General features: G+C 41.1%; 4 protein-coding genes across 7 annotated transcripts; 2 read left to right on the top strand and 2 right to left on the bottom strand.

Annotated features, from left to right (window-relative positions):
- Window positions 1-7,196: 7,196 nt before the first annotated feature.
- Window positions 7,197-12,946, bottom strand: LOC133818228 (uncharacterized). The gene is made up of 6 exons (XM_062250979.1): window positions 12,349-12,946; window positions 10,231-11,127; window positions 8,441-8,951; window positions 8,132-8,376; window positions 7,546-8,051; window positions 7,197-7,458 (listed from the first exon to the last, which is right to left on the bottom strand). Exons 4-6 carry the CDS (start codon window positions 8,261-8,263, stop codon window positions 7,332-7,334), a joined length of 765 nt encoding a protein of 254 aa, XP_062106963.1. The 5' UTR covers window positions 8,264-8,376; window positions 8,441-8,951; window positions 10,231-11,127; window positions 12,349-12,946; the 3' UTR covers window positions 7,197-7,331.
- A 500-nt stretch (window positions 12,947-13,446) lies between these two features.
- On the top strand, window positions 13,447-40,038 carry LOC133818226 (uncharacterized). Of its 4 annotated transcripts, none has more exons than XM_062250976.1 (9): window positions 13,456-13,583; window positions 21,213-21,292; window positions 33,262-33,404; window positions 33,548-33,878; window positions 37,082-37,978; window positions 38,073-38,601; window positions 38,667-38,911; window positions 38,992-39,497; window positions 39,579-40,038. In XM_062250976.1, the coding sequence occupies exons 5-8, from the start codon at window positions 37,082-37,084 to the stop codon at window positions 39,352-39,354; spliced, it is 2,034 nt and encodes a 677-aa protein (XP_062106960.1). In that variant the 5' UTR covers window positions 13,456-13,583; window positions 21,213-21,292; window positions 33,262-33,404; window positions 33,548-33,878; the 3' UTR covers window positions 39,355-39,497; window positions 39,579-40,038. The 4 variants fall into 4 exon arrangements, with proteins under 4 accessions (XP_062106959.1, XP_062106960.1, XP_062106961.1 ...); XM_062250977.1 differs by having other exon boundaries at window positions 33,561-33,878; XM_062250975.1 differs by lacking the exons at window positions 33,262-33,404; window positions 33,548-33,878 and having other exon boundaries at window positions 13,447-13,583.
- Window positions 40,039-43,941: 3,903 nt separating this feature from the next.
- Window positions 43,942-49,001, bottom strand: LOC133818229 (uncharacterized). The gene is made up of 7 exons (XM_062250980.1): window positions 48,472-49,001; window positions 47,866-48,013; window positions 47,033-47,224; window positions 46,352-46,480; window positions 45,659-45,828; window positions 45,201-45,331; window positions 43,942-44,236 (listed from the first exon to the last, which is right to left on the bottom strand). The coding sequence occupies exons 1-7, from the start codon at window positions 48,683-48,685 to the stop codon at window positions 44,156-44,158; spliced, it is 1,065 nt and encodes a 354-aa protein (XP_062106964.1). The 5' UTR covers window positions 48,686-49,001; the 3' UTR covers window positions 43,942-44,155.
- Window positions 49,002-56,452: 7,451 nt separating this feature from the next.
- Window positions 56,453-57,555, top strand: LOC133814521 (uncharacterized). The gene is made up of 2 exons (XM_062247469.1): window positions 56,453-56,540; window positions 56,915-57,555. Exons 1-2 carry the CDS (start codon window positions 56,453-56,455, stop codon window positions 57,553-57,555), a joined length of 729 nt encoding a protein of 242 aa, XP_062103453.1.
- Window positions 57,556-72,089: the final 14,534 nt, after the last annotated feature.

Here is a 72,089-nt window from a genome sequence, read left to right on the forward strand (position 1 = left end):
AGTAGCTCCAGTATCGAGCCACCATTCCTTTGGATTAGCATCCACCAGGTCTATTTCAGAGACCACATCACATAGGTCTAGGTTAGCGACCTCTTGGGACATGGCTTCCACAGCATTAGCCTCATTGCCTTTCTTTTTCGGCAGTCTACAATCTGATGATTTATGTTCTGTCTTGTTGCAGTTAAAGCACTTCCCTTGAAATTTCGACTTCTTCGAAACTCCACCTTTTGGTCCTAGTCTGGACCTTGGCTTGGGCTTAGGCTTCTTCCCCTTGGAGCCTTTGTCATGCTCCACCATATTAGCCTTGGTAACATTGGGATTTGAGGATCGCTTCTCAGAACCTTTGTTATCCTCTTCAATGCGAAGTCTGCGAATGAGATATTCAATAGTCATTTCCTTTCACTTATGCTTCAAATAATTTTTTAAGTCTAGTCATGCAGGGGTAGCTTCTCTATAATAGCTGCTACTTGGAAAGACTCACTCAAGACCATCCCTTCAGCATGTATTCCATGGATAATCAACTGAAGATCTTGCACTTGGCTTATCACATCTTTGGAATCCACCATCTTGAAGTGGCCAACCAAGAATTTCTTGGCTCCAGCATCTTCATCTTTGTACTTATGGTAAAAGGATTCCCACAATTCTTTAATCGTTTTCTTCACACTGTACACACTATACAACAAGTTAGACAAGCCATTCAGAATATAATTCCTACAAAGGAATTCAGCATGTTTCCATGCCTCAACTGCATGTTGAGTTTCACATCTACTTCATGCTCTTCAACAGTGGGAGGATCCTCTTTCAAGAATCTCGCAAGACTCAATGTTGTTAAGTAGAATAACATTTTCTGCTGCCAGGTCTTAAAATTTTTTATGGTTTTTCATTATGGCTCACATGAACCATTTGAACCGAAACTTGCACAGGTTGGTCCCTTGAGGAATGATTTTTTGTAGTCATAGCCGAAGTTTTGGGAGATCCACCAGTGATTTCAATAGGAATAACATCCATGTTTTCATCCATATCTAAAGGTGCAAAAAAAATTGCACTTTTAGCAATTACGTTTTAAGATAAAAAATTGAAAACTATCAATTACATCATACTTGAATGGTGCGTATACACATGTGATAAGCAGTGAAAAAAATATTAACAATGAGGTATTTAAATACATATATAATTTTCTATATATATATATATTAAAAGTAATTTTAACTGTATAAATAATTTAAATATGCAAAACCCACTTTAAAAGGAAATAGAGAAAAAAAAACGTGAAACTCTTTTTATATAAATATATATATATATATATTTATGCATAAATAACATGTTAGTATATATATATATATATAAAAGAAAAAAAAACATACGTATACCAGACATATAGAAAATATGAATTTCCACCAACTGAAATATATTAAGCAATTTTTTTTCTTTCTAAATAACTTCAATACATGGATATGAAACAGAAGGAAATTAATAGATATAGAAATAATTATATATGAATATCGCTTAATTATGATACAATTATATATGAAACATATATATAGAACATAAAACTTAATATGAGGTAGATAAGATAAACAAAGCCTACAAAGAAAATTTTATGCACAATGTCATATATATGAATCTATATAATTTTCATGCATATATATTGAGTAGAATATGTAGAAAAAAAATAGGTACTGAAAAATAAAAAGAATTGGATCAGTGCATATATAAGTATAAAGTTACTAGCAACAATTAAATATAAAACAAAGAAAACCTAAACCGCTTTCTGCCCTTCAACCTGTTCGTCTTCTCCGAAGGAGTCGAATTCTACTTTAAGATTGTTAGAAATAATATATTGGAGAAAAATGAAATATATATATTAATATATTTAATTGAATAACATAAATACAAAAATACAATACAAAGAATAAACAAAAGGTGAGGCACGCAAAACGCGCTTTCCATAAAGCAAATTTTCTCTTCTACCTGAATGGTGCTAGAGGATTTGTGAGCAACCACTTCCTAGGATACAACAGCTATCAAGCAGGACGAAAGCACCACTGCGTCTGCTTAGGCAAACTCGAAACAAACATTCCATTTATCACCAGAAAATACTACAATGACGGAAGAGAGAAAGAGACCAAGACTATTGCGTGTGATACTCTATATCTGTGTGTCTTATAATGAAAGGAGAGGCTGCCTTTTATAGGGATCATGGATGGTTGAAAATGTGTGTGAAATCAAGTGCATTAATGCCCAAATATCCCACAAATCTAAGATCTTAATTTTTAAAAATCAATCAGAATTAATCACACTTATTCTGGTAATATCAGCTGTTACCCAAAGTGATTTTCTAAAAATCAATTATAATTAATCACACAATATTCTGATATCTCAATTTTGACCAAAGTGATTTGCTAAAATCAATCAGAATAAATCACACAATATTATGATATTCTCATATTTAACCAAAGTGATTTGCTTAATCATTAACATTTTAGGCATCAATTTCTCACTCACTCAATTTTTCCAACAAATTATATATAAATAAATAATCAATAAAAAAAATACATATTTGCTTTGTTATTAAGACTATAGTAGCTATTAACTTACTAAATGCTCTCAATGAGCTCTCTGGTTATTCCAGGTAGACACTAATATTTAGTAGGTGTTTGAGGATGTTTTAGTGAAGCGTAATTAGTGTTTTCATGGTTGTGTACGTAAGGCTGGTCGGTGTTTTACGTGTTATCTCTTCAGCCATTATGGGTAGTCAAACGGTGGAAGCGCCGGAGCTGTCGAAGTGGCTTGACGAAGTACTCCAAATCTCGATGGAAGAAATGGAATTGGAGCTTGTGCCATCGAATGATACCTATGTACATGGAAATCTACTGCTGGGGAAACTTTTCTCCAAGAAAAGGTTCGCTTTTAACATTTTAAAAGCCTCTCTTAAGATGGCTTGGGCATCTTTTGAAGGATGGTCTGTTAGTGCAAAATGGGTTATTCATGTTTAAGTTCAAGAATATGGATGAAGCTCAAACAATTTTGGACCGTAGGCCTTGGTCTGTGAGTGGGGAAGTTTTGGCTCTAGAACCTTGGACCGTATTCCGAAGATGAGTTCCTCACTACGTCGATTTGGATTTACGTCCACCAAATCCCTATTGGCTTTTGGAAAAATGCAAACCTCCACAAGGTCGCACCTAGGGCGGGCATAACGTACACCATACTGGAGCATGCTCTTGCGTATGGGTCCAACACTTTTCGTTTCAGGGCTGTTATTGGTATTGATAAACCACTGGTTCCGAGATTTCCCATCAGAAGAGAGAATATGGCTCCTTTGTGGCTGCAAATTTATGTGAGGCTACCCAAGATCTATTTTAAATGTGGGATCATGGGCCATGAAATGAAAAGTTGTTTCCGACAGCCTACACTGATAAAAAACTATGAGGGCCAAAGTTTTCCTATGTATCGTGAATGGTTGAAAGCGGAATCATGGGAGAAGTCACCGTTCCACTCGGTTAGACCCAAGTGGTTCTTGGATTGGGCTACGTCTAAAGCTTCCTCTAATGTGGTGAAAGTTGCAGAGCCTACGTAGGAAGCCTTTCCGACTCCCTCTACGATTATAACTTCCCCCAAGAAAAGAAAAGATTGTCCAAGAACTCCGGATCTGTTGCTACGACGATGAAAATGGCTTCTTCCTCAAGTCTGGTCACTCCCGTTTTCGCATCCGACAAAATACGGTCTCAGACAAACCAAGCTAGTCTAAAAGGTCGCTGCACCACTAACGTTTAGACTGCCTCTGCCTGCAGCTCGGGTCATACAACGAAACAAAGGGATAGCTTCGAAATGGTTAACTCTGCCACTCAAAAGAAAAAAAATCAGGAGAAGAAGTGATAAAACTTGCCAATGTTAGTGAGACATCCAGTAAGAAAATGCATGCAGACGCAAGTACTTCTCACAGAAACATGCAGGACACAATGCCTACGATAATAAGACATGACCTAGGTATTTTTAATTGGGAAATTTCACACTATATGCATCATAATATAAATTTTTTAACATGCTATCATAAAAATTCTCTCAATAATGTGCCCCCTCCCCTATTTTGGACTAAAATACTCTCATCACTCAAATTTAACACTTCACACATTTTTCTCTCTATCTCTTTCTCTCATTCATCATTTATAGCCATTTTTCACAGCAACCCTTGTCGATTTTCATAGCCAAATCGTTGAAGAAATTGTACTGCTCGGATCTGGAAGTTTCATTTCAAGTGAAGAAATTGTCATTCTTGGTGTTTTTTAAGAGAAAAAATCATGGGTAAGTATCATTTCATTCTATCTACTTGTGAATATGAAATGTCATGGTTAGATATTAGATTCGAACTGTTCCGTAGTTGAGTTTGGATTTTTTTCTGCAATTTTTGAACTGTTCTTCGGATCTGAGATTATGTGGGAGTCATTCCAAAACCGATGGTACATCGATAGAATGTCGATGCTGAGGCGAACATCTAATTTAGATGTTATTTTCGATGTAATATCGATGGTATATCGATGTTGAATCGATGCCATATATGTTGATTTGGTTCAGCATCGATATGGCATCGATATACCATCGAAATGGAATCGCGTACAGATGGCAACCATCAGTGTCGTTTACATGCAATGATTTTAGCGTAAATCCCATTGAAATCACAAACGATGAAGGAGTTAGTGCTCTTATTCTTGACAATTCGAAGTCCTTAAAACATTGGGTTCCTTTATGTGTTAGTTTGATTGCAAAGAACATTTCTCTTATTGATCCATCTCCTAGAGCGAGTGTTAATATGGAAAATCATAACCAATCCTACACGGCTGTTCCACAAACAGCTTCTGGGCCAAGTGTATGCATGGGAGGTCCTAGTCATAATGAAACTTTTTTCCCCCAACAAATCTCCCGCATGATGATGGGTATGAGTATGAGCCTTATGTCAATGACGATCCAGTTGCCCATTTTGGTGATGATGATGAAAGAGTTGAGGGGTGCAGTAGTTCTGATGATAACTCAGAGAATCGGTTGTCGATGCTACCTGTAGTTCAAGTAGATAATTTAAATGTACAACCCATGCCAAGACGTCAAGAAAGACAAGAACGGAGGACTGCTGGCTCAGAGAGCAGTCGTCCAACTACACAAGACGATAGAAATAGATGGAGTTCTCCGGCGTATACTGCTGAAGATATCCCATGCCCCTCTTATGTTATCCCCACATTATCTGGAGTGAGTTTTGGAGTAATAGAAGTTGGGAAGGTTCTTGAGAACAAGTTAGAGTTAAAGACGAAGGCACACTTGTATGCAATGAAGCATAACTTCGAGTTTGTGGTGAAGAAGTCAAGTACTGAAGTTTGGTATATCACTTGCAAGGATCCTGATGGTGGGTGGAGATTGAGGGGGAAGAGAATTCCTAAATCTGATATGTTAGAGATAACTCGTTTCACCAACAAACACACTTGCTCACTTGACCTCCGACATAAAGGCCATCGCCAAGCTGCACCTTGGGTTATTGGTCATTGCATACAGATAAAATATCAAACTGGATGGAATGCGTACATGGAAAACAACATAAGAGAGGAAATTAAGAATGATTATGGCATTGAGTTGTCATATGGAAAAGCTTGGAGATGCCGAGAGAAGGCTCTTTCTTATGTCAGAGGGACACTGGAAGCATCCTACCAGAAGTTACCATCGTACCTGTTCATGCTTCAAAAGACAAATCCTGGGACGTTGACAGATTTTGTCACTGAGGAAGATCGATTCAAATATTGCTTTTTCTCACTCAGAGTTAGTAGAAGAGGGTTTCTTACATGTTGTCCTGTGTTATGTGTGGACGACACTTTTTTAAAGACAAAATACGGTGGGCAGATGTTATGTGCAGTCGCGCTGGATGCAAATAACCATCTATATCCAGTTGCATTTGGTATTGTGGATAGTGAGAATCATGATTCTTGGAAGTATTTCATGTCAAAGATAAAGGAAGCGATTGGGGAAGTTGAGGACCTGGCGTTTGTATCTGACAGGCATGCAAGTATTACACATGCCTTGGAAACTATTTTCCCCGATGCCTATCACGGTGCTTGCTGCCACCACATTAGTATGAATGTGGTTACTAAATTCAAGACTGATCATTGTCATGTGTTGATGTATAATGTGACATGCTTTTAGGAAATCCGAGTTCCACACTAACTTCGAAAAAATCAAATCAAAAGACCTAGCCATTGCTCAATACCTAGAAGGCATGGGTTTCTATAAGTGGACTCGTGCTTACTTTCCTGGAAATAGGTATGTCATTGTGAATTGTATTTTAATTTATGAAATCTTCTAAATGTACATTACTATTAAATGTTAGTTTTCCTTGATACTAGGTATAATATAATGACAAGCAATTACGCTGAAAGTTTCAACAATAAGACCCGGGACGCTAGGAGCTTTCTGATAACTACATTCGTCGAATTTATTTGCTTCACACAGCAGTCCTGGTTCTGTGATAGGAGAGAAACTATCGAGAAGACAACTACAACTCTTGCACCGACCTATGAGAAAATTTTGGTGGATATGGCTGAGAAAGCTCGATTCTTGATCCCTTATGCAATAGGTAGGCATGAGTTTCATGTGTTAGATGGTGAGTTGAATGGTGAAGTCGACCTCCTGAATAAGACATGCACATGTGGCGTGTTTCAGATTATTGGTATCCCATGTGCTCATGCACTATCTGGATCCCTTAAGCGAGGGGTGAACTTTTATTTGTTGTGTTCAAATTACTATAAAATTGAGACTGGAGGTCCTCTTACACAGAATCTATATATCTTACTGGTAACGAGGAAGAGTGGATTGTTCCACATGACATTATGACAATAAAAGTGAGAACACCTATGCAGAAAAAATCCAATTGGTCGTCCAAAGAAGAAACAAGGTAGGCCTAAGATGAAACGACATTCTTCCAATGGAGAAAAATTAGCTGTACAACGCAAGTGCAGCACTTGTGGAGGTCTAGGCCATAATAGGGAAACTTGTAAAGTTCGTGTTTGAAATTTATGGCATCAATGTTAAACTTTTATTTGGGTACTAATGGTCTTTGTTAATCTTTTTATTTGTGTATTAATGGACTTTGTTACTCTTTTTATTTGTGTATTAATGGACTTTGTTAATCGAAATGACATTGTTTATATACATAACTAAAGAGAAATATACTATTGTGTGTCATCGAATAGCCATCGAAATGACATTTTTTATATACAAAACTAAGGAGAAATCAAAATAAATGTTATAACATAAAGAAATCAAAATAAATGTTCTAACATCAAGGGTACACATTCTCATAAAAAAATGTCGATGCATAATTTATCCCTGAAATACTGAATGTTGTCCTCGATTGCATATGATAAGGGAATGTCTCCAAGAATAAACTCTAAGTGTTTGATGGAGAATATGCCGCAATCTCCGCTGAAACCGAGAAATTGCATTTATGAGTGTATTGAAAATTAAAGGAGAACAGTGTTATGAAAATCTGAAGTTAGTACGTCTAAATACCTGGTTCTAGACTGTGGGACAATATCAGTGGACATGCGCCGCCAATCAAAGTTTGGAACGGTGATCTTCGGTCTAGCTATTTTCAACTTGGGGTGTCCTTTAAACATACCAGAAGCGTTGAGTAAAGATGGAAGCATCCTAGTCCAAGGCTCGATCAACTCAGAAAACTTATTATGGCTAAAGTTAGAATGATCTGAGTCAAATACAGTGATCATCCAATCAGCAAAATTTATTTCGCAAAGGACCCAGTGCCGATTTTCCATGCAGCAGTGGAAGTAGACCTCGTTGCAATCACCCCAAGGCTTCTTGTACTTTTTGGCATCTCCTTTCAGGAAATCAAGAATGTCCGAGTCCCATTGGTAAGTCCTGCCATTTTTCTTGAATTCCTCGTATCTGGCAGGAATATATTGTGCAAATGATGAATCAAGTACGGTGGCTTTCACGGGGTACGTCTTCGGAAACTCAAAAAGACGTCTTCGTATAAGATAATTCGCAGCGTCGGGATGCTGCAAATAAATAGAGTAACATTAAGGAAGAGTGGATTGTTAAAATGAGATAAATGTTCTAACAAACATAAGAGACTTACATTTTTTTCCAACCATTCTTTTGCCACCTTTAACTTCAAGAACAAAACAGGGGTCCCATCACAACATTCCAACTTCCTCGGTCTGCTGTTGTCAATCTCACCGAGTACCCATCGGTTAAAAGTTGTCAACATATCTTGATCCAACACCTTTAAAGGAAGGATCGTAACTGGGTCCTTGAACTTTGGTTTCTTGGCTGCTGGAGTATAGTCCTCGTACCTCACTGGTCTCTGTCTAGTGCGCTTACCTGTAAAGGAGCAATTAGTATCTAATCTCTTTAAAACATGTAAGAACTCATGGATTAGTCGTACCTAAGACCGTCTGCACTGGCTAAGAAGGTGTGGCTTCTCTAATAGGAGGCTCGTAACATGTGGGGAGAATATCGTACTCTACATCCTTTGCTGGAGTAGGTGCAAGAGTAGGTATACCACCTAGTGTTGCCAGCCTCTCTAATATGACTTCTTGATTTTTAAGGACGATTCCTAGAGTGGCCTTAACCTCGTCCACTGCACCTGATAGTCTGGCCATCTCACCCAACACAACCTCATAAGCCCCAGGAGCAGGAGCAGGAGTAGGTTCTGCACTAGTATCTGGAGCAGTCTCTGTCGAGGCATCCTCCACAAATATGCCAGCCTCCACGGCTATCTCAGCCACCGCAGTAGCCTCTGCCTCAGGATCGTAAGGTCTTCCATCCTCTGGTGCAGGCTGGATTATATCCTACAGCATCGCATACCTAGGAGCATCCCCCTTTGTCCTCTGATATATGGTATCGAAGAAGCCTCGCTCATTTGGTCGAGACATTAGGATAGAAATGCATGACAACTGTAATGGAAACAAAACAAGCAAATTAGAAATAACATAAGTTGATTAGTATAATTCAAAAGTTCTTGAATTATTTAAATGTTATATTATTTTATAATATAATGTAATATTATATTATTTTATAATATAATATAATATTATATTATATTATAATATAATGTTTTAGATTAAATAAATATGACAAAGTGTGTCACATATTTTAACATATAATAGAGAGTTACAATATTTAGATATATGAGATATATCCAAATAATGTAACATATTTGGTGTTACAAATTTGTAACTTCCAAATATTACCCTTTATTGTGTAAAATTGTTGTTACACAATATTGAGATGAATTTCATAAAGCCATAGGTGATATGGCTGTTAGAGATATGATTTTAACCCAAATAATGTGTTTTGGGAGTTACAAAATCATTTGGGAGGGTTTTGAACCGTTTGGAAAAACAGCACATTTTTTAGTGCTGAAAATGGTCGGTGGCCGCAGCCACTGAATGTTGGTGGCCGCGGCCTGTGGGACAGAGGCTAGTGGCCGCGGCCACAAGCCAAAAACTGACCATTTTTTCAGTTTTTTCAATCTTTGTTGAACGGCTCAAAAAACCCAAATAACTCCCAAATCTCATTTTTAATTCCATATTAATCCAATTAAACATTGGTAACAGCCATGGGGGTTGGTGGAATTTGAAATTCAAAGGGTGTCTCTAAACTCTATAAATCGTAGCCTATAGCTCACTTGTATGACACAACATTTCTATCCATTAGAGCACTTGGCTAGAAACACCTTGAGGCTTGATAATTCCAGAAAGCTTTTCCAATATCTGAGAGAGATCCCTTAGTGCTTGAGTTAGGGGGAAATAAGCTTTTGGACAAAGGTTTTAAACCTTGTTCAAGTTGGTGATCCCCAACACTCTTCACTTAGGTTGTGTAAGTGAGAGTTTTCTTTGTTTTGTTCTTACAATTTCCTCTATTGCTTTTCTTCTCATTCCTCTTGTTTTATTTACTTGTAATTTTGTTTAGAGTTGTAATCATCTTTTCTTGTGTTCCAAACACTTTTACTTTATTTGTAATCTTTTGCTTAGAGTTGTATTTTTCACTATTCCATTCTTCTTCTCTTCTTCTTCTTCTATTTTGTTTATTTGTACCTTCAGTTATAGAGTTGTAACCTTATTTAATCAATCTATATTTATTTGTAATATTATTGCATAGAGTTGTAATATTATTATCAATTTCCATTGAAGCAAAACATTTTTTCATAACATTAAATTTAATATAACTTACATGTCTCATCGCAAGTACATCCTTCAAATGCAAATGCTTCGGCTGGCCTATGCTCTCCCGCTGTAGCATCCTAGGGAACTTGAATCCACAGGGCTTGGCGTATTCCTTCTGTAAATCAAGAATCGTCTCGTATTCCCAATATTGCAAGGCTGGTGGATACCCCTTGCAAGTGTACCTTGCCTCCACCTAAACACCCTTAGAAGACTCCACCTCAGTGATCTTCTTCGCCTTCTTACCTGGTATTGTAGCACCAATTGCTTTCATATCTCTATTGAATTGTTTCACTGTTGTATTGAATGAAAGGGATCCCCACGGATACTTCTCAAAATAATCTAAATCCTCGGCGACCGACAATGAATCTCGCCAAATAGCATTGTCGTTCTTAGCGGCCAATAGTATCCCCTCCACAAAGTAAACCAAATTGAGCTTGTACAAATCATCAAGTACATCACACATACTAAAAGCTCGTTCCAACATACTGAACCTAATGTCTTTCTCGGGTTCCACACTGAAATATGTATCAACTAGGCGGGAGGAAGTAATGTGAGGTTGAATGTCAACAACAAGTGGTGGACAGGAGTAGCTCAGGCCAGTGATAATGGCAAACTCGTGCACCCCAAACTTACATAAGTTTGGGCCTATCAAGAAGTGCACCTCATCACCATGCGGAGACTTGACCTTCCGTAAAAGCAGTGTGTGCACCAATGCCCCAGAGACCGACAAGGCAGGGGCTGTGAAGAATGGTCCAAAAACAGACTCATTCATCCTCCCCAACAATCCATGCTCCTCAAATCTTTTCTTCAATTTTGTTAACCTCTTGGAACCCCTATAGGTCATATGATCAACATAATGATCCTCTATAGGGATCTCAAGTGGTGGGATACGTTTGGGTGACATCTGCAAAATATCAAAAAAAAAAAAAGAGAAATTAGTTGAATTTACAAAAAATACTCAGTCTGTTGTTGTTTGTTGTTGTCATCGAAATAAAATCGATATACCATCGAAATAGCATCGATGGAGCATGGAATAAACATATAAAGCCATCGACATCGCATCGACATAGCATCGAATAACCATCGATGCATCACCATCAAATTAATGTGCTCGAACAACCATCGATATACCATCGAAATAGCATTGATGGAGCATCGAATAAACATATAAAAGCCATCGACATCGCATCGACATAGCATTGAATAAACATCAATGCATCACCATCAAATTAATGTGCTCTAACAACCATCGATATACCATCGAAATAGCATCAATGGAGCATCGAATAAACATATAAAGCCATCGACATCGCATCGACATAGCATCGTCATAGCATCGAATAACCATCAATGCATCACCATCAAATTAATGTGCTCGAACAACCATCGAAATAGCATCGATGGATCATCGAATAAACACATAAATCCATCGACATAGCATCGAATAACCATTGATGCATCACCATCAAATTAATGTGCTCGAACAACCATCGAAATCGCATCGATGGAGCATCGAATAAACATATAAAAGCCATCGACATGGCATCGACATAGCATCGAATAACCATCGATGCATCACCATCAAATTAATGTGCTCGAACAACCATCGATATACCATCAAAATAGCATCGATGGAGCATCGAATAAACATATAAAAGCCATCGACATCGCATCGACATAGCATCAACAAAGCATCAAAATTTCATCGAATTTTATACAAAAAAATGAAAACCATGCAACCATTGAAATGACATCGATATACCATCGATATCGCATCGATGGACTATCGCCTTCATTTACTGGTCCATCGAAATACTATCGATGGAGAATCGATTGCGCATCGATGAACAACTTTTCAATATTTTAAAAATCTGCACATGCACTATATGTCATCGAATTACCATCGATGAAGCATCAAAATGGCATCGATGTGGAATCAAATGAACATCGACCCACAAAATTTTTGCAGAATGTAAACATAATCTTCCAAAATGATGCACATAGAATCAAACCCATTTTAAGCTACATTTTTGCAAAATAAAGATTTAAAATCAAACTCATTTCATCGATTTATACATTACGATTTTAAAAAAAAATTTAAAAAAAACCACAACAACTGCCTTACCGTGGCCGGCGATGGAGAAGAAGGTGGCAATGGCGACTGTGAGGAGAGAGAGAGAGCTTCGCCTGAGAGAGATGGTGAGAATGTGAGGGGTCTGCTTGGTTGAGAGAAATGAGAGAGTTTGGCTGGGAAGAGAGTGTTTAATGCTAGGGGTGTTTTTGTCCAAAAATTTAAAAATGGTATATGTTTGGGAGAGTAAGTTATGTTGGCATTTTAAAAAAATTAAATATGTTATAGAACATAAAGTGTAAAATTTCCCTTTTAATTTGAAAGGTGACCCAACAACTAAGCCAAGTCGAGAGGAAAGAAATTCCCAAAATCTCAGCAAATTTTTTTGGGCCCAAATCTGTATCAATCCCTTGGTCGAGTAGGGAGTGTTGGGTCCAAGCCTTCAAACTTTATATGGGGAAGGAAACAGTTAATAAATATTAGCCCACTCCATTCTTATTTAAGCCACCACTTGTATTTGAAGATTTAATGGATCACTCATAAGAGCCCAATAGAAAATGGAAGTTGGCAGGCCCAATCTTTCCAGTGGGTTGTTACCATTGGAGATTAAGGCGTTCAATTCAAGCCAAGTATCTGATAATGGGTTGGAACTAAACGGATCGAGGACATTTCTGAAGCTATCAAAAAAGTAACAACCCCAACGACTGTCAACCCAGTTATTCCTCAAGGAGTCCCAACTAGCTTCTCTATCAATTTGAATGGAGAAAAATTGTCAAAAGTCGCAGCACAAAGAGGCAGGAAAAGAAAGATCCAGCACACTCCATCAAAGGTGACAATCTCTAAAGAAGGTTCAACAACTGACCATATTTTTTGTGGGAAACCAAGAGGTCATCCTCGTAAGGTACGGCGAGATAATGAAACCCAACCCCTGCAGATTACACTTGAAACTATGGACTCCCTCAAGGAGAAGGAATTCCAATGTTTTGTAGCGGAATTAAGAGGTACAAATTCAAATGAAGAGGATGCTGCTACTCCTAATAGCCCATAGGTAGGAATTGATGGAAACGCTGTGGATTCGACAACAATTACTCTTCCAACTCAGCATGAGCAGGTTTTCGTTTAGGGGCTTCGGAGACTGGCCCAAAAATTTCTCCACAGTCCTCATGAGGATTATTGCGTGGAACTGCCGGGTCTTCACCGTGTACCGACAATTCCGAGCTAGCGGAGTTGAACAAATTAGTCTACCCTGACTTGCTTATTCGATCAAAAACACGAGTCAATGAAGACAGGTTTGTTTCTACACTTAAAAAGATTAAACTCTTTGAATATGTTTATGTGCCACTAGTTGGATTGTCAGGTGGATTCAGAGTTTGTTGGAAAAATGGGGTCGCTTTTGAAGGGTTTAGTAGGAACTCTATAAGGGGTGTAATTAAATCAGATCCGACTTATTTCCATTGGAATCTATTCGCAATATATGGTCCTCCAACTATCGCTGGTAGAGAAGAGTTCTGGAACTTAATTGAAGAAGAAGTGAAAAACTCAAACTGTCATGTTATGATCATGGGAGACCTGAATGGTACTCTTAGAGATAGTGAATGCATCAACTATTCAAAGTTGGGTAACACCTCATACTACTCATTTGACCTTCAAAGAATGGTTTCAAAGATCTGGGGGCCTCGGGTCCTCCTTTCACTTGGAGGAGGAAGACCAGTAATGGTGGAGGATGAGCGCTTTAAAAAGAGCAAGGCTAGACCGGTGTGTAGCCTCTACTGACTGGCGTATGCAATTCCATAAAGTCGTGGTAACAAATATCCCTACCACTTCATCATACCATAACCCAATCCTTCTTGACTTGTTTGCCGACAAAGATAAACTAAGGAGGATGTTTACATATGAAAATATGTGGTTCAAAGACCATAGATGCGTTTGGGTGGTGTGTAAGGCATGTAATTCAGTGGGTCACCCAACCCAATGTGCAATCTACATCTGAAAAATCCAAACGACTGCCAAAGAATTACTAAAATGGAATCGTCAACAATTCAAACAGGTAGCAACTCAGATTTTTGAAGCAAAAGTTAGACTAAAAAAGGTCGAAGAAGTTAACAATGCAGATCCTACAGAGAAAAATGAGGCTAGAGCATGTCTCAGTGAGTGTATGAGGGAGGAAATCCACTGGAAGCAAAAATCCAGAATTTCATGGCTAAAAGATGGGGATAGAAGCACTAAATTTTTCCACGCTTCGACAATTATCCAAAGAAGATGCAACTTTATCCACTCCCTAAAGAATGTACAAGGTGAATGGCTATGCTCGAGAATAACATTGGGAAGTGCTTCATGGAAAACTTTAAAGAGACATTCTGTAACGCCTTGGATAATCAAGATAGTTATAATCAAGTCGTTTGAACAATAATGTGTACCTAAAGTCAATTATCAGGTTAGGGTTAAAAGATTTTGATTATAAACAGTTAATTTTCATTAAAACATATGTTTGGTACATGGGATCCCAAAAACAGGGTATAAGTGATAATTTACAACTCTCAAAAGTTTAATACAACCAAAAGTCACTCTAATGGCAACATATAAATTTTAGGGCTTAGTCCTTGTACTTTTCCCTCAGCCGTGGCTGTTGAGCAGCTGACTATGTACACACCGCCCTCAGAGCTCTCCAACTCATGGTTGGTCCAGCTTTCCTTTGTCGTTACCTGCGCCACGTAGCACCCGTGAGTCAACGTTCAACAAGAAAACCATAAACAGTAAACACATAAACATTAGTAGCATCCAATCAACCTTAAAACAGTCATTCATAGACTCAACAGATTCTAAGCATCAAACTAATAATAGTAAACATGTACTTTCAAGAACATATTCTAACTAGTAATACAAATGCTCAGGGTCGGCACTCTTAGGTCGAGCCTTATGTTTACTAAGTTGACCCCCGGCTCGCTTAGGCCGAGTCCATTGTCTATTTAGATGACCCCGGCTCATAGTGGTCGAGCCGCGTCCAATGCGCTATTTGTCATCCCTGACTCCCTTAGGTCGTACTTTCACATTTCACATAATAATAATACTGTTACATAACACATATTACAGATACAGGGAACCCTAATCTCAAACACAACCACATGGGTGCAGTTTTCTTACCTCAAATCCCGAGCGGAGAATTAAGAACGGTTCTGAGCACGATCCTCAGTCCTAAGCCTTAGCGATAAACCTAGTCACTGTGTCAATGGGTAACCATCATTTCTAATCCAAATAAATACTTAGAGAACAAATAATAGCCTCCGGGATCTCGAATTCTACTAAACCGGGTAGTAGAATTCGTCTCGAGCACCTAGGTTCGAACCCCCAAGCCTTACCAAGCCCTAAAACCATTATATGCCAAAGTTCACTAGGCGGGCCGCGACTTGGCCCTAAGGGTCGCAGCGCGCCTCAAATCAGAGGCGCGGCCACATGCCTCTGGGGGTAGGTGGGCCGCAGTGCACCTTCCAGGCAGCAAGCCCTCCCAGGGCCTTCTGGGCACATGGGCCGCGGTGCCCATGAGCTAGGTCGTGGCGTGCCCCCTCGTACCCAGAAATCCCTGGGTTTCCAGGATGTTTTCCCCAACTTCCCAACCAGAAATCCAACCTTAACTTGTATTCTATCCAAAACCAAGTTCAGGTACAAGTCTAGAACTCTTAGTCACACACCCTAAGCATAAAAACACCAAAAATCCTTATGAATTTACCATCTCAAATCATCAATTAACTATTACTCAAGAACCTAGACCAATTGATCATATGACTTGAATTCCTAACTGAAACTAAACAAAAGTCTTACCTCAATGTTAGCTTAACCCTCAGCTTCAAACCTTCAATCCTTGAGCTTAAATTCCCAAGTTTCCCAGCTGAATTCCCTGGTTCAATGCTTTAGTTCCTCAAAACTTCTTCAAGGAGAAGAGAGAAGTAGAAAAATCGTGTATGAGGGAGAGAGAGAAGGCTGAATTTTCAGAACTCTTGGGGTGGTTTCTGGCTAAGTCTAGAGTCCCCACAGAGTATATCCTTTGACACCTAAAAAGACCAAATTGTCCCTTAGACTAATTCAGCTCCTCCTTGCCCATAAGGGTATAATAGTCATTTTCCCCCAGTTCCCGCTAATTCCTCAAGTGTTCCTACTATTAACCAATTAATCCCGCTGTCCAATTATTTATTAAATACTTATTCATTACTCAATAAATCCCAAAGTATTCTCTAAATTCCCAAAATACCCCTAGACTCCCCCGAGTCGGGTATTAAACCTAGCGGTGACTATTTCGCTAATCCGCTCACTAAGAACGTCTCAAGCCATATACTGCAAATATATCCACATAATAATATGGTCTCAACCATATATCACATAAAATCACATTTATGCCCCTTAATGGGCCAAAAATAGAAATATGTCCCTATGAACTCTAAAGGGCACACATGCATATTTAATACTCATAAACATGCACATAACATACTCAAATAGTCATATTAATCATGCATGCCACATAGTCACGCGTTTAACTAATTAAACACACATATATCCAATTATACCCTCTCGGCACGCTAATCAAGGCACTAAGTCTTATTAGCAATTTTGGGTCGTTGCACGTTCATCGCTCCAGATACACAATTTCCATCGAAGCTGGAAGATCTAATTCTTAATTGTATCTTTGAGGACCTCAATTCAACACTTATGGAAATCCCCAATGATTAAGAAATCATGGATGCCCTTCTAGCAATTGACCCAGATTAGGCCCCAGGTCCAGATGGTATGCCAGGTTCATTATTCAGACACCATTGGGAAACTATAGGAGACGATGTGATGAGTATGGTAAAACATTTCTTCATGTACACTGCTCTTCTAAAGAGTATGAACAAAGAAAATATTGTACTTGTCCCGAAGAAAGATCATCCGAGCTCCGTCAATGACTTCAGAGCGATTACTCTTTGTAATGTAGCCTATAAAATCATTTCCAAGCTCCTAGCAAACAGGCTCCGACCCATCCTTGCGGACATGACAACCCCTTTGCAAGCGGGTTGTGTCAAAGGAAGGTCATCCAGGACAATTCGATGGTTCTACAGGAAATTCTCCACTCCATGCAAAAAAAGAAAACCAAAGATGGCCATTTACTCATTAAGTTTGACTTGGAAAAGACTTGTGATCGAATGGACTGGAAGTACTTGGAAACAGTTTTATGGAAATGGGGTTTCCATAGGACCTTTGTTGGTTGTATAATGAAATGCGTGACTTCGTCATCGTTCTCGTTAATTCTTAATGGTAGCCCTTATGAGACCTTTCTCCCAATAAGAGGGTTGCAACAAGTCGACCCATTATCCCTGACCCTTTGCATTATAGCCACTAATCTATTGTCCCGCTTATTTATTAGAGCTGAATATCAGAAGATAATCAAAGGAATATGTGTGGCTCGACATGCGCCCATCATTAGCCACCTTTTCTTTGCAGATGATATTATATTAGTAGGGAGGGCAACTCTAAGTGAATCAACGATGATTTCGGAATGCTTGGAAAAGTTGTCTTTGGTCTGGACAAAAGATCAGTAAACTCTGAGATCTTCAATTTTCTTCTAACGAGGAGTTCCCCACGCCAGAAATTTGGAACTTGCTAATTTCCTCCAGATGTCGAGGATGCGACAGGAAACTACTCATCTTGGCCTTCCCTTTCTGAAATCGAAATAAAAAACAAGAGACATGGCTTTTATTTTGAATAAAGTCAATACCAGAATCCAAGGATGGAAAGCAAAGATGATATCAAAGGCAAGAAGGACAATGGTTGTTCAAGTGGTGGGTTTGTCTATAGTTTCATATGTAGCTGCCTCTGGACACATCCCTAAAGCTACTATGGAGAACAGTCCACACGTGTTCTTGGGAAAGGTTATGTAAACCTAAACTGGTCAGGGGCCTTGGTTTCAGGTCCACCAAACTCCTCAATGATTCTTTCATGGAAAAGCGAGTGTGGGAGCTTTTAGGTTACAAGAGGGTGTATGGCATTACATTGTTCGAGCCAAGTATTTGAAATAAGGAAACATACTTGATTATTCTATGAAATCCTCTTACTCGTTGGTATGGAAACTCATAGTTAAAGCAATAGAAAGGCTTAAGAGGGGTCTGTGTAGAAGAATTGGAGATGGGAGAGCTACATCTATTTGGTTTGATGACTGGATCCGTCCTCATAGGCCAAACCCGAAACTAGATGCTACTCAAGGGATTAGTTTGGTATCCCAATTCATTGAAAACAAAAACTAGAATGTTCCAAAATTGCAATAATGGTTTGAACATGTAGATGTACATGGAATTTTAAACATACCATTTCCTGTTGAGGAGAGCAGGACAGTTGGATGTGGCATCCGGACTCATCAAGATCTATCTCAATCCAGTCAGCTCTTGTTGTACCATTCCAAAATGAAGACAAACCGAGTGCCTGGAAATGGTTGTGGAAAAGAAAAATCCACATAAGACTAAATATGTTGTGGTGGAAGGTTCTCTCAGATTCTCTCCTAAAAAATTCAAGATTGGGAATGGTAATGGGACTAGAAGATGTAAATTGTTGTTTATGCGAATCACATGAGGAATCCACCATCCACTTGTTTTGGAATTGTCAGTACACTGCGAAATTATGGTTTATTAATTTGCATGGATTAAGAGTGGACTTAACTAGCTTTAATAATTGGAGTGAATGGTTCAAATTCTTCCAAGAACATAGTAGTCGTCCAATCCAGTTGTCTTTTGATGAGTTTTTTCTCCAAGCCTCCACTTTCATTGAAGTTATATGGAGGGAGAGAAATCAACTTATCCATGGTGCAGAATCGAGACCTTTTGATTTATTATGATCTTTTTATGCATCAAGGCTGAGTGATTGGAAATGAGTCGACGGTATAGCTGCAACAATTAGAGATACCTGGGTGTCGCCCCCACCAGGATGGGTATGTTTTTCAACAAATGTGGCCATTGCGGATAGTGAGGTTGTTGTAATTAATAAAATTATAGAAATCATTTTTTGACTTGGTCAATCACTTTGCTCACATGTTTTATTTTTATGATTATTTATTTAATATAAAACTTCTATTAAATCCCGAGCATATAGCTGATCGTATTTATAGTGACGTGATCACAGTGTAATATAAATATGATTATATGTTCAAAATAAGTTAGTCCTAAGATTGGTCAGTGCACATGATTTACACTGACTTGCCAATCTACGATATGATCTACTTACACATTACAGTGTTATGTTATTTCCAGAACATTAGTAAAGTAGATAAGATCGGATGTATTTGTTAAATCGGACAGGACCGATATTGACAGTGGATAAGATAACTAAACATACCTGTTGACGGTGAGAACTCGTCAACTAAGTTAAGTAGGAAAAAATTGCAAAGTAAAGATTATCAATAGAATAGCCTTGGAAATTTAAGTATCAACTCTAAGAACAATTGCAACAGAACAATGGTGAAATCAATTTTCATTCACTGGGATACACTTGCTACAGTAAATTTACCAACCCCCTTCCATGTGGAATTGGGATTTATTATATAGTGGGCTCTAATGGCCCTAGGTACACTGTGGTCCAGGGGACCAGGCGGTACATAGGTACACTGTCTGGAGAGTGGTTTTAGAGGTTGTGGTCTTGCAACCAGTACAGGGACAGGTGCCAGGAGGATGTCTCCACTACTTGTCCGTACCAATGTCAGAGGAGTATGCAGGCCATGTCCTTTCTCCTAGTGCTCCCACTACCTGATTAGCATGAGTGCCATGGTCAGACGTACAGGGCCTTACAAGCCGTACCCCGTACGAGATTGTACCATCATGACCCTTCGGAATCATACTTGGGCTTTCACTTCTAGACGGTGGGGTTTACATAGGTCTCCATGGGAGATGCCATCTCGAGATGAAGGGCGCGAGATGTTATCACGCGAGGCCCTCGCGGCTTAACCATGGCGGGGCTATACGAGGCTGCCCCTCGTGGAGATGTCATGAGGTGCTCCCACGCGAGGCCGTCGGGGCTAGGAGAGGCCCCCACGCGAGGCCACGAGGCTATGGGATGCCCCCACGCGAGGCCGCCCTTCGAGGCTAGGAGATGCTCCGTTCAGTGACTATGGCCCACTTCGCACCGAGGCCTCGCGAGGCACAAGTAGGCGTCTTGTGCCAGCGCCTCGCGAGGCACACCCTCGCGCCACATGCAGGCATCTCATGCCAGCACCTCGCGAGGCACACCCTCGCACCATCAACTTCCGTCTCGCGCCACATGCAGGCGTCTTGTGCCAGCACCTCGTGCCATCAACTTCCATCTCGCGCCACATGCAGGCGTCTTGTGCCAGCGCCTCGCGAGGCATGGCCTCGTGTAAGCGCCTTGTGAGGCAGCGCCTCGTGCCACCAGCCTTCGTCTCACATATGAAGCAGGCGCCTCACGCAAGGGCACGCATGACGGCCTCGCGTGGCGCGCCCCTTGGGCACGCATGGTGGCCTCACGTGGCACGCCCCTTGGGCACGCATGGTGGCCTCGAGAGAGGGTGACGACCCGAGGATCTAACGAAAGTGTAGGCATATGGGGGCCTAAGTACGTTCTTTGGGTCTTTTACAAGCATGGGATTTTGAGCATCAACACTTGCCCCCCAGTCTAGGAGAGGACCTTTAGGTGCTTTGCTAGACTCTTCTTTTTAATTCTTATAAATATGCCTTCATGCAAGGCTTATTATTTACACCTTACTTCATTAGCTTAGTGGTTTTGAGAATCCCTCTTCTTTCAAGAGGTAAGGGGTTCAATCCCCCACTCCCACATTTTTGCCATAGTTTCCTTCATTTTATTTTTTCATCTTTTTTTTTTTTTACATATGAGCTAATTTTTTGGTATGTCTATTTTGGAGGCTAACACATCCTTTTTGCCTATTTTTGCAGACGCGTATATTCGACCATTTGGTGCTTTTGGCCCTCGACCTCCTTTTGACCTCGACAACGCTCCATCTTATCTGCTTGAGGTATATTTTCTTTTTCCCTCACATTCATTGGGTCCAAATTAGCATTACTCGGGATGGGGTACCTTGGCCTGAGCTTGCAGTGAGTTTGACCATTTGCACGCCCCTCTTTTTTATACTCTGTAGTGAATCATTTAGGGTGCATGCATCTAGAGGTTTTAAGCTCATTCCTTTGTGTTTTGTAGCCATCCCCTCATTTATACGTGAACCCCTTTTTGCTTTCGGGATGAGGTCTCATGGCCAGTGACGGTCCGTTCGACATACCTCCGGGTATTGAGTTTGTTGACCTATCCTCAGACTCAGAGTCCCATGAGGAAGATCCTTACCAAGACTATGACTCCTTAAGGCAGGCCCGTATTCGTCATCTTGAGAACCTGGCTGAACTTAGGCGTAAAATCTGGGTGGTGGAGAGCGAAATTGACTCGGTGTTGAGAGGAGACGGAGCACCTTTCCCCCCAGACCTTAGTGACCATGTAGCGAGCCTTAGGGTGACCCTTTTAGAGTTGTAGAGGGAGTTGGAGTTTATGGAAGGACACCTTCCGCCTGAGCCCTCCAGCCCATCCTCGCCTGATGACTGTCATGGGGCTGCTTCTGCTTCTCCTCAGCCCTTAGTCTCGGTTTTTCCTAGCCTAGCACTTCCGTATTCGCTCCCCCGATGGAAGACTCTTGCTAGGAAGAAAAAATGGAGGGTCAAGTGTTCTGTCTCTTTCTTACCTTTTTCTTTTGGTTTTGCACATATGTCGAGGGCACGACGACAGGTAGCCTCCCATGAACCAGACGATGTTCCTTTACTGGCATCCGAACTGGTGTCGCATGTGTCCGAGAACAGACTGAGGGAAATTGTGCATCAATATCGTGTTCCTCCAGAGTACGCTCTATACACTCCTTTGGAGACATGTCAGGCCAACTGCCCTAAGACCGGTTATGTGGCCCTTAGCGAGCACATCCTGAAAGCGGGTGGTACCATCCCGCTACACCCGTTCTTTGTTGCGGTCCTCAACTACTTCGACCTGGCACCCAATGGCTGGCTGACTTTGAGCTGCCTTTTCGTTGCGTTTATGAAACTGTTTGAACGCGCTCCTGCGGCGACAGAGGTGCATTTCCTCTACAACCTCATGCCTACTCCCAAGTCAAAGGGATTTTACTATTTGCAAAAAGCCAACAACGAGGCCTCTTTGATAGAGGGCTCGGTGTCCAACCCGGGGTCCTGGAAGCAAGAATTTTTCTTCGTGGAAGGCCCCCTCTCTATCGGCGAGGACTTCCGGGCCACTCCCAGTAAGTACCCTAAGCACCACTTTCTCTCTTTTACAACTTATTGTTTCATGACTTACGTTCATATCGACCATGGCGTGTATTATGCAGAGTAATTTGCCGAACCCACAGCCGTCGGGTCGGAAGCGAGAGATCTGAGGAAGTTCCTCTACGCTGACCCTGATATGAAAAAGGCGGTGTACTTATTCACCGTGAAGAATCTGAACTTCCATAAATTGTCCCCTGTCTCGGACCCCAAGTTGTTGTTGACCATCTCCGGGTCCAAGAAGATGAAGGGGGTATTGGTCGATCCTTGCCCAGCTGACGATGAGGCTGAGGAAGAGCCGGAGGAAGCCCCCCTTGACCGCGGGGGACCTCACCAGCTGCCTCCACCTCCTGGGGGATGCCCTCCATGTGCCTCTTATGATCCGGACATAGCCCCTCATTTTCAAGACCAGCAGGCCGTTCTGGGGTGTTTTGATTGCCCTGACCCTGAGGGCTACGACGCCTTCACTCAGGCTCCTCTCGACCCTGGACCAACGGGGACTCATTTCGCCGACCTTCCGGAGCCTCCCTTTGATCTACCGGGGCCTCACTTTTCCACTTTCACCGCGCCCCCTCCCGTTTCAGTGAGCGGGTCGTCCGTCCTCACCCAGCCAGGTGCCCCTGGTGCGGATGGGGAGCCCTGGGTGACTCGGATGGCGACGTCTTACGGGCAGCGATACATCCAACTTGCCTCGGGCCTCCCCGTATCTAACTGGAACGGTCTTGGGAACGTTGCCCAGTCGGACCTTGGGGAAACCCTAAGGCGCACCATGGCTTGGGTGAGTTCTTGCACCTCGATTCGGCCCTACTATGTATAGATGTACATGCATTTTTTGTTTTGTTACTTATTGTTGATGTTGTTAACTCTCTTGTGCAAGCCTATACCGTGGCTCTGCAGTTTGCCGACTCGTCTAGCAACCTCTCCGCATTTACTACTGAGAGGGACTGCCTTACGACCCGGGTCCAGGAGCTCGAGAAAGAGCTTGAGGAAGCCCAGTCTGAGCTAAAGAAGGTTCGGACCAAACTTTCCACCTCATCGAGAAGGAAGCTGAAGGCGGTTGCCAAGGCCTCGAAGCTGAAGGACCAAGTTACCAGCCTAAAGAGCGAACTCCAGGTGACCAAGGCTATCGCGGCAGTGTCACAGGAGAGGGTTACTTATTTAGAGGCCGAAGTTGAGTCTATTGGGGTCGAACTCCAGACTGCAAGGGCCGAAGTCGAGGCTACCAGGACCGAACTACAGGCTGCTAGGGCCAATGTCGCCACATTGCAAGAGAGAAATGCTTCCTTGGAGGCGGAGAAGACCGCCATTGAGTACAGGTCCATAGACCGCGCCCTTTACAACGTGTGGAGGCAGGATCCCAATTTTGATTTCTCTTCTTTCGGTGAGCACGCGGCAGGAGGCCCTGAAGTTGTTGTTTCATAACTTTTGTCAGCTAGCCCGCCATGGGTGTACGCTCTTTTTTGAGACTTTGTAATATCATTATCATTACAGTTTTTCTTTTGTAAATCTTGTCATGTCCTCAAGACTCCCTTTTGAGCCTGTATGATGGGGTTTGGCAGGTTCCCCTCTTTTATTTACCAGGCTGGAGGTCCTTCAGAGCCCATGTAAAAGGGTTCAATGGGACCTCTTTTGGTGCCTCTTGATTGCTTTTATAAGGATATTTTGACCCCTTGGGTCCTAGCTATCCTTTTATATATTCTTGCGCGCGCTTATTATTTTTTGCGAGAAGCGTCCTTCTCGTCGTTATTCATAGTACTATTTTTGCAAGGGTCTCTTTTAGGACCATTTTTGGCTAGACGGCTTGGTGGCCGCTCTAGACTTATTAGTGTTGCTACTATATATATTTTTTTGTAAGTCCCTTTGGCCTCCTTGATGTTCACAAGGGTAGCTAATCCTTGTGGACCCAAGGGATGCCTTGCAAGGTCCTCTCCCTGTTTTCTATATATAAGGACTTCGCCTAAGGCCCCGATATCAGGGGTCCTTCTGGGACCTCCCGTTAAAGGGTATTTTTTAGGGTCATGGTCCCTTTTGGGTCCTCCTGATGGAGGGCCCTTTTTAGGATCCTCCTGGTGCATAGGGTCCTTTTTAGGATCCTCCTAGCAGAGGGTCCTTTTTAGGATCCTGGTGCAAGGGGTCCTTCTTTGGATTCTCCTGTTTGTTGCATGCTTTATCTTCACGGGCCACTACTGCCCCCCAAGTGTCTGGTGAGGTTTACTTCGGCAGGCACTTTGATTGATGCCCACATAAAGTAGAAAAAATATCGTGCGAAAATGTGACCAGTTTCATTCATAGAATTGAGGTTACAACGATACATATAAGAACTTACACCTACTTGGGAGGTTATCTAAGTAACCTCTTTGATTTTTGCCTACCGAAATAAGATAAGATGCAACAATTTGAAAGCCTGTCCTTCTAGCACTGGGTGTGGGCGCCTCACTGGTAGTATTTCCTAAGGTGCTCTGCATTCTATGCTCGAGGTATGACAGTGTCGTCCATTCACGCCAGCTTATAAGTGTTTGGGGGTATGCACTGAGCGACTTGGTAGGGCCCATCCCAGTTCGCCCCCAGCACCCCCGCCCCTGGGTCTCGCGTGTTGGGGAGGACCTTCCTCAGCACCAGGTCACCAACTCTGAAAGTCCTCTCTCGCACCCTCGAGTTGTAGTACCTTGCTGCGCGCTGCTGGTATACTACTATTCTCATTTGTGCCTTCTCCCTTTTTTCTTCTAGCAGGTCTAAGCTCTCCGCCAGAGCTACGCGATTGGCCTCGTCCCCATATGTCTGTATCCTAAGGGACTTAACCTGCATCTCAACCGGGAGTACGGCCTCGCATCCGTATGCCAAGGAGAATGGAGACTCCCCAGTGGTCGTGCGCGGGGTGGTTCTGTAGGCCCATAGCACATTTGGTAGCTCCTCTACCTAGGCTCCCTTCATCTTTTCTAGCTTTGCCTTCATGTTCTTTTCAAGAACCCTGTTAATGGCCTCCACCTGTCCATTGGCCTGTGGGTGTACAACTGCAGAGAAGCTTCTCCTTATCCCTCTTCCCCTACAATATTCCTCGAAAGCTCCCCCCTCAAACTGGGTACCGTTGTCAGAAACAATTTTGTAGGGTACTCCATATCTACAGACAATGAATTTGTTGACGAAAGAGGTGATATGCTTGGCCATTATCTTCACGAGAGGTTCCGCTTCAACCCACTTAGTGAAGCAGTCCACTACTACCACCGCATACTTCGCTCCACCCCTGCCTGCGGGAAGAGCGCCGATCAAGTCTATCCCCCAGATAGCGAAGGGCCAAGGGCTGGTCATGCTAGTTAGCTCATTTGGGGGCTTCCGAGGGTAGTTGGCGTGCCTCTGGCATTTGTCACATTTCTTGGCAAAGCATGCGCGTCTCTCTCCATGGAGGGCCAGTAGTACCCTTGTCTCATGGCCTTCCTAACTGTGGAGGGTCCACTCTCATGGTTGCCACACTCACCCTCATGTATCTCATGCAATACTTTCAACGCCTCCTCCCCTTCCACACATCGCAGAAGTGGCATCGAGAACCCTCTCTTGTATAGAACCCCTTCTACCAAGGTGTACCTAGTGGCCTTGTACACCAACCTCCGGGACTCTTTTTTGTCCGCGGGCAAGGTTCCTTCCTCTAGGTGTCTCTTAATCGGTTCAGTCCACGACTCATTTGGGGCGCTGACCATGTGCACGTCCGTGCTGATGATGCTGGGCCTAGGTAAGTATTCCACAGGTATCGACTCCAGAATATCCCCATCCTTGGTGGAAGCTAGCTTTGCGAGGGCATCGGCATGGGTGCTCCTCTCTCTTGGGATTTGCTCTATGCTGTATTCCGCCAATTGTCCCAGATAGCCCTTCACCCTCTCCAAGTACGCGGCCATCTTTGGTCCTCTTGCCTGATACTCACCTTTCAAATGGTACACCACCAGCTGTGAGTCACTAAAAATACGTAGGCGTGTCACCTTCAGCTCCAGGGCTAACCACAAGCCTGCCAAGAGTGCTTCGTACTCCGCCTCGTTGTTGGAAGCCTCAAACCCAAACCGGATCGCACAATACATCTTGTGTCCTTCAGGCCCCGTCATCATGATACCAGCTCCATATCCTCCTTCATTGGACGCCCCGTCCACATGCAGACTCCATTCCTCTAGACCCCCTTGCTCCTTTTCCATGGCTGTCCGCCCCCCTTCTTCACTTCTTCCTTCACTCGTGCCAGCACTTGCCCATTGATGGAAACTCTCGGGGTATAAACAATATCGAATTGGCTCAACTCGATCGACCACTTCATCAGCCTTCCTGAGGTCTCAGGTTTATGCAGGACCTGTCTCAAAGGGTTATCGGTGAGAACTTCGATTGCATGAGCATGGAAGTAGGGTCTCAGCTTCCTCGAAGCCACAACTAATGCATATGCCAACTTTTCAATTTCAGGGTACCGGTTCTCCGCATCTACCAACCGTTTACTGATATAATAGACGGGTCGTTGGTCCTTCCTCTCCCCTCTAACCAAGGCCGCGCTTATGGCATGCTCAGACACTGCCAAGTATAAGTATAGCTTTTCCCCTTTTTCAGGTTTTGCCAAAAGGGGTGGCTTCCCCAAGTGCTCCTTCGACTTAATAAATGCCTCTTCACATTTCTCATCCCAAGCGAACTTTTGCTCCCTTTTAGGACGTCAAAGAATGGGAGGCACTTATCAGTTGACCTCGAAATGAATCTATTAAGGGCAGCCACCCTTCCCGTTAGACATTGCACTTCCTTCTTGCTCTTTGGCGTGCTCATTTCTATCAGGGCCTTTATCTTATCAGGATTGGCCTCGATGCCTCTGGAGTTGACCATGAAACCCAAGAATTTTCCTAAGGATACACCGAAGGTGCACTTGGCAGGATTCAACTTCATTCGATACTTCCTGAGTGTGTCAAACATCTCACCAAGGTCCTTGTTGAGCTTTGTAGCGGTCTTATTTTTTACTAACATATCATCAACATATACCTCCATGTTCCTCCCTATCTGGTTGGCGAACATCTTATTGACCAACCTTTGATAGGTGGCACCCGCGTTCTTCAACCCGAAGGGCATCACCTTATAACAGTAGAGTCCTTTATCCGTTATGAACGACGTATGCTCTTCATCCGCTGGGTTCATTGGAATCTGGTTGTACCCTGAGTAGGCGTCCATGAAGCTCAGTAATTCATGCCCCGCTGTCGCATCTACTAACTGATCTATCCTCGGGAGCGGGAAGCTGTCCTTAGGACAAGCTTTATTCAGGTTTGAGAAGTCGACGCAGGTCCTCCATTTCCCATTCGGTTTTGGGACTAGTACTGGATTCGACACCCATACAGGGTAAAATGACTCACGGATAAACCCGTTGGTCTTCAACTTGTCGATCTCCTCCTTTAAGGCTGCGTACCTTTCTGGGTCTAGCGCCCGCCTCTTCTGCCTAACGGGCCTCGCTTTAGGGGAGATATTCAAATGGTGGCACATAACACTGGGATCTATACCCACCATATCTTCGTGAATCCATGCGAATACATCCAGATTATCCTTCAAAAACCTTATCAACTCCTTCTTCACGTCACTCTGCAGGCTTCTTCCTACCTTCAGTTTTCTCAACGGTTCTTCCACTACTATAACCTCCTCTACTTCCTCCACTGGTTCTGCTCTTGACTCCTCCACGACTCGAGGGTCTAGCTCCTACGGACTCCCCGCGGGCACACGTAGCGCCTCATGTATCACCATGGCCATTGGTTCCCGCGGTTTCACAGGCGCACGGAGTGAGGTGTTGTAGCACTCCCTTGCTTCTTTCTGTTCTCCCTTCATACTAGCGACCCCTCCTAGAGTTGGGAACTTGACAACCAGGTGATATATAGAAGTTATGGCTTTCAATTCTCTTAGGGATGGTCTCCCCAATACCGCATTGAAAGTTGACGCACAATCTACTACGACAAAGTTAGCCATGACTGTAGTCTGCCGGGGTTGCTCCCCCATGGTGAGTGCCAATTCGATCATCCCTAGGGGTTGCACTGAGTCCCCCGTGAATCCATACAGGGAAGATTGGCAGGGTTTTAGGTGACGAGTGCCCAGTCCCATCTTTTCCAAGGCAGGGCAATACAGGATGTCCACCGAGCTCCCATTATCCACTAGGACCCGGTGCACACGCATATTTGCCAACTGAACTGTCAACACCAGTGGGTCGTTATGGGGAAAATGTACCCCCCGTGCATCCTCCTCAGTGAATGTGATCGAGTCGTTTTCCCCCTTGAAGCTTTTCGGGGGTCGCTGTTCCAAACTCATGACATAGGATGGCGGACTTCGCCTAGCTTCTCTTGCGTACCTATCTCGTCCCTTCCGAGAATCTCCCCCAAACCCTGGTCCTCTGAAAATGGTTCGGACTTCTCCCTGTATTTCTGGGGCTCGCCCTTGCGTCTGGGGTATCGCAGGCTCGTCCTCTGGCTTTGGCCTTTCTCTCCTGACATAACGGCCTAGATGCCCCCTGCGGATGAGCTCCTCAATTTCTTCCTTCAAATGGATACACTCCGCCGTGTTGTGCCCGATATCCTTATGGTACTAGCAGTATCTACTGGGATCCCTTTTGGACCGGTCCTTTCTCATTGGTGGGGGCTTCTTGAAGGGAACTCGGTCTTCATTGGTGAGGTAAATATGCTCCCTGGTATTTGTAAGGTTCGTATAGTAAGTGTAAGCCGCTTGCCTATGATCACTCCCCCGTTTGGTCTTTTTCTGTTGATCATCCCTCGACCCATCATACGCCCTTTTCTTCTTTGCTACATTCGATCTGTCATTAGGTGGGGGCTTTACGTTGGACTCCTCCTTTCCTGCCTTTAGGTTTGCGTGGCCATCCTCCACATGAATGTACTTCTGCGCCCTCTCGTAGAAGTCATCTAAGTCGGTGACTTCCCTCTTCAGCATGTTGTCCCACAATTTGCTTCCTGGGCGCACTCCGGCTGTAATGGCCATTTTTAACTCTCGACGGGTCAGGCTCCTCACTTTTGCGGCCTCCATGTTGAACCTGTGAATGTAGCTCTTCAGGCTCTCCTTTCTCCCTGCTTCACTTTGGCCAGGCTGGTGCCTGGCATCATGTAGTCCCGCACTGCGTGGTGCTGTTGGAGGAATTCATCAGAAAATTGCTGCCAGGACCTGATGGACCCCGGCCTTAATCTTTTGAACCATTTGTATGCGGGTCCTTTCAATGTGACGGCGAAGCAGTGGAATCTGGCTCCACTACCAATTCCCCTCAGTTTCATCAGGTCGTTAAATGCGTCCAGATGGTACTTTGGATCTGTGCTTCCTTCGTAGGGGGTCATATTGGGTTCCTTAAAGTTGGCAGGGAGCCGGATAGCCTGGATCTCCCTCACAAAGGGTGACTCATGGTCAAACTCTTCCTTAAAAGCCTGACCGCCGGAGGCGGTGATGATCTTGCTTCGCAGCCTCCTCATTTCCGTGTCCAGGTCCTACCTCCTTTTGCTTAGGGAGTCCCTTAAAGCGGACGGGTTAAGATCCTCCTTTCCTTTGCCCTCTCGATGCGCCATAGGGGGCGTGGTCCCTTTACCCGCCCTCTTTTTGTTGAGCTCCTCCCGTAAATCTGAGGGTGCTCTTTTAGAGGTGACATCGTCCTCGTTGCAAGGGGCAGCGTTGGTCCTTGGCTCTGGTTTCTGGGCCTGCTTCGGTGGTTCAGGATGTTCGCGTTGCTTCGCTCGGGGGGTGTTACTGGTAGAGAGTCGAGTCCTCCCATCATCTACCGGTACGGTGGTCTTCACCCCCTCCCGATCTTTCTCTTTTCTCTTGGGCAAAGTCACGCTCGACTTACCCTACAATAGTCCATTTAGCACCTCTTGCATGTTCTCCAGGGTGGTCTCCAACCTTTGGTTCTTACGGTGGAGCTCACGTATTTCTTCTTCATAGAGTCGAGATTTCGAACTCGAGCTCACGAAATGGACCCGGGGATGCTTATCATGTCTATGCGTCGAGGGGCTCGGGTCCTGCCAGCCAGAGTTCGGTACTTGTGGCGATTTAGGGAGCGGGAATTCATTGGCATTCCCCGATGGTGCCCTTGGAGGACTCCCTCCAGGCGGAACGGCCGGTGACGAGGCCTCTCTATCACCCTCGTGAACCTCAAGGTCCCTTGGGAGCTCCACATCTCTGGGTGGAGGAGGATCCTTCATGGAGGCCTTCAGCTGGACTCCGTTAAGGTGGACCTCCACCTCTCGTGGCTCCCTGAGTCGCTTTGAACGTCTCGGCATTTCTTCTTGCCGGAAGTAATGGTACAACAGTAGCTTGGTACTTAGCTTCCCACAGACAACACCAAACTGTTGACGGTGAGAACTCGTCAACTAAGTTAAGTTGGAAAAAATTGCAAAGTAAAGATTATCAATAGAATAGCCTTGGAAATTTAAGTATCAACTCTAAGAACAATTGCAACAGAACAATGGTGAAATCAATTTTCATTCACTGGGATACACTTGCTACAGTAAATTTTCCAACCCCCTTCCATGTGGAATTGGGATTTATTATATAGTGGGCTCTAATGGCTCTAGGTACACTGTGGTCCAGGGGACCAGGCGGTACATAGGTACACTGTCTGGAGAGTGGTTTCAGAGGTTGTGGTCTTGCAACCAGTACAGGGACAGGTGCCAGGAGGATGTCTCCACTACTTGTCCGTACCAATGTTAGAGGAGTATGCAGGCCATGTCCTTTCTCCTAGTGCTCCCACTACCTGATTAGCATGAGTGCCACAGTCAGACGTACGGGGCCTTACAAGCCGTACCCCGTACGAGATTGTACCATCATGACCCTTCGGAATCATACTTGGGCTTTCACTTCTAGACGGTGGGGTTTACATAGGTCTCCATGGGAGATGCCATCTCGAGATGAAGGGCGCGAGATGTTATCACGCGAGGCCCTCGCGGCTTAACCATGGCGGGGCTATACGAGGCCGCCCCTCGTGGAGATGTCATGAGGTGCTCCCACGCGAGGCCACGAGGCTATGGGATGCCCCCACGCAAGGCCTCCCCTCGAGGCTAGGAGATGCTCCGTTCGGTGACTATGGCCCACTTCGCACCGAGGCCTCATGAGGCACAAGTAGGCGTCTCATGCCAGCGCCTCGCGAGGCACACCCTCGCGCCATCAACTTCCGTCTTGCGCCACATGCATGCGTCTCGTGCCAGCGCCTCACGAGGCACACCCTCGCGCCATCAACTTCCGTCTCGTGCCACATGCAGGCGTCTTGTGCCATCGCCTCGCAAGGCATGGCCTCGTGTAAGCGCCTCGTGCCACCAGCCTTCGTCTCGCATCTAAAGTAGGCGCCTCACGCAAGGGCACGCATGGCGGCCTCGCGTGGCGCTCCCCTTGGGCACGCATGGTGGCCTCGCGAGAGGGTGACGACCCGAGGATCTAACGAAAGTGTAGGCGTATGGGGGCCTAAGTACGTTCTTTGGGTCTTTTACAAGCATGGGATTTTGGGCATCAACAATACCATTATTATCTATTCTAGTCATATCATATAGTTGACCAAATGTCAATTCAATCTCAATTCTGGGTGGTTATCATTCTAACTTATTGTATTATTTGAGTTCTTTGACTTGATCGTTACCAGCTTACCCTGCGGACTAGCCCATACTTACATCTTGGGAACTCGGTAGTATAATTGAGTGAGAGTGTTAATCATAGTTATGAACATCTATAACTTCTGATGAAGAATTGAAACGACGGTTTCCTTTTAGTTTGGTTCAAGGTGTTAAATGATAGAGATCTCATTTCAGTAATTAAATTAGTTTACTGAAATATCATTTACAAGAAACTAAGTGTTCTAATGATAAAATACAATGAGAGGTAAAATTGTATTTTAGTCCTATCTCATTGTAGACCGTCTATAGAGGATTGAGTGACAATTATGGTTGTAACAATGGATAATTAATAGCGTATCTATATTTGTTATAGAGTGTTCTATGAATTCAAGAGTGCAATTCCAAATCTTTAGTGGAGTCACGAGGAATTAATAAGTTAGTAAATTTATTTGTTAGATTTATGATAACTTATTGAAGCTTGATTTCATAGGCTCATGGTCCCCATTGTACCTTGGATAAAATCATCTAGATAGTCTCAATTAATTGATTGAATTATCAATTAGAATTATCAAAGTTGACCAGGTCAATTTTGGATAGTTTCACAGAGTTATATAATTTTGAAAAGAAAAGATAAATTATGGCAGATTTATTAATTAAGATAAATTAGTATCTAAATTAATAAATAAGTTTAAATCAAGGTTCAAATTATAAATAATTAATTTGATAAATGATTTAAATAATTATCTAATTAATTAAATCAATAGAAAATAATACAGGCCTTGATTCTAAGTTCAATGAGCTTATAATCAATTGAGAAATTTCACGGGCCTAAAGCCCATGATAATTTCGACCTAGGGCTTCAAATCGACTATTATTTTATTGATTTTTTAATTAAATTAAATGATATAATTGAGTCTATAAAATGAGTGCTTAGAGAGAAGTCAAAAGATAAGTTCTGACAAGTTTGACAAGTTACAAGTCAGATTTTCTCATAGGTTTTAGATTCTCTCTAAACACAAATAATTTTCTAAGCCTCTTTATTATTTTCTCTTCTTCTCTCTGTATCTATCTCATGTGTTGAGAATTGTCCACTCTAGTCTAGGTGATTCTAACGATACTTTGGAAGACTGTGAAGAAAATAGAAGATCGGTTCAGTTTCCTGATAATACTCTGCGACAGAAAAGATACAAGGGTTAGAGAAACTGAAGGAATGACTCATTGATATTCCGCTGCGTATACTGTAAGTTGTTTCTCTTTGAATTCAATTTTAGAAATATATTCTAGGTTATCTCATATTAATTTGTTTAATATTAGATCTACATGAAATAAATAAAGATCCTGTATAAGTTTTCCAACACTATCATTTGTGTCAATATGATAAAGATCCCTCATACAGACCCCACCTTGGTGAAAGGCTATGCTCTGCTCCTAGTTACATAAAGCAGTTGTGTTCCAAAGTGATTGCTTGCTAGCAGTCAAAGCCCTCTCCAAAACAAGTTTCCAGGATGTGGCTATCCTGGAGGGAATTAGAAGCCATTTTGTCCATACCTATAGCTTGCTGGAGCATTGGGAGATTGTAAAGATCAGTAGATAAGTGAATTTTGTGGCTCACAACTTTGCTAGATATGCACTCTTTTTTTGGACTAGAAGGTGCGCTCAACAGTGATCATTATAGTCATGCTACCATCAACAATTACAAAGCTTGAAACCCACCGTAAGTGGACCACCTTTCTGTTGATCGTTGACATTATTAGTTTTCTGTTGTTTGTTATTATAATTATGTTGTTCTGTGTGTTGTCGTTAATTTCTGGCTAGTGGGTTAGTTGACCTTCGGCTCTCAAGCACTTTCCATAGCTTGAGTTGTTTGTTGTTTATGTGGCTTCTTGTATCCTTGGTCGAGGTTACTTGTATGGAAGTACCCTTGTTGTATTATGTTTTGTAGTTCAAGTAAATTATGTGTTGCCTTGCTTTAAGCATGGCTCACTTCAAAAAAAAAAAAAAAAGACTATAGGTAGCTATTAGTTAAGAACAACTTACTGGGTGCAGTCAACGGTTTTGGAAATGGGAATGTTCATTTTGGACCTTACATTTAGAAGAGAGCTGCTAGGCTGTGTCGTCACTCAAGCGGGAGATTTTAGAAGCGGCTTCCTTCACGCATTGGCAAGCCGTTTGGCGGTCTACCTTAGTATGAGTGCTCTCCTTTATGCTCGACACGCCGCCGCAGCAAGCCAGCAATGGCTCCTTGGAATCACCCATCAGATAGGACACACAGGAAGCCAGTGCTAGGTCAGCCTATCCGCATGTTATGGCCTGCCCTTGCTTGGCCATGAATGACACTATCATGGCTACTACAACCAATAGTGCTGCAATTGAAGTGGTACCGATACTCTTCTTCGCCATTTTATGCTTGTCGTTTGAGTTGATACTGGTTTGGCTCTAGTTTATTAGATTTTGAGCTTTGTTTTGGTTTTGTTGTGGTGGTGATGGTTTGAGGTTGTGATGGGGTATATTTATAGGTGTTCGATGTGGGATATGTCCAGATGGAATGGACTCAGGGAGGGTTAACTAGTGTGATCAATCCTCCTTAGCGGTTATGGAAAATGTTGGTAAAGGCTCTTTTGGGATGGGTTTGTTACACTTGGTGAAGCTTTAAATGTCACTTGGCAGACCCAAAAATGGTAAAATTAACGGCTTTTGCATTTGTCCTTTTTGATGACTCAATGTGTGGTGGGTACTTGTTTCAAGTAGATAGATCAAAGATCAAATAGCGTTGCAAGTGATTAAGGCCATAGAAAAATAGAGTAAGACATAGAAAAAGTATTTTAGCTTTTATTAATATTTTATAAGTATATTATGGTTTTGTTTGGTAACACTGAAAAAAAATAATTTTTTATTTAATTAATTAAAAATTTGACAATTAAATATAAAATATGTTTGGTAACTCTATTTTTATTTATTATTTTTTTAAATTTTATTAAATTTTGAAAATAGAATTTTTTCAATTTAATTTTTTTTTAAAACAGTTTTCAATTTTTTTTTTCTTCTCTTCTTCAAATCAACACCTCATATTGTTAAACAAAAAATAAAAATAAAAGTTATCAAACACGTTTATTATTTTTTGTTTTTAAAAACAAAAAACAAAAATAGTTACCAAACATATTTTTATTTTTTAAAAATAAAGAAACAAAATAAATTAATATTTCTATTTTTGTGTTTAAAAAATTCAAAAACAAAAATTTTACCAAACGGACCATATATATTTAATAATATATAAGTAAAATAAAATTATATATTTATAAAATATAAAACTACATACATAAATAAATTATTATATATATAGGGCTGGGAATTAGACGAATTATGCTAATACTGTATCCGCACCATGCCCGTATATATGCGAGGTGGGTATTCCCCACCCAGATCATTTTTCCCACTTGAATAGTTTTTCTCCGCCCCATTTGGATCGAATAACCATGGGTAGCCGAACCATGGGTTATATTGTCATCCCTAAAAACACTTTTGAATTGTAGGAATAGAAATCTCGATCTCAATTTTCCATATTTCTTTCTATGATGTCCTCCTACCAAAATATGAGTGATAATTCCTTTAAAATATTAATTATAATTAAGGGAATTTACTTATTTGGTACCCTGTAATTTTGCAAAGTATCTTCTGATACTTTTTTTTCTTCAATAATGCTCATATGGTACTATGTATATTAAAATCTTACATATTTGGTACATTATTTTCAAATTTGATATATAAAATTTTATCAATATGACATAACTGTCATAAATTATATGTAATTAAATAATTAAATTTGAATATGTAAGGGAAATTTTAGACAGTATGTTCAATAACATACTTAATTTTTTTTTAAATGCCAACATAAAATACTCTCCCATATATATGCCATTTTAAAATTTTGGACAAAAATACCCCTATCACTAACCGAGACCCCTCACCTTCTCTCTTCCCAGCCAAACCAAACTCTTCCCTCTTCCCAGCCAAACTCTCTCATTTCTTTCTCATTATTTTCTCTCGGTTCACATTCTCACCATCTCTCTTAGGCGAAGCTCTCTCTCTCCTCACAGCCATCGTCGCCACCGTCTTCTCCATTGTCGGCCACAGTAAGGTAAGACATTCGGTTTGTCATGTGGTTTTTTTTAAAAATTTTTTTGAATCGTAATGTATACATCGATGAAATGGGTTTGATTGTTAATCTTTATTTTGCAAAAAATGTAGCTTAAAATGGGTTTGATTCTATGTGCATTCTGCAAATTCTGCAAAAAATTTGTGGGTCGATGTTCTTTCGATTCCACATCGATGCTCCATCGATGCTCCATCGATGACATACAGTGAGCAATCGATGCTCCATCGATTCTCCATCGATGGTATATCGATGCCATGTCGATTCTTTCATAATCGATGGTTTATCGATACCATATCGATGCATAATCGATGCTGAAGTATAATCGATGCGCAATCGATGGTATATCGATGCCACATCGATGCCATATCGATGCTGAACATATATAGCATCGATTCGACATCGATACACCATCGATATCACATCGAAAATAACATCTAAATTAGATGTTCGCCTTAGCATCGACATGGCATCGATGTGCCATCAAAATGGCATCAATGTATCATCGACATGCTGCATCGATATACCATCGAAAGGCCATCGATGGTATATCGATGGTTTATCGATGCTGATGCATAATCGATGGCAAAGGATGGTCTATCGATGCCACATTGACGCCATATCGATGCTGAACATATATGGTATCGATTCCATGCTCCATCGATGCTATTTCGATGGTACATCGATTCCATTTCGATGACAACAACAGATTGAGTATTTTTTATAAATTCAACTAATTCTTTTTTTTTTTTTTGGATATTTTGCAGATGCCACCCAAACGTATCCCACCGCTTGAGATCCCTATGGAGGATCATTATGTCGGTCGTATGACCTATAAGGGTTCCGGGAGGTTAACAAAATTGAAGAAAAGATTTGAGGAGCATGGATTGTTGGGGAGGGTGAATGAGTCTATTTTTGGACCATTCTTCATAGCCCCTCCCTTTTCGTTCTCTGGGGCATTGGTGCACACACTGCTTTTGCGGAAGGTCAAGTCTCTGCGTGGCGATGAGGTGCACTTCTTGATGGGCCCAAACTTATGTAAGTTTGGGGTGCACGATTTTTCCATTATCACCGGCATGAGCTGCTCCTGTCCACCACTTGCCGTTGACATTGAACCTCACATTACTTCCTCCCGCCTAGTTGATACATATTTCAGTGTGGAACCCGAGAAAAACATTCGGTTGAGTATGTTGGAACGAGCTTTTAGTATGTGCGATGTACCTGATGATTTGTACAAGCTCGGTTTGGTTTACTTTGTGGAGGGGATACTATTGGGCGCTGAGAACGACAATGCTATTTGGCGAGATTCATTGTCGATGGTCGAGGATTTAGATTATTTTGAGAAGTATCCATGGGGATCCCTTTCATTCGATACAACTGTGAAACAATTCAATAGAGATATGAAAGCGATTGGTGGTACAATACCAGGTAAGAAGGCGAAGAAGATCACTGAGGTGGAGTCTTTTAAGGGTTTTAAGGTGGAGGAAAAGTACACTTGCAAGGGGTATCCACCAGCCTTGCAATATTGGGCATACGAGACGATTCTTGATTTACAGAAGGAACACGCCAAGCCCTGTGGATTCAAGTTCCCTAGGATGCTACAGTGGGAGAGCATAGGCCAGCCGAAGCATTTGCATTTGAAGGATGTACTTGCGAGGAGACATGTAAGTTATAATACATTTAAATAATTCAAGAAATTTTGAATTATACTAATCAACTTATGTCGTTTCTAATTTGATTATTTTGTTTCCATTACAGTTGTCATGCATTTCTATCCTAAGGCCTCGACCAAATGAGCGAGACTTCTTTGATGTCATATATCAGAGGACAGGGGGGGATGCTCCTAGGTATGCGATGCTGCAGAATATGATCCAACCTGCACCAGAGGATGGAAAACCTTACGATCCTGAGGCAGAGGCTGCTGCGGTGGCTGAGATAGCCGTTGAGGCTGGCATATTTGTGGAGGATGCCCCGACAGAGTCTGCTCCAGATACTAGTACAGAACCTACTTCTGCTCTTGCTCCTGCTCCTGGGGCTTATGAGGAGGTGTTGGGTGAGATAGCCAGACTATCAGGTGCAGTGGACGATGTTAAGGCCACTCTAGGTATCGTCCTTAAAAATCAAGAAGTCATATTAGAGAAGCTGGCAACACTAGGTGGTATACCTACTCCTGCACATACTCATGCACCCACTCCAACAGATGATGTAGAGTACGACATTCTCCCCTCATGTTACGAGCCTTCTGTTGGAGAAGCCACACCTTCTCAGCCAGTGCAAACGGTCTTAGGTACGACTAATCCATGAGTTTTTTTTTTGTTTTAAAGAGATTAGATACTAATTGCTCCTTTACAGGTAAGCGCACTAGACAGAGACCAGTGAGGTACGAGGACTATACTCCAGCAGCCAAGAAACCAAAGTTCAAGGACCCAGTTACGATCCTTCCTTTAAAGGTGTTGGATCAAGATATGTTGACAACTTTTAACCGATGGGTACTCGGTGAGATTGACAACAGCAGACCGAGGAAGTTGGAATGTTGTGATGGGACCCCTGTTTTGTTCTTGAAGTTAAAGGTGGCAAAAGAATGGTTGGAAAAAAATGTAAGTCTCTTATGTTTGTTAGAACATTTATCTCATTTTAACAATCCACTCTTCCTTAATGTTACTCTATTTATTTGCAGCATCCCGACGCTGCGAATTATCTTATACGAAGACGTCTTTTTGAGTTTCCGAAGACGTACCCCGTGAAAGCCACCGTACTTGATTCATCATTTGCACAATATATTCCTGCCAGATACGAGGAATTCAAGAAAAATGGCAGGACTTACCAATGGGACTCGGACATTCTTGATTTCCTGAAAGGAGATGCCAAAAAGTACAAGAAGCCTTGGGGTGATTGCAACGAGGTCTACTTCCACTGGTGCATGGAAAATCGGCACTGGGTCCTTTGCGAAATAAATTTTGCTGATTGGATGATCACTGTATTTGACTCAGATCATTCTAACTTTAGCCATAATAAGTTTTCTGAGTTGATCGAGCCTTAGACTAGGATGCTTCCATCTTTACTCAACGCTTCTGGTATGTTTAAAGGACACCCCAAGTTGAAAATAGCTAGACCGAAGATCACCGTTCCAAACTTTGATTGGCGGCGCATGTCCACTGATATTGTCCCACAGTCTAGAACCAGGTAGACATACTAAATTCAGATTTTTAATACTGTTCTCCTTTAATTTTCAATACACTCACAATAAAGATTTCTTGGTTTCAGCGGAGATTGCGGCGTATTCGCCATCAAACACTTGGAGTTCATTCTTGGAGACATTCCCTTATCATATGCCATTGAGGACAACATTCAGTACTTCAGGGATAAATTATGCATCGATATTTTTTATGAAAATGTGTACCCATGATGTTAGAACATTTATTTTGATTTCGATGACACACAATAGTATATTTCTCCTTAGTATTGTATATAAAAAATGTCGTTTCGATTAACAAAGTCCATTAATACACAAATATAAAGAGTAACAAAGTCCATTAATACACAAATAAAAATAGTAACAAAGTCCATCAATACACAAATAAAAAGAGTAACAAAGTCCATCAATACACAAATAAAAAGAGTAACAAAGACCATTAGTACCCAAATAAAAAGTTTAACATTGATGCCATAAATTTCAAACACGAACTTTACAAGTTGCCCTATTATGGCCTAGACCTCCACAAGTGCTGCATTTGCGTGGAACAACCAATTTATCTCCATTGGAAGGATGGCGTTTCGTCTTAGGCCTACCTTGTTTCTTCTTTGGACGACCAACCGGGTTTTTCTACGCAGGTGTTCTCACTGTTATTGTCATAATGTCATGTGGAACAATCCACTCTTCCTCGTTACCAGTAGGATATATAGATTATGTGTAAGAGGACCTCCATGTCTCAATTTTATAGTAATCTGAACACAGCAAATAAAAGTTCACCCCTCGCTTAAGGGATCCAGATAGTGCATGAGCACATGGGATACCAATAATCTGAAACACGCGCGCATGTGCATGCCTTATTCAGGAGGTCGACTTCATCATTCAGCTCACCATCTAACACATGGAACTCATGCCTCCCTATTGCATAAGGAATCAAGAATCGAGCTTTCTCAGCCATATCCACCGAATTTTTCCCATAGGTCGGTGCAAGAGTTGTAGTTGTCTTCTTGCTAGTTTCTCTCCTATCACAGAACCAGGACTGTAGTGTGAAGTTAATAAATTCGACGAATGTAGTTATCGGAAAGCTCCTAGCGTCTCGGGTCTTATTATTGAAACTTTCAGCGTAATTACTTGTCATTATATTATACATAGTATCCAGGAAAACTAAAATTTAATAGTAACATACATTTAGAAGATTTCATAAATTAAAATACAATTCACAATGACATACCTATTTCCAGGAAAGTAAGCATGAGACCACTTATCAAAACCCATGCCTTCTAGGTATTGAGCAATGGCTGGGTCTTTTGATTTGATTTTTTCGAAGTTAGCGTCGAACTCGGATTTCCTAAAAGCATATGCCGCATTATACATCAACACATGACAATGATCAGTCTTGAATTTAGTAACCACATTCATACTAATGTGGTGGTAACAAGCACCGTGATAGGCATCGGGGAAAATAGTTTCCAAGGCATGTGAAATACTTGCATGCATGTCAGATACAAATGCCAGGTCCTCGACTTCCCCAATCGCTTCCTTTAGCTTTGACATGAAATACTTCCAAGAATCATGATTCTCACTATCCACAATACCAAATGCAACTGGATATAGATGGTTATTTGCATCCAGTGCGACTGCACATAACATCTGCCCACCGTATTTTGTCTTTAAAAAGGTACCGTCCACACAAACACAGGACGACATGTACGAAACCCTCTTCTACTAACTCCGAGTGAGAAAAAACAATATTTGAATCGGTCTTCCTCAGTGACAAAATCTGTCAACGTCCCGGGATTTTTCTGTTGAAGCATGAACAGGTACGATGGTAACTTCTAGTAGGATGCTTCCAGTGTCCCTCTGACATAAGAAAGAGCCTTCTCTCGGCATCTCCAAGCTTTTCCATATGACAACTCAATGCCATAATCATTCTTAATGTCCTCTCTTATGTTGTTTGCCATGTACGCATTCGATCCAGTCTGATATTTTCTCTTTATGCAATGACCAATAACCCAAGGTGCAGCTTGGCGATGGCCTTTATGTCGGAGGTCAAGTGAGCAAGTGTGTTTGTTGGTGAAATGAGTTATCTCGAACACATCAGATTTAGGAATTCTCTTCCCCCTAAACCTCCACCCACAATCAGGATCCTTGCAAGTGATATACCAAACTTTAGTACCTGACTTCTTCACCACAAACTCGAAGTTCTGCTTCATTGCATACAAGTGTGCCTTCGTCTTCAACTCTAACTTGTTCTAAAAAACTTTCCCAACTTCTATTACTCCACAACTCATCCCAGATAACGTGGGGATAACACAAGAGGGGCATGGGATATCTTCAGCAGTATACGCTGGAGAACTCCATCTATTTCCATCATCTTTTGTAGTTGGACGACTGCTCTCTGATCCAGCAGTCCTCCGTCCTTGGCTTTCTTGACGACTTGGCAATGGTCGTACATTTAAATTATCTACTTGAACCACATGTAGCATCGACAACTGATCCTCTGAGTTATCATCAGAACTACTGCACCCCTCAACTCTTTCATCATCATCACCAAAAAGGGCAACTGGATCGTCATTGACATAAGGCTCATACTCATACCCATCATCATGCGGGAGATTTGTTAGGGGAAAAAAAGTTTCATTATGACTAGGACCTCCCATACATACACTTGGCCTAGGAGCTGTTTGTGGAACAGCCGTGCATGATTGATTATGATTTTCCATATTAACACTCGCTCTAGGAGATGGATCAATAAGAGCAATGTTCTTTGCAATCGAACTAACGCATAAAGGAACCCGATGTTTTAAGGACTTTGAATTTTCAAGAATAAGAGCACTAACTCCTTCATCATCTGTTATTTCAATGGGATCTACGCTAAAATCATTGCATGTAAACGACACTTCCAACTTTAAGTCAAACAATGACCTATCCACTTTCAACTTTGAATACAACTTCTCCAATAATTCTATGTAACCAACATCAATTGGTACATGTATTATAGTGTTCAAACCAGCTTTGAAATTCTATTTTTCTCCTTTCTGTTTCCAAACACCGTTGTAAGAAACAATTATATTAACTTTGGAACCTGCAAATTTACAAAAAAAAAAACATAAGAAAATTATAAAAATAAAGTGTAATCTATGAAGAATCGATGGTAAATCGATGATGTATCGATGTCTATGAAAATCTGTATTGTAGTTCAAAATCGATGCCACATCGATGACATTTCGATGCATCATCGATGCTGATGGTTGCCATTTCAATGCGATACAATTTCAATGCCACATCGATGCCTTATTGACGCTGAACCAAATAAACATATATGACATTGATTCAACATCGATACATCATCGATACTAACATCGAAATTAGATATTCGCCTCAGTATCGAAATGGCATCGATGTACCATCGAAATGCCATCGATGCTGATGGTTGCCCTATGTATGCGATTCAATTTCGATGCCACATCGATGCCATATCGATGCCATATCGACGCTGAACCAAATGAACATATATGGCATCGATGGCATTTCGATATACCATCGATACTAACGTCGAAATTCGCCTCAGTATCGAAATGGCATCGATGTACTATCGATTGGTTGCCCTATGTATGCGATTCAATTTCGATGTAATATCGATGCCACATCGATGCCATATTGACGCTGAACCAAATCAACATATATGACATCGATTCAACATCGATACACCATCGATATTACATCGAAAATATCATCTAATTTAGATGTTCGCCTCAGTATCGAAGTGGCATCGATGTACCATCGAAATGGCATCGATGTACCATCGATTTTGGAAATCCCAGATCCGAGGAACAGTTCAAAAATTGCAGAAAAAAATACAAACTCAACTGCGGAATAGTTCGAATCTAATATCTAACCATGACATTTCATATTCATAAGTAGATTAATGAAATGATACTTACCCATGATTTTTTCTCTTAAAAACGCCAAGAAACTTCCAATCCGTTCCACCTCCGAGCTGTGAAAAAATGGCTGTAAATGAGGGATGAGAGAAAGAGAGAGAGAGAAAAAATGTGTGAAGTGTTAAATTTGAGTGAGGGTATTTTTATCCAAAATATAAAAGGGGGCATATTATGGGGAGAATTTTTATGTTAGCATTTTAAAAAAATTAAATATGTTATGATGCATAAAAGGTAAAATTTCACATCTGTAACTCATATAATTGAGAACAGTTTGATTAAATCAGCAAAATTTTATTAATTAAATTTGAGTTTAAGATACCAAATATATATGATGTCAAAATACAAATACCAAATATGTTCGATTTCAAAATACAAGGTACTAAAAAGTATTATTGTAAACATAGGGTAACAAAACCATAGTTTAAAAAAAAAAAATCTCATCAGTTAAGAGGGCATGGACGCGACATGTACGCGATGCTATTACACACTGTAATGACAGCAAATAACGACCTTTCACCTTTAATATACTGTTATACAGTTCCCAGTAATTGAAAAATCATCCAAAAAAATCTGCCTACCAAACACTAAGGTAGAGCATATACATATACACTAGATGGATAAAATATTCATAATGACTGCGTCTTCCCCTTTTTCTTGGTTGTTTGTTTTTCCACTATACAATTGATGAACCTACAAATCTTCTGTGGTCAGCTTTTCAAGCATCCTCTCAAAGATTCTTTCATGAAAAAATTCCAAGCTAACCAAGCTGCACCAACTGCAGGCTCCACCTAATTTTCATTCAAGAAAACAAACACAAAAGTTGTATAAATTTTACAAAGGAAAAAATTATTGAATGTATACAATCATACTCACAGTTGTTCCAACAATTAGCATGATTGCATAAGCTTACTATTCATTTCATTCTATCATGCATGTTGAGAAGAAGATTTTCAGCTGGATACATTTTTAAGCCAATCACAAATAATTTCAACGCTATCACTAACTAATAACTATGCTATCTCATTCTTTAATTGCTAGTTAAATCAAGATATGAGAACCAGTATCTACAGTCTACATAGAGTCCAATCCAAAGTATAGGTGTAGTAGACCATTCTCTTCATATTGTCCAAACTAATTTTTTGTCGTCTAAAGGAACTTAAGCATGCAAGTATACTTGAAATTGGACTACAAGTTGCAAATGGAGGCAAAGAAAAGGTTTGGAGCTTGGATAATAAATTATTAGTAGTAATGAATTCACGCAAGACTGTCAGAATAGGGTGTAAAAACTTGAAAATGTAGCCGTTATGACTATTTGATGGTCCCCTTAGAAAGAAAGAATCAATAGAATTTTTTGAGTTGGAAGGAGTCACTCTGGGTTATTATTAAAATTTATGGCTCTTTGTATTTTTTACACTAGATTTTTTTTTTAAAAAAAAAAAAATTGTCTCCTGATGCAGGTAGGGATTGCCTAGGAATTAAGATGATCAAATTTCACTACAATAGTTTCGTTAGCATCTGGAAGTACTAGAAGATGAAAGTGAAACCATAATACAATTTTTATTTTATAATATTTGAATGAAATTAATTAATTAGTAGACTGTTCTTTGGATGAACATTTTAATGACGAAGATTTCTTATCATCTACTGAAATTTTTTGTAATTACTTTGTAACAATCTAATAATAATAATAATAATAATTCATTGTCATCTTTTGAAGTTTCTTTATAATAATAATAGGCAAAATATGCTTACCTTAGGCCTAATTGCAACGACCCCAGGGTAGTTCTTATTGATGCACTTCACAACTTCTTTTCCTATATCCCACCTCTTATTTGCTTCGAGTACACCACCAACCATCACAAGTGGAAAGGAGTGTTTACCATCTGCAATAATATTTTCTCACAAAAATCACAACACTGAAGATAGAATTCTGCAGCAATTGAAGGACGTGTTTATATCTCCAACTTTCTAATTCGTCTACATATGCATTTGTTGCTTGAGATAAATTTTCCACTACATTGTACTCCACCAAACTCAAATCCAAACACGGACGACTACATGCTCAAAGCTGTGTATGAAAATTTCTCTTCTTGTTAAACTAAATCAATGCCTTGTTTAATCATGTATGATCTCATGGCTTTACTAGAAAAAACACAATCAAGAGCCTAAAAATCAATGTCTTAAACCCATGTTAGATCTGTACACCATACCTTCTCCACTCAAGTCAAGTCTTTGAACAACAGCTTTCACACTTGATGCCAACTCCTCGACAGAATCATATAAAATTCTATTTGCAACCTCATCACCAGCCTCAGCGCAACATACAACAACTGGGACAAGTGCTGCAATCCGGGCCCAAGATGGATCTTCATAAGTCCACCTAAATTCCAATAGAAAAAAATTTTGTCTCAGCTGCATACTCAACAAATATATAAAATGCTGATACTTTCTATATTGCATGACATATTTCTCAAGAATGAGTGGAAAAACACATACAGCACAACTTTATTTAAACAAATACACACACAAAACACCAATAAATCTATGAAAACGTCAGTAGAATGACTATAAAAACAAATACAGTGGTATTTGCACCAAACAATTGATTTAACACTGACTATGAGAAAAGCAATAAAAAGTTGAACAACCACTGTACCTATTAATTTCCATCAAAACTATACTAGTTGGAATTTAAATTTCCATGTCAGCATACCATTTCTTAACCAAGGCTATCCAACGGTTTGCTGGTAAACAAATTTAGAGATAATAAAATAAATCTTGTCCGTTATATTTTCCAAACGGTGCATATAAGATTGGCTGCAGACTGTAAGATGTTGAAATAAACACTAGTAATAATTTTACAACATATGTGACAGAAAATAGTAAGCATTTCAGATATATACCCAATTAGTTCATCTGGAGAAGAAAGATCAAGTGATTGTAAAATACTAGATGTAAGCATTGTATGTGAACCACGCCCATCATGGGCTTTAATAACTGCAGTTAATGCCTGTGAAGCTATTCCATATCCACTGCAAGTAGACAAGATTATCTAAATGAGATAACTAGAATGGGAAAAAATGAAATAGAATACAGAAATATTAAATCCAAACAGATATCCTAAATACTGCCATTCCTATGGTGAAACAAAAAAGATAGCTAATCAATGCAGTCATATAAGAGAAAGTTTTGTTTCTTTTCTCTAATATAATGTATGGAATAGAGTTTAAACCGTTTTACTTTACTTGTCACATATGGAAAAGAACTTCTTACTTTGTTAAACAGTAAATGAGAATCAGATTTAGAGTGCGTAGATGCAATGCTCATTGATGTTCTTCATTTATGTCTATGATTTAGATCTCTGAGTTAAAATTATATACTGTTTATATCCAGTAAAAAAAGAAAAAGAAATGTACATATGATATAAATATAGAATCCATGTTTCAAAATTATACTATTGCTTTCAGGTTTTGCAAAATCTCACTCTGAAAGGACAACTGTACTCACATATTTTATGTGTGGTCGTGTGCATGCACCCGAAATGAAATAAATAAATACATAAAAGAACTATAATTATATACTACCTTCCCCAATCACCTAACACAGGCCCAGCTCCCGCAGCCCTAGCTTCTCTACCATCTTCTGTGAATCCATAAGCAATGGTTCCTGTTCCGGCAATTAAAACACATCCATGGAGTTTTCCCATAGTTCCACTTGCCAGAGCAGCTACAGCATCATTCTGAACATATAGCCTCACGTGGCTGGGAAAGATATCCCTATTTACATCAAGAACAGAATGAGTTGAAAGGAAAACTAAACGCTAATGTGACATGTGTATTTTCATCTTGTTTGCAAATATTGGCAAGACAATCAAAATTACTACGAGTTAAGCATTGCAGTCAGAAATAAGGCAGCAAGTATACTTAGGAAGTACACCAACCAAAGCCTACTAAACTCAAGCCACCTAGATTTCATTGACCATGCTTATTGACACTCGATGACACTATAAAACATTCAGATTTGGAGTGCCTGTCACCAATAACAACTACACTGCTCGCCTTGGACAGTTGAAAATATCAAATGAGCAGAAGAAATCCCCTAAGGGCCTTGCAATTTACTGCTTCCAATCAGTTGTCTTAGAATGTTCCGACTTTGATATTCATTTCACTGCTTTTTTATTGTTTTTCTTCTACAAGGATACTGAGCACACAAAAACAATAAGACAACTACTAAATCTTTATTTTTTTTTCTTTCCAATAACTGTTAAGTGACTAGATGCATCAGATGCACTCGAATGCTAATTTTCATAAGCTAATAGCTATCTACTGCTCTCTACCTCCGGATATATGTTGCCAGACTTGCTTTTGGTGTCAATCAACAAATGATTTTTGGCGTCAACTCTAAAAAATAATAGTACCTCAGCCAGTCTAATATTTTTTCCTGATCAGTTGGATGGTTAACTCCAGACACAGCAAGAAAAACAGCTCGAACTGCAGACCGGTTTGAACCCGACTTCAAAAGCGCCTCCGCCATAACTTGCTCCAGCGTCTCCCTAGCAGCAGCTTCTACAAAACAATGAAAGAACCTAGTTTTATCTTAACAATAATGTTTCAAACCAAAAGTTAATATCCCACAAACTAAACATTCGTGGTGACAAACTTATACTTGTTCTGATTAGTAACACTTCAAAAAGGTTCTAGTTCCCTATACCCCTTTGACCAAAAGCTTTTTTTTTGCTGGAAAATCCTTAATAAGATCAAATTTTATTAAGAACTTTGACCGCCACCATGAGAGGGGACCTCCTCAAACGACATGAAGCTAGAACACTATAGAGACGAGACGAGTCCAGTTAGTACAGAGTCTGCCAATTCAATTATATTCTTTAACGTATGAAACATAACAAGTTATATGAAACGACACCCAAATACCATTTTTTAAGGCTTTAGTCAAACATTTTTCAATTCAAGTATCCAAAAACGAATTTTGATTATTCAAGAGAGAAAATAAAATCAAGCGAAATTACCACCGACGCTGTTGTGGTTGGAGCAGCCGGCGACGGTGCGTGCGAGCACGTGCGGGTGGTCAGGGAGTGGGTCGGAGAAGGGAACGACCGGCATGCAAATGCAGACAGTAGAAGTAGTGCCACCATCTAAGCCCAGAATGACGTCTGTGGCCCCTAAAGCCAGGGGCACGTGATGCTCGAAATCCCAGATTTCGCTATTTCTGTACCTCTTCATATTACTCTCTTGCTCTACCAAAACAATCAGACCGAACTGATTGGTTAATTAGCCCAAAAACCCACCACCAATACAAAGAAGCTCTCTCTCTCTCTACAAAGTCAGTCAATCAGGAAAAATGATTTGATTTTGATTTTGGGATTAATTTTGATAATTAAGTAATGGAATAGGACTTAACTTGTACTTAAATGAGATTTTGTTTAACGAATTATATATTTTCCTAATAATGGATTATGACTTACGAGGAGTTTATAGGAGCTGGACGGCTAATGGGACAAAAGCTTGTGGTCGGAGTTGGAGTGTTATGCTTCTTATTTATATACAAGTTTTTTATAATATGATACAACGATGTATTACAAATTTTATGTAATAGAAAACTGTTTCACATGATAGTATATAAAAAGTAAAAGGTAATTTGGTGTGTGAATGTGATGGATTTTGATTTATACTGTTTGGCTTCGAATCAGATACAATTCCTTTAAGATTAGTCTCAAGAAAGCAACATTGTTGGGAGAAGTCGTGTTGCTGTCATTTTGATTTACTAAGGCATTGGGTTCGGAAATTAATTAAATGGAAAAAACAATCCAATTAGTAAAAAGGTGGAAATGCTTTCTTGTCCATAGGAATAATACAAGCTTAATTTGATTCCTAATTCTACATTTTATTTGGGTGTTCTTTTTTTCTTCTCACCTCTTTCTAAATAAACACTTCATAACTTTTTTTTTCAAAAAAAATCAGTACAAAGTTAAACTCTATTAGTAAAAATTTCACCCATATAAAGAATTATTATTTAGAAAAAAAAAAGAGAAATGTTTAAAAACTCTCAATTAAGAAAACAAAAAGTTTATAAATTAATGAATGTACAAGTGATATATTATATGTTATACTCATTTTTGGTACAACGATGTGGCAATATTAATATTGACTAATACTGAAGAATAGATATTGGGTAGTGGAACAATGTTGTTCACCAATAGCATGATCACCGTGAAGAAACCTCATATGGTCACCAATCATCTAGGCAGATTACTTAGGCCTCACTCCTCACTGCTGCATTTACTCTCCATAATATAAAGCTCAACTACCGCAAGAAATTCAAGTAATTTAATTTTATTTAATCATGGGGTCTGAAGAGAATATATTAAGTGGACGCAGTTCATTTATTGGGATGGACTACTATAAAAAAAATTCTCATTTATTACTACAAGAATTTATACAACAATCTTGTCCTTTTTTCATTCATTACTTTGGTGAATTAGTATCTCATTTAGAAATGAGGATATTTATGTCAAATCACTAAATTAATATATTTAATAATAATTAAAAAATTAAAACATGTGAGAAAGGAAAAAAAAGAGGGTCACAATAGTCTCTCTATCAATTGTATAGTCATATAGGCCTGATTGGTATGCAATCAGGATTTTATTTTATAAATTTGGTAACAAAAAATCAGTTGGCCCAACAAAAATACATGATTGGTTCAGTGATTTTAAAAATTATTTTCAAATTTGAATCCAAAAATTAGGCCAAAAATTGAAAATGATAATATCACGTTTTCATTTTATCCAATCTTAAAATCCAAAAAAACCTAAAATTTGACTTTTTTTTTAAAAAAAAGCATTAAATTTGACTTAAATATTTAATAATATATTTCAGTTACCTATTTCATTAGAAATGCTATTTGGAGGTGTATATGTGTTTATTATAAATCTTAAAAATTTAAGCATTTTTTTGTACTTAAATTCAAGTAATTTTATAATTATGTATTAATTATAAAATAATATATTTGATTATAAATTAAAAAGATACAAAAAAAATATATATTTAGAGTTCAATGTGTAGATAATGTAAATATTAAAAGATATAAGGATATTATTAATAATTAAAAGTAAAAATTTGAAAAGAATAACATATATATATATAAATATTATTGTATGTAAATGATATAAAGAAATTTAGTTTGATAAATTAAAATTTAATATTATGCAATATTTCTTTACAATTATTAAATTAGTTTTTAGATTTAACTGAACTAATCACATATTCTGATATTGTTATATTTTCAAATTTTCTACCAATCACAGATTCAAATTTTTAAAACTAAAAAACAATTCACAGACTGTGAACCAATCATATGTTCAAAAATATGTTTTCAGTCACAGTATTCAGATTTTCATTTCAGAATAACAGTTTTTAAAACTATTATTTTTCAATCACGAACCAATTAGACCCATATGAATTCATCTTAATCATTAGCAGACAAAGAACTCTCATTTGTAGTCATATTATGGTGAGATCTATAAATGTATCTGTTGGCACTATCAGTTCATTTGCAAGGTGGAAATATGGAAGGATAGAGTGGAATGGAGGGAAAGGAGAGAACGGAGAGGAGAATTCCTTTTTTTAGATGGATGGAAGGAATGGAGGGAGGGAAGAGTTGGAGGGGATGGTAATTCCCCTAGGACCCACCATTTTTAATCATTCCACAAAGGGATGGAAGAGTGTGATTGAAAAAAATTTGAGGCTATGTTTGGTAGAAATGATGGAGAGTGGGATGGATGGAGAGTTTAGGGAAGATGAAGATTATGATGGATGGAAATGATAGTAGCTCTCATTTATGTTATTTGGTATTGGAGATGAAGTTAGGAGGTGTTAAGGTTTATGCTCTAAAAGCATGTGAAAATATATTTTATTGATTTAAATAAAAGTACAATTTAATTATATTTGAATGTTATAATTATTGTTTGAATAATTTTTATAAATATCATAAAATTATATATTCATTTATAAGAATATGATATTGTATTAGTACAAAAAAATTAAGATCATATATAATCAATAAAATAGTCAGCAACATATTAAAATACAAAATCTTTGATGAATCCTAGCATGGTTTACTAAGCATACGAGATGTGAGTAATCTAGATTCAGATTACTGATGTGGATGGACATCTTGGTAAAGATGTTGTATATAATAGTGATTATATATGACAAGATTGATATGAATTAATTATCTTTATAAACTTACCGTTTGCCATAAAGATTTCATTCATATCATAATAGATGATCATTTGTATATCAGTCTAAATCCTAAGTAATCATGAACTCTTGTTTGTGCTTATTGGATCTTTTGATTCATTCATTAAAATCTCTTGATATAGTGAGGCTAGTGATTTTTTATTTTGGAGAATCAATATTATGAATGGCTGGGAACATGATTTTGCAATAATGGAATTTATGTTTTCCTTATGGATCGAATAATGGTTCCCTTAAGGGCTAATTCTGGAACTGAATAGTTATTGAGCTCAAATCTATATTTTGATTATAGATTAATTATTCGCTAGCGAATTAATGGTACTTAAGGATTAAGAGATAATTAGAAGGGTAAAACTGTAACGTCCAAAATTACCTAATAAGACTTAAGGCCTTGATTAGGGGGCCAGGATGGCAAATTATGGAAATTACATGTTTATGTGTGTTTATATGCGTGTAATTATGTGATTATGTGAGCTATATTATTATATGGCTTGATATGCATGTTTAGGTGTATTAATTAAGTATGTGGGTCTGTTTCTTAGTAGAAGGGCAATTTTTGTAATTTGGCCCGTTATGAGTATATTTGGCATATATTTGATATATATGTAGGACCACATTATTATGTGGATATATTTGAGTTACTCAGCACGAGGCGATCCTAGGGAGCAAGTTAGCGGGAAAGTCACAACGGGATCAATACTTGACTCGGGGTGAGTCAAGGGGTATTTTGGGAATTTAATACATTACCGAGTTATTGGGTAATGGGAATGAACATTTGATGATTTATTGAGAGTCAGTGAGATCAGGAGGAAATTCTGGGGTTTTGACTATTTTACCCCCGGGGACGTTTTTCGTACCTCAAGCCTTGGGTGTTACTTAAGGTTATTTAAGCTCGAAGTAACCTAACAGAAGTAGATATACGTTCAAAACACTTTCTCTCTCTCTCTCTCTTGTTATCCCTTTTTACTGTTCATTGCATTTTTGAAGGAAACTCGAGTTTTAGGACTTGGATTCAAGCAATGATAGAGTCATATCGATTCTAAGAAAGATTAGAAGCTTATTACCCGAAGGATTTAGCGAGAAACGACATAATCAGAGGTAATTTAAGATTTGGATTTTTGAGTTTCCGTTTCATAAAGTTTCTTAAGTTTTGAATTTGGATTCTATGTTTTGAGGAGTTTTTGAATGGTTTGAAGCTTGGGTTTTGATGGTTTTGGACCATTGAGATGATTGGCAACTTTTTTTTGGGATTTGAATATGTTTGGATAAGTTTATGGAAGGTTTTAAAATGAGAAAAATGGAGGTTTTTGGCTGGGTTCGAGGTTGGGCCGCGACCCTATTCTTGCGTGCCGCGGCCCAGGCTTGATGAAGGAGGAGGCCTAGTTGTTGGGCATTTAGGGCTGTAGCGCCTGGTAGGTGCGCCGCAGATAGAGAAGGGGCTGAGCCCCTGACTTGAGCAGGTCGCGGCCCAAAAGGGCAGAAATGGCAAAAATGGGTTTTTAGTCATGACAACTTAAACCTAAGGGCTCGGTATCGATCCTACTACCCGGTTTGGCAGGATTCAACGTCTCGAAGGCTAGGACTCAGTCCGAAAGCCTTTATTTACTCATTATTGACAGGATTCTATAATTGGTTGTGACTAGATTATCTCTAAGGGCTCAGGAACACGATTGTGCTCGAGGGACGTTCTTATTTTATTTTACGCTTGGACTTGAGGTAAGAAAACTGTACCCATTACGTGATGTACATTGTTGGCCCTCGATTTGGCCAATGACACAGAGTCAAGTAAAGCGACAGAAATGAAATGAAATCCAACCAAAAAGATAAATGACACAAAGATTTATAGTGGTTTGGCCCGAGGGATGGTAATGACCTATGTCCACTTAGTGCTCTTATTAATGTAGAACTCCAAAACCTGCGATCAATGAACTAGGGTTCATGAGTTTCACAAGCTTGGAGATGAATACAAATTCGGCAGATAAAAACACTATGATTCTCTCTCTAAAGATCCCCCAAAAAGTCATCTCTCTTGAGCCCTTTGAGTCTTATTTATAGGCTCAAGGAGTTCTTTATGGGCCGATGGGCCTTGATTACATTTAATATAAGCATATCTCAAATAATAATGGAAATTATAATTATTACATAAATGCGAGATTACAAATCTATAAAAGATATCTGAAATACCGCGACCAGCCTGGTCGCCCATGAAATATGCCTTTTGTTGAGTGAATCCTTTTCTGGTCGATGGTCGAACAGAACGTACCCACTTGAATAGTCACATGCACCCCACGTGCATATTAATTTTTCCTCGTCATCAGGAGAATCTTTTTTGGGTAAACATTTGCCCCCCCCCCCCAAGTTTATTTTACTGTGATCATCATATAATAAACGTACTCGACCAGCTTTTCGTCTGACCTGTCACATCTATCAGCACCTTTTCGAAAAAGTAAGCAATCATGACTGTTATAGTTTTCCAAAAATATTTCGATGGCTAATACGATTTCCCATGCATCGAAAACTTACCCCCATCATTACCTCTTTAACTGCACCACGATCAGTATAAATAAGTCACTTTTCACACTTTTTACTTTTTACCAAATCCTTCTCTCCTCAAGAACTCAGAAAAACTCCCAAGAGAAACCCAGAAAACTTCGGTGATCTGAGATGTGTTCGATCAGTTCCGAGCGACAACATCCTCAACTCCTTTGCAATCTGTAACTCAAGTAAGTTTTTGAACTCGTCTTCTCTGCTATATATTCTAGAATAAATTTCGTAAGCTTTCTGGTTTGTGTTTCTTGACGTTCTTGAGAAAAAATTCTGGGTGATCGAGTTTGTACGCAGAAACATGATATACTAGGTACTTTAGGCAGTAAAAAACATTAGGTGAGGCTTAGAAATCAGTGTGGGAAACAGGAATATTTTTTAGGACCCAAAATCAAAGTAAAAATTCGATTTTATTATTTTCGAAAAAACTAGATTTTTCCCGCCTTTTTTCGAAGTCGAAAAGTTTTCCTGAAAAAACTTTTCACTTCCACTTTTTGATCTGTTTTTCCAAACTGTTCGCATGTTTTTAGTGTTTACGCTAGGATGCTACTAGTCGTATAAAAGCTTAAAGTTTTATACACGAGCAACGTTATCCTTACACTTCCTCTTATTCTATCTATTGGTCATTGATTCTCATTTCCCGTTTTCTCTTCTCAGATATTCATGCACGATCCTTGGGGAGGTGAGAGGCCAATAGACGACGATCTTCTCGCATTGTTGTTCGAAGATAAAGAACAACCGCCACTTCTTTTTTTCGACCTTCCATCTTCTCAACAAAACCCCACGACCAGCTCCCCAGACCACCAGCCACACATGGGTCGTGTTAAAAACATAGCTCGTAGGAAAAAGAAAACCACAAATTCTCCTTCTAACCAACCAGAAACCGAATACGAGGGTTCTACAAACAATCCTCAACCCATAAATATTGCACCACCAGAAATCCAACCCAAAGCCTAGATTCGCGACGACCTTCGACCAGAAGTTGACTGGTATGTCGCGCCTCCTAGTGTCATCTTGGCTAAGACGGTGACAAAAGGTACCTCAAGAAGTACGGTCTTCCTGGGGTTACCTTAATCAAACCTTCCTCTGACCAATGGGCAAATGTGCCTAGAGGCGCCTTCAGCGCCTGGTCGAGGTTCCACATTGAGGCGGGGGAAATCTTGCCCCTGCACGAATTTTTTCAAGGGGTGGCCAATTACTTTGAGGTCGCCCCCTTCCAAATTACTCCCAACGGATATTGAGTACTATCAACACTCTATATCCTTTACAACCATAAGAAGTGGCCTGTGCCCACACCACATGAGATCAACTACCTGCTCGATCTCAAGTCCAACCCCAACCAGAACAACATGGGGTTTTTCCATTTCTGTCACCAGGAATCTACTTGCATATTCCTGAGTGACGTCCCCTACAAATCACACGTAGGAAAGTACTTCCAAGAGTACTTCCTTACGACGAACCTGGTCGCCGACAACCTGGCCTTCACCCGAGGAGGTAAATCTCTCAATCACTGGTCGTTTAATTTCTAGATAGTTTTTTCTTCACCGTCCTTAGAACATTGATGTTGTGTCTAGGTCCATGGTACCGATCAAACCCCACTCCATAGATGGTGATGACGGCTGCAGCCCTGGCCAGCATGACAAATATTGAGAAGAGCGTCAAGGAGCTGGTCACTGAGAGCAATCTAAGGCTGGTCAGCCTTTTGGCACCTCACCAGGAAGTGAGGGAGTCCACCGTGGGGAGTGCTACTGGAGAGGAAATCCCTGAGCAACAATAGGATGTGTCACAACCCCCGAGACGGCGGGCAACAGGAGTGACCATCCGGGAACCCTCTAGCAACCCTTGGGCTGCTGCTGCCCATGCCCAACACGGTAGGGGCAAGTAAAAACTTCCAGAGTACATCGACCCTGTACTCGAGTCCTCCGACGAAAATGGTATAGATTTCTCACTCTTAGATAGCCTGCCTATCCCCTGTCATTTATTTGACTGGGATGGCAACTTTAAATTTACGACCAGTAACTTAAATTCAGACCTCTTCGAGCCAGAGAGTGAGTGTAGCAGCAATTCTATAAATAATGTATCGACCAGTAGTAATAACTCGGGTATATTACTTAGAATTTCCCTTTTTCATTATTTCCTTGCTCTTCTAAATTATATTGTCTGATCGATTATTTTTATCTTGCAGTCATGCCTTCTGAGGAAGCCTTCGACATATACACCAACACCGAAGCTCCCGCGACCAAAAAGAAGGCGAGCAAGAGACATCGAGGGGAGAGTAGCAGCGATCCCTCTAAGAAAAAAGCCCAAATAGAGGATCCTCCACGCACCTCCCCCAGCGCCCACTCCTTCTAAAAATACGACACCTCCTCCTCCTCGCAGTAACTTCCCCCCTAAACCGGCGAGGAGACCTTCGACCAATGACCCGCTAAGTAGCGCGTTCAACGCTACTTATGAGAAGCTGCAAAGGCTTTCAAAGCACCGCCATAGCCAGGAAGCCTTCTCGCATCTTCCTCCACTACTGAACAACCAAGTCATCTACCGTGGACTATCTGAAGTCCTCAGCATAAGCGTGTTCCTTCTTTTTTTTTTATCGAACAATACTTTCTTTAACAGCTCCTGACTGGTTTACTTTTCTTTTTCTGTTTGCAGGGTACCTCACCATAGGACACAGCTGGCACCGAAACGAGGAGACCGAGGCCAGATTTGATGTGGAGATCAAGGCTGTTGAGGCCAGATACGCCGAGGAGATAAAGGCGGGCGAGGCAAAACATGTCGAACAGGCGAAGGCGGTCAAGGCCAGAGTTGCCGAAGAGCTTAAGGCGACCGAGGCTAGAGTTGTCGACCTGATCGAGGAGCTGAGGAGATGCCAAGAGTCGGTGGTCAAAATTACTGCGGTCAAGGAGAAGTTTAAGGAGGCTTCAGAGATTAACTTCAAAGAAGCATCCAAACTTCAAGATGACCTAGTGATCAGCCGAAAGGAAACCGTTGAGCTGGAGGAGCGAACAAAACTGCTCGAGGAAACCAATGCTCGCAATCTGGAGAAGTTCAAGGGAGCAACTTTCAACTCCTTCTACTTATTCTGGAAGAACAATCCAGAGGCGAACTTTGACTATCTTCCCGAGCAAGTAAAGAAGGTTAAAATTGCCAAGTGTGCTACTCGTCTAGTGGAGGAACAGAAGGCTCAAGAGTCCCCTGAAATCTCCTTGGCGACTGGCACCAAGGCTGTTGAAGATGATGTAGGGACCACCGTCGACCAGCAATCTCAGATGGATCCTCCTACCGCTCAGTGATTATTTATTTTTGTTTTTATATTTGTAACTGGGACATATGAACTACAGTTTGTAATGTCAAGACAATTTTGCTGCTCAAGGCAGTTATCCTTTTAATTTATTAATTTACATCCGAGCAGTAACTGCTCGCGGTGTAAAAAATTTCATTTTGATATTATAATATTTGAAATTATTATAGCATATGTCCGTATGACCGAACTTAGCATATCACTTTGTTCTGATTTTACAAAACTTTAAACTAATTTTTTTGAAAAATACTCTAAGTACTGCAGTATGCTTTCCCTTATTTTGCTCGTGTGTTTACATATACATGTTGATATGCTTTGCTTGCTTGGTATCTTATATGCCCCCCAAGTGATCGAGGAGCTAAGGGTTCTCGGTCACTTGCCATGACCAAGTCCTGTTCGATCATTACTACTCGCGTAATCATAATCAATAACAATAATATAGCAAAACAACACACGTAATGAGCAAATACTTGTAATAACTACAATAATTTGGCAAGAATAACTGGCTGCGCACAGCTCCTTTTATTTCTCGTAATAAATGGATAAAATCGTGTCTGTACGAGTGATAAAAAATTGATCTTACACTTGTAAGCGACTAGTCATATAACTGACTAGCCTTTTTTCATAAACTTGTAAAAAGTAAAATTAATACAAGCCAGTTCTTTAAAAAGAACTGTTTATTGATAGTACTTGTGCAGGCGTTCTCCATTCCAATATCGAGGAATGAGATCTCCATTTAAGTGAGCAAGTTTATATGTGCCTGGTTAAAGAACTTCTTCAATTTGATATGGACTTTCCCAGTTTGGTCCGAGCATTTTGGCAGCTTGGTCGCGAGTGTTGAGAAAAACTCTTCTAAGTACCAAATCTCCTACGTTAAACTTTCTTTCATGTACTTTAGAGTTAAAATACCGACCGACCTTTTGCTGATAAGCTGTTACTCGAAGTTGAGCTTGTTCGCGCCTTTCATCGATCATGTTTAAGGATTCCATCAATAGTTGATCATTAGCAGCCTGATTGTATGTCAGCCTTCTATGTGACGGTGGGTTAAGCTCAACAGGCAACATGGCCTCATACCCATAGGCTAAGGAAAATGGCGTATGGCCTGTTGCTGTTCGATGGGATGTTCTATACGACCAAAGGACTTCTAGTAATTGTTCTGGCCATGCCCCTTTTGCTTCTTCGAGCCTTTTCTTCAGGGTGTCCTTCAGGGTCTTGTTGATAGCCTCAACTTGTCCGTTTTCTTGCGAATGAGCTACTGATGAAAAACTTTTTACAATCTCGTGCCTCTCGCAGAAATCAGTGAAAAGATCACTGTCAAATTGTGTGCCATTATCCGAGACACTTTTCCTTGGTAACCCATATTGACACACGATATTATTGACCACAAAATCCAAAACTTTCTTGGTGTTTATGGTTGCCAGTGGCTCAGCTTCAACCCACTGTGGGAAGTAGCCAACAACATTCTACTGCATATTTGACATTGCTTTTTCCTGTGGGTAAAGACCCAATCAAATCAATCCCCCATACTACGAATGGCCATGGGCTTTGCATCTGTTTGAGCTCATTAGAGGCTGCTCGTGGTATCTTGGAGAATCTTTGGCACTTGTCACATTTCCGAATGACATCCATAGAGTCCTCATTCATGGTAGGCTAGAAATACCCTTGCCTTAAGATCTTTTTCGACAGACTCTGCCCCCCAGCGTGATCTCCACAGAAACCTTCATGGACCTCCTGCATTAGTTCCTTAGCTTTCTCCTTAGAAACACATATTACAAAGGAATCGAGTACCCTCTTCTATATAGAATTCTGTCGACCAGAATGAATCGAGCCGACTGTCTCTGGAGAGTCCTTGTTGTGTTTCTTTCCGCTGGCAGCAATCCCTGCTCAAGGTATTTAATGATGGGCATCATCCATGTGTCTGTCGCTTGAATCACCAGTGAAGAATCTTCTGCTTGAATGCTCAGTGCTGACAAATGTTCAACTGGTACGATGTTCAAGGTGTCAGCATCCTTCGCGCTTGCTAACTTGGCCAAGGCACCATCATTTGAATTCTGATCACGGGGCACTTGTTGGAGAGTATACCTTTCAAACTGTGCCAGTAAGTCCTTTGCTTTGTTAAAATAAATTAACCATTTTGAGACCCCTAGCCTGATATTCTCCCATAATCTGATTGACCACTAGCTGAGAATCACTATAAATTTCTAGTGACTTTATATCCATGTCTCTGGCTAGCCTTAATCCTACGAGCAGAGCTTCGTATTCGTCTTCATTGTTGGACACTGTAAATTTGAATCTGATTGCACAATGGACCCAGTGTCCTTCTGGTGTAATTAAGATCAGACCTGCTCCTACATTGTGCTTGTTGGAATAGCCATCTACGAACAACTTCCAGGAAGGAACTTGAATTTGACTTTTAGTCTCTTCCATCGGCTCGAAAATTGGGATCCCGGTGAATTCTGCGACAAAGTCTGCTAGAGCTTGTCCTTTCATAGCTGCCCGTGGAGAATAAGAAATGTCGAACTGCCCTAGTTCGACTGCCCATTTTAATAACCGTCCATCGGCTTCTGGTTTCTGCAAGACTTGCCGTAATAGTTGGTTGGAGAGCACCACGATGGGGTGAGCTTGAAAGTAAGGTCACAACTTCCTTGAGGCCAGAATCAAGCAATAGGCTAACTTTTCAATGGGTGGATACCGCAACTCTGCTCCCACCAACCTCTTGCTCACATAATATACTGGTTTCTGAACGTTGTCTTCTTCTCTGATTAAAACAGCACCAGCAGGATATTCTGTGACTACCAAATAGATGAACAGAGTTTCCTTTTCGACCGACTTGGACACGATTAGTGGTTGCGACATGTGGGTCTTTAGAGCCTGAAAAGCCTGTTCGCACTCTTCTGTCCATTCAAATTTCTTGTTCCCTCTGAGTAGATTGAAAAATGGGACACACTTGTTTGTCGACTTGGATATGAATCTACTCAGGGTGGCAATCCTCCCAATTAGGCTTTGAACATCTTTAATCTTGGCAGGAGACTTCATCTCGATCAGGGCCTGAATTTTTTCAGGATTAGCCTCAATTCCTCGCGAGTTCACTATGAATCCCAAAAATTTCCCTGATCCAACACCAAAAGAACACTTGAGGGGATTTAGCTTCATTTGATATTTGTTCAGGATGTTGAAGCATCTTCGAAGGTCCTCGATGTGTTCTTTAGCTTTCTTTGACTTAACCAGCATGTCATCGACATATACCTCCATGCTAACGCCGATCAGTTCTTTTAACATATGGTTGACTAGTCGTTGGTAAGTCGCACCAGCATTTTTCAAGTCGAAGGGCATTACTTTATAGTAGGACAGCCCTGTATCTGTTCAAAAGCTAGTGTGATCCTCATCAGGTGGATGCATACTGATTTGATTGTACCCAGAGTATGTGTCCATGAACGATAAAATCTCTTGCTCTGATGTAGCATATACCAACTGGTCGATCCTTGGGAGTGGGGAACAATCCTTCGGGCAGACTTTATTAGAGTCTGTGAAATCCACGCACGTCCTCCACTTGCCATTCGACTTGGGAACCCGTACGGGATTAGAGACCCAAGATGGATAAAATGCTACCCTGATGAATTTGTTTTCCTTCAGCTTCTCGACTTCCTCTCTTAGGGCCTTCGATCCGTCTTTGTCGAGGAGCCTTCTTTTTTGTTGAATTGGTGGAAAGTTTTTGTCTATGTTTAAGACATGGCTGATCACCTTTGGGTCTATCCGAACCATATCTTTATGTGACCAGGAAAACACCTCCTGGTTTTCCTTCAAAAATTCCACCAGTTTGTTTTTTGTTGTTGCCTCTAAGTTTTTACCGACTTTCACAACCCTAGTTGAATCTGCTTCTAGTTGGACCTCCTCGAGGTCCTCCACGGGTCCAACATCTTCTTCAAAATCCCCAGAGCAAGGATCAAAGTATCTATCCTCACTTTGGGCAACACCCTATTTGGTGACATATTCACCTGATTGGGCTTGTACTTCATTTACCAACAACAACCTTTTCTTGGCTTTTTCCCCCGATTCGCCCCTTTTTGCCTCGGTGATCGAGGAACTATAACATTCCTGCGCTTCTCGCTGGTTTCCCAACACACATCCCACCCCTGCGTCGGTTAGAAAATTCATGGCTAAGTGCCAGACTGAGGTTACGACTCACAAGTCGACTATAATAGGCCTTCCAATCACAACATTATATGCAGAAGGACAATCAAATACTATACAAGTAGTGAGTAATGTCCTATTTGCAGGTGCAGTTCCTGCTGTGACTGGAAGCCTGATCATCCCAGTTGGGGCGAGCCCTTCGCCAGAAAAATCATAAATGGTTTGGTTGCATGGTTCCAAATATTGCATTGACAATTTCATCCTTTCCAGTGAAGATTTATACAGAATGTTGACTAAGCTTCCTGTAACTATCAACACCCGCTTAACCATCATATTTGCAATCTGAACGTCCATGACCAGAGGATTTGAATGGGGAAACCAAACATGTTGAGCGTCAAGCTCAGAGAAAGTTATTGATTCTTCCTCTATTCGAGCTTTTTTGGGAGTTCGCTCCTCTACGTTCATCATTTCAATGTCCTAGTCGTGACGTAAGGTTTGGGCGTATCTTTCCCTCGCCTTCCCACTATCACCTGCTATGTGTGGTCCTCTGCAGATGGTCAGCAATGTACCAATAACTGGAGCTGGCTGTAAAGGAGGCGAGCGTTGGCGTACAGGTGCCTGCGCGTTGCCTCCTTGAGCCTCTCGCTGAGAACCTCTAGTTGCTCGCACATACCTCCTTAGGTGTCCTTGTCTAATAAGGAACTCAATCTCATCCTTAAGCTGGTTGCACTCGTTGGTGTCATGGCCATAGTCGTCATGAAAATGACAAAACTTAGTAGTATCTCGTTTAGAGATATCTTTCCTGATTGGGGTTGGTCGCCTGAAGGGAACAGTAGTGTGATTAGCTTAATATACCTTTGCTCGGCTATCGACCAGGACTGTGTAAGTAGTGAACCTCAGCTCATATCTATTATTTTTTGGGCGTTTGTTCTTAGACGTTGTCGGCTTGTGGTTCGCCCTTTTTCCCTCATTCTTCTCATTATTTTTTCCATTGCCATTGGTCTTTCCATACTCATTGGCGGCTTTGGTGGGAGATTCTTTTGGCCCTGGTCGTTCGTGGGAGACTACCCTTCATTGGCAATGGCCTCCTCAAGCTTGATGTACCTGTCTGCTCGATCTAGAAATTCCTGAGCATTCTTGACTCAATTCTTTTGCAAACTATTCTAGAGGGATGAGTGGCGCCTTACCCCAGCAGTAAGAGCCATCATCTTACCTTCATCTCCAACCGTCTTGGCCCCAGCAGCTGCTCGCATGAACCGTTGAACATACCCCTTAAGCATCTTTCCTTCTTTCTGGCATATCTCGACCAACTGATTGGCCTCGATTGGATGTACCCGACCAGAATAGAATTTCCCGTAAAACTCCTTTACGAACATTTCCCAAGAGACTATACTGGTCGGAGGGAACTTGAAAAACCACTCTTGGGCAGTCTCAGATAGAGTGGCAGGAAAAATTATGCACTGAGCATTGTCTGACACCTTTTGGATGTCCATCTATATCTGGAATTTGTTCATGTGAGATACAGGATCTTCTAATCCAGTGAATTTGGGCAAGACTGGCATTTTGAATTTTCTTGGAGTCTCTTCCATCACGATTCTTTGGACAAATGGTGTGCCCTTTCTCTGATCAAACTCAATATGGGAAGTCAGGTTCCCAACTAATTGCTGGACAGCCTGATTTAAAGCATCGAGTTAGGCTTGTACAACATCTAGCACTATTGGAGCGACCGACGTTGGGGGAAGTACTCGTCGTGCCTTTCCCTTCTATCATTGAGGACGTCCATTAGGTCTTCCTCCCTACGCCTTTGCTTGCTCGTGCCCAGTCGATCAAAGATGTTTGGCTGTTTAGGTTCCCCCCCCCTCCCCCCCAAGAATTTTGGCTTATTGGTCAGTTCTCCCTTGGTGGAGGGTTCTGCTCTTCGCCCCTCTCTTCTTGCCGCCTTCCAGCATTCCTCTTGACAAAACCGGCCTCGTTATAATCATGGCCATCTCTAAATTGTGACCGATGACAATGTGATCTGCTATTCGTACTATTTCCCTCTCTCCCTGTTGGAATGCCCCGATAGGTGGGTGGAGGCCTGCATTGGTCAGTAGGTCCCCGAGAATTATTATGTCGTGGGGGATCCCTGACTCGTAGAAGGACGTTGTCCCCTACTCTAAGGGTTTTTCTCCTCACCCGTCTGGTGTCTAGGGCTTCTAGGACGCTGCCCGGCTCTATTCTGCCTTTGCTACTAGGGATTGTCTTGACCAACACGAGAGGGTGGCTGCTGCCCAGGATCCTGGAAAGTCCTCTCATGTTGAACAACAGGGGGTTGTTTTGGCCTCTAAGGGTTTGCTGGTTGAGGCGGAGTGTGGTGATGTTGGGGATGATCTGATTGTGGACCTTGTTGTGGGTGTGTACTAGGTGGCTGATCTGATTGGGAGGCAGGTGCAGGCTATCCTCGGGCCAACTGAATGGCTGCCTCCAGGGCGGCAGTGGCATCTCTATGTCGGCGGTCCATGTCAGCCTACCGCTCATTCAACTCTTGGCGCTGCCTATCAATCTCCCTCTGCTGCAGCGCCATTGTTTCAGTCACATTATCTTGATTAGCCCTCAGAATGGCTAATTCCTCTTGCAAAACACTCAGAGTCGTCCTCAAAGTTTCAGAATCCATCTCCTCCTCTTCCAATTCCACTTGTGGCTCATCCTCAGCCACATTTTGTAGAGGAGGTTGGGTTGGCGCAGTACCAGAGGTTTGCCCAGTTTTCCTAGTTGTTTTCGCCATTTGATCTTATTGGAAGTCTTGAGTTTTTTCTCTCAATGAAAGCACCAAAATGTTGGCCCTCGATTTGGAAAATGACATGGAGTCAAGTAAAGCGACATAAATGAAATGAAATGAAATCCAACCAAAAAGATAAATGACACAAATATTTATAGTGGTTCGGCCCCAGAGATGGTAATGACCTACATCCACTTAGTGTTCTTATAAATGTAGAACTCCAAAACTTGCGATCAATGAACTAGGGTTCACGAGTTTCACAAGCTTGGAGATGAATAAAAATTCGACATATAAAAATAATATGATTTTCTCTCTAAAGTTCCCCCCAAAAGTCATCTCTCTTGAGCCCTTTGAGTCTTATTTATAGGCTCAAGGAGTTCCTTATGGGCCGGTGGGCCTTGATTACATTTAATACAAGCATATCTCAAATAATAATGGAAAATACAATTATTACATAAATGCGAGATTACAAATCTATAAAAGATATCTGAAATACCGCGACCAGCCTGGTCGCCCATGAAATATGCCTTATGTTGAGTGAATCCTCTTCTGGTCGATGGTCGAACAGAATGTACCCACTTGAATAGTCACGCGCACCCCGCGTGCATATTAATTTTGCCACGTCATCAGGCGAATCTTTTTTGGGTAAACATACATGATTAGGGCTTGGCCCGAATAGTGAATATGGTTTTGATTGGGCATTGGCCCTTGTAAATGCACATGATTATGATTATGCCCGTAATTATTGATGAAGCATGTTGAGTGCTCTATATATGGATATTTGTTATATGATGAATGCTTGTTTGCAATTATATACTTGAGTAAAGCATTGACTTATTAGTCAAGGACGGCAATAGTGTGAAGCACTGGTCGTAAAGCATTGACTTATGAGTCAAGGGAGGCAATAACATGTTGAGCGCTGGTCGATGTGATTGGATCTAATCAGGAGAGCATTATAAGCTCGTTCGACCCAATGGTGTAGAAAACTAAAGCGCTTGACTAGCTCTATGGCTAGTTACTCATAGCTAGGGCAAAGGACCCAGGTTGACCCTATGGTCACATAGCTAGGGAAAAGGGCCCCAGGTTGACTCTATGGTCATCTATTCAAGGCAAAGGACTGTAGGTTGACTCTATGATCATCTATTCAGGGCAAAGGGCCCCAGATTGACTCTATGGTCATCTGATTAGGGTTGCGAGCCCCAAAATGATTCCATAATCATTTATTTTTACTTGTATGCATGCATGAGTAGGTTATTACTGCTGGTCATTTTAGATATGCATCTAAATTTGTATATATTGTTCATGCACTTGTATTAAGTTTTCTTGCCGGGCCTTAGATCACGGGTGCTACATGGTGCATGTAAAGGGAAAGGAAAGCTGGACCAGCCATGAGTTGGAGAGCTTAGGTGGTGATGTGTACATATGCGGTCGCTTGACCACCATGGCCAAGGTTTCTCAGAGGAACTAGGGTGTAACCCTATTTTTGCCGCTTTGGTCAGCGTTTGTAACTTTTGGAATTGTAATGATCATTTTGGAATTGTAAACAACTTTGTAACCTGTTGCAGCATACTTCCAAGGAAGATTGACTCATCAGCTGGGCAGGAAAATCAGGGCCAGAATGACAGACAGGGTTAGGATAATGACCAGGGTCAAACCCCTCAGCCAACTTCTGAGAACTGGCAGCAGTTGCTTGCTGATCTGCAAGCCAGGGTATTGAGGCAAGAAGAAGAAATCCGCTTTTTGAGGCAGCAACAGGTTCCTGCAAGGAACATTTTTCCAGAGGCACCACATGTGATGGTGCAAATAGTTGAGCAGCTGCCAGAGGCTGGGAATACATGGGAACCTCTTTATGAAAGGTTCAGGAAACAACACCCTCTGGTCTTTGAGGGTAGTGCAGATCTGACTAAGGTCGAGCAGTGAATGAGTATGGTTACCACCGTCCTAGACTTTATGAGGGTGTCTGGTAACGAGAGGGTGATCTGTGCCAAGAATATGTTTCGGGAGGATGCTCGAATCTAGTGGGAAGTAATATCCCAGACCAAAATTTTTAATGTCGTTGATTGGGAAGAGTTTCAGACTCTGTTTAATGAGAAATATTACAATGATGCTATCAGAGCGGCGAAGGCTGAAGAGTTTAGCATGTTACTTCAGGGCAACTCATTAGTGACTGAATATGCCTTGAAATTTGATAGACTGGCAAAGTTTGCCGGGGAACTGGTGCCAACTTATGGGACCAGAAGGGAGAGGTTTTTCCAAGGGCTACAACCTATGATAGCCTAGGATGTTCATATTACCACTGTGTCAGGGGTGACTACCTATGCACAGGTTGTTGAGAAGGCGCTCATAGCTGAGAGCACAGAGAATAAAATCTGGCGTGATAACGTGACCAGGAGAGACACTAGGAGAGTGGGACCTTCATTTATGAGTTCAGGTAGAGGCGGGGGGCCCCAATGATTAGAAAAGGAAGGCTTCTAATGCCTTTACAGCTCTAGGCCCTGACAGGAGACCTCATGGTATTTCAATAGGTCATCAGGGTGGTAGTGAGGGCTAGAGGACTTTTCCAGAGTGCGCAAGATGCAAGAGGCGTCATATAAGGGAGTGTCTAGCAAAGGCCTACTTTTTATGTGGGGTAGTGGGACACGTAAAGAAAGATTGCCCGAAGGCAAGAAAGGAAGAACCACGAAAGGCGGACAACTTGACCCCAGTTCGAGTGTTCGCATTGACATAGGCAGAAGCTGAGGCTTGTCCCTTAGTAGTTATAGGTCAGCTTTTTAGTGTTGGAACCCCTTATACTGTTTTAATTGATTATGGTGCTACACATTCTTTTGTTGCTAGTAGATTTATTAATAATTTTTGTAGACCATGTGATTATTATGTTATGGGGTTCAGGACCTTATTAACCACTGGGGAGTTAGTAGTGTCCAAGAGATGGGTCAGATCATTGCCAGTGACAGTGGAGGGCAGAGAATTGTCAGTTGATTTGATAGAGTTGGTTATGACTGACTTTGACATGATTACGAGTATGGACTGGTTAGTGAAGTATGGGGCAACCATATATTGCAGAAGGAAAATGGTAACCTTTGAGCCTGAAGGTGAGGATCCTTTTGTATTTGTTGGCATTATGCATGGACCCCGTGTACCTATGATATCTATATTGAGGGCTAGAGATCTATTGCAAGGTGGTTGCATAGGATTCTTAACCAGTGTGGTAGACACCACTCAGGTCATGCCCGTGGGACCAGAGGAGACTAGATTAGTCTGTGAGTTTCTGGATGTGTTTCTAGAGGATTTACCAGGGTTGCCTCCACACAGAGAGATTGAACTGGCACCAGGGATGGAGCCAGTGTCTAGGGTACCTGACAGAATGGCCCCAGCAGAGTTAAAAGAACTAAAGGTACAGCTGCAGGAGCAGTTAGACTTGGGTATTATTAGGCCTAGTTTCTCACCATGGGGTGCACTAGTCCTATTTGTAAAGAAGAAGGATGGTTCTTTGAGAATGTGTATTGACTACAGGGAATTGAATAAGTTGACAATCAAGAACAAGTATCATCTGCCAAGAATAGATGACCTGTTTGATCAGTTGTAGGGTAAGATGATATTCTCAAAGATAGATCTTCGATCTGGTTATCACAAACTAAGGATCAAGGAAGGAGATTTACCGAAGACTGCCTTTCGTACTAGATATGGGCATTATGAGTTTGATAACTCTACAAAATAGAGTTATTTTACCACTTTTTATGTGCTAATTGTTGCTTAATTCTTGAGTTTTTAATTGATTTATTAAGTTTTTAAGTAATTTTGAATTTATTAGTCTTATTTTGATTTTACATATTTTTGTGTGTTTTTATAGTTATTTTGTTGTAATATATTGTAGTTTAATTATTTGAATTATTGTTGTGTTTAGTGGTAAAAAAATGTTGTATTATTGAACTTAAATGTGAAATATAAATTAAGTTATAATTAATATTTTCAAAGAATTAACTTGATTTAGTTTATAGTTGAAAATATTTTATTATAATTTATTTTATGTTTATTTTGTTAGGGAATTTGGTGTATTTTTGTGTTTGAAAGACAATGATGGAAAGCTAACAAAGAAAGGAAATATGACATTTTAAAAAAAATGCCATAAGCTGAGCAGCTCTTGGGCCCATCTCCCAGCCATTCCGCCTGGCCCAGGCCCACGAAGCAAGCCCGAGCCTCCCTGTTCTTCTCCTTCGCCAGCTGTCCCCAGTCCTCACAGCCATGTACCAATGAAGCCACACCTGGAACCAACCTTCATCACCCAGCCGCATGAAGCCATTCCACCTGGCTCCTACAGAAGCATCACTCATCAACCATCTGCCCCATCTCTACCATGCCCAGCCGAAGACATTAGTCAGATGCCTCTTCCCTTCAGCTGCTCCAAGCCCAATAGAGCCCAGGCCCAAACCGTAGCTTCAACAGCCCAGCCGAAATCATGCCTGTCCCAGCCACCAAAATGGCTGCCATTTTGGTTTATTCTTGAGCCCAACAAATGCCAATGTTCCCTTGTCCCACAATTGCCAAAAATGCCAACTTTTTACCCTACTTTCTACACATTTTACCCCAAAACATCATTATTACACCCTATATTTTACCCCTATTTGCCATATTATAATTAATTAAATTAATTTAATCAATTTAATTAATTTAAATTGATTATTTTAATACACTTTTTTTGGCTATAAATAAGGGATTTAGGGTGCAAATTTAGGAGGAGGTTACCATACCAAAAATTCTACACATTTCAAAACCTCTCTATTCTCTTCATCTTCTTCTTCTTTTTGGTTATTTTCTATGTATTTTTAGAGGAAAAATTTGGGGGTTCATCCTCCAAATTTTCCTATTTATGTTTGTAATTTTTAGTGTGTATTTGCTATTCTAGTTATGTGTTTCTAATCTTTTTAAGATTATTAAGGTGATGATGAAACAATTTGTAACTAGATAGTATTTATTTTGTATGTTGATTTCCCATTTTGTGCAACAAAGTTTATGGAATTTTCTTCTTCAAATATCTTCTTTCATCTTAAATATCATGTATTTTGGATTGTTAGCACATATTTACACTTTGTTCTTCATTAGTTCAAAAACATAATATTCTTTGTGTAAGACGTGTCATTAAATTGTACACATCCATGCTTAGAACAAAAATATTATGTTTTGCCTTATAAATAATTTTCATTGATTTATTTTTTATTTCATTAGATTGATTTACACTAAATGCTTTGAAATTATAATTTTGAAAAGTGAAGAAAAATCCTATCTTTTTAGAAGTAATTTGTGCTTAAAATTATAAATCTATTTGGAAAATGATAGTTTGATTTATTTTAACTATCACTAAAACTTGGGAATCAATGTACTTATAAATATTATTGAACTTATATTTTGTGGATTCTAATCCTTAATAATCTTATTTTACCATCTTGTTTACAATTATTAATTTATGTTTATATATTGCCTATTGTACGCCCTGATTTTCCCACGGGCTGATTAGCGAGCTAGGTTGCGGCCTAGTCATGATTATCTCGTGGACACCCCTCAAAACCGAAGCTGCCATCATAAGGTCGTACCTCCTTAGCTCGAGGAAACCCAAGGGTTCGCCAAGATTGCCCGAGACTTGAGTCCGGACTCTGGAGGCCGAAGGTCGAGTTAAGTATCCAGTTCGTGGCACGAGCTGGATATGGAGCTATGACCCTTTGTAAAGTCAACACACGCAAGGTAAACGTGCATATATCAGAGTGCACGTGCCTGATATGCCCCTGACTTCTCGGACACGCAGCAGGAATGTGCGTATTCAGACATCCACGACTGGGTTGGGCCGTGCGGCCCATTATCTCCTTACCTATTGATTTGACCACACTTATGTGTTAGGTTTAGGAATTAATCATGAATGTCACAGAGTTGATATGATAGGTAAGGTCACGTGATGACATTCTTACCAACTCCCAGGTGCCTTCTCCTATAAATATGGAGACCCTGGGAGTTGATAGAGGTTGGATTATCTCTTGTAAGACATGTCCTGTAATCATATACCCAGAATAGAGCAATAATATTGACTAGTGGAGTTGAAGGATTTTAACCTTTGAACCACTTAAAAACCGTGTCTTGAGTCACCTTTCCATTTTCTAAGATCATATATCTGTTTCAGTTCATTATCAGCACTAATCCCTTTCTCTTCTTTTCTTAATTACCTGTTGGCGAAGAATCGCGTCAACAGTTTGGTGCTTTCGTTGAGAGCAAGTCCGATTCAGTGCTGTTGCAAACATCCCACTATGGTGACAACTCGATCCAGGCACGGTAACGAGACAGAGCAGCATGATGGGCAGGAGGCTCATCATACCGCCACCCCTGGTGAACAAGCTCCTGAAGTCCAGCAGCGGCCAGGAAAGCAGCCGGCGGGCCAAGACGACACCGGAAGTTCGGCGCCTCGGCCGCCTAACCCGAACCCATGTTATTACACTGCGGTGGAAATGGAAAATGCTCAGCTGAGGAGCCAGCTAGCAATAGCTAGTCAGCAGATCAAGGATGTGCTGGCCCGACTACCCCCTCTCACAACCGACGTTAACGTCGGAGAGAGGCTAGGCGAGGTTTCTGAGTCTCGCCGGGGTAATCGATCCAGGCGTAGCCGTTCAGACAGACTTCCGACGCCCAACTCCACTCCTTCATCACACCATCGAGAGGCAAACTTCAGAGGAATGCCTAGAGCCGAACAACAGCAATACAACCGTTCGGTCAGAACATCGACTCCTAGCTGCCAACCATCCTCGAGCACGCCCAGGAGAGCTCGAGGAAATTCCCGAAGGAGATCCGGAGAGGGCTCACAGCATCAGCTCGTACCCAAAAACCGTCCTGCGCCTCGTCCAGATCGTCAGACGCGGGACCAGCAGGTTGGCAGGGCCGAAAGGCCCCCACCAAACTTGATCCGTCCTGACAGAACTAGGATCGCCTCTCCAGTCAGGCATCCTCCTTCTCCAATCAGATATCCGTCTCCTCCTCGGCCCGTCCGAGACATCCCAGCCTATGGGAGTAGTAGGAGAAACCCGCCATCAGCTGGACCTTCCCGGCGTAGCAGGGTGTCAAGGGAAATATCGGTTCCTCACCACCAAAGGCGGACTCCAAGCCTATCCAGCAGGAGCCACTGGACCGGCAGTCGCCGGAGTGATTTCTCTGGGGGAGACCTGCGCCAGCGTTTGAGTTTGGCGCAAAGTCCTCGAGTCACCCAAGGAGGCGACCTTCGAGATCGCCTCAACTCTCGTAGAGGGGAGCAGGCAAGAGGAGACAGCCATGCTCGCTCAGGAGGGGCCCTGTCTGAAGTACGTAACGGAGGGAATGCCCCAAATAACCTATCTCAAGATAGGAGGGGTAATAACCCACCAAATATGTACGATGGATCCGGAGCTGTTGAACAGCCCCTGAATAACCAAGGACACCAGGACCAAACCCTCGAACGCCTAACTCAGATGGAGGAGCGATGAGGAAGCTCCTGACGGAGAAAGAAAAAGATGAGTACGATTCAGGGGACGAGATGGAACTCTTCGCCCCTAGTATAGCGGCAACGGTGTACCCATCTAGTTTCCGTATGCCTCACTTGTCAAAGTTCAATGGGGACGGAGACCCAT

Source organism: Humulus lupulus, chromosome 2 (genome assembly GCF_963169125.1).
Source record: "Humulus lupulus chromosome 2, drHumLupu1.1, whole genome shotgun sequence".
NCBI lineage: Eukaryota > Viridiplantae > Streptophyta > Magnoliopsida > Rosales > Cannabaceae > Humulus > Humulus lupulus.

Excerpts from the sequence above, each read along its gene's own strand:
- LOC133818228 (XM_062250979.1), bottom strand. The coding sequence starts at position 8,263 with ATGTTGACAACTTTTAACCGATGGGTACTCGGTGAGATTGACAACAGC. Across the intron at positions 8,052-8,131 it reads AAGAATGGTTGGAAAAAAAT|CATCCCGACGCTGCGAATTA; the intron begins GTAAGTCTCTTA and ends ATTTATTTGCAG. Across the intron at positions 7,459-7,545 it reads GTCCCACAGTCTAGAACCAG|CGGAGATTGCGGCATATTCT; the intron begins GTATTTAGACGT and ends TCTCGGTTTCAG.
- LOC133818226 (XM_062250975.1), top strand. Across the intron at positions 21,293-37,081 it reads CTCCATCTTATCTGCTTGAG|ATGCCACCCAAACGTATCCC; the intron begins GTATATTTTCTT and ends GATATTTTGCAG. Across the intron at positions 37,979-38,072 it reads ATGTACTTGCGAGGAGACAT|TTGTCATGCATTTCTATCCT; the intron begins GTAAGTTATAAT and ends TTTCCATTACAG.
- LOC133818229 (XM_062250980.1), bottom strand. The coding sequence starts at position 48,685 with ATGAAGAGGTACAGAAATAGCGAAATCTGGGATTTCGAGCATCACGTG. Across the intron at positions 47,225-47,865 it reads AAAATATTAGACTGGCTGAG|GGATATCTTTCCCAGCCACG; the intron begins GTACTATTATTT and ends TGATGTAAATAG. Across the intron at positions 44,237-45,200 it reads TCGTTGCAATTAGGCCTAAG|GTGGAGCCTGCAGTTGGTGC; the intron begins GTAAGCATATTT and ends AATGAAAATTAG.
- LOC133814521 (XM_062247469.1), top strand. The coding sequence starts at position 56,453 with ATGCCTTCTGAGGAAGCCTTCGACATATACACCAACACCGAAGCTCCC. Across the intron at positions 56,541-56,914 it reads CAAGAGACATCGAGGGGAGA|GGTACCTCACCATAGGACAC; the intron begins GTAGCAGCGATC and ends TTCTGTTTGCAG.